This window comes from Bos indicus x Bos taurus, chromosome 19 (assembly GCF_003369695.1).
Source record: "Bos indicus x Bos taurus breed Angus x Brahman F1 hybrid chromosome 19, Bos_hybrid_MaternalHap_v2.0, whole genome shotgun sequence".
In the NCBI taxonomy this organism is placed as follows: Eukaryota; Metazoa; Chordata; class Mammalia; order Artiodactyla; family Bovidae; genus Bos; species Bos indicus x Bos taurus.
The window spans coordinates 38,732,389-38,795,952 of NC_040094.1; the positions used below are offsets into that span (position 1 = coordinate 38,732,389).

A 63,564-nucleotide genomic window follows, 5' to 3' on the forward strand; every position below is an offset into this window, starting at 1 on the left:
TCTATCTGCATGTTTCCTCCTACCATACAAGGGAAGGGTGTTCCCTCCCATCCTGCTCCTGAGAAGAGTGTTTCATGCGGACGGTCCCTCTCACTCAGCTCCCTCTGTCCCCTCAATTCTCTCCCCTTTTCCCTCTTGGAGGACACACAGTCCAGTGCATCCCAGCCCCTTCCTGAGAAACTTCAGCCCTGGACAAAGGAAAGGCAGGTTCTGCTCCTTCCAGTCCTGAGGCAGGGAGTGTCAGCACTCCCCCTGTATCCCCTGCACATCCTCTCTGCCCTCATGGACCTTCCCTTCCACACCAACAGTTCTTTACCTCACACACCTGCACCCTCCCACTGAGACCCGCTCTGCTGTGGAAGCGTGCTGGCCTCCTGGGGGCGGGCCACAAACAGACAGCAGTTGGGAATCAACAGCTCTGGGGGTGGCCCTCAGTTGATGGTGGGTAGGAGTTAGTGGATAAATACCCCAGCTGTCTCATTTGTGGTTAGGAGAACTCTGAGACGTGTTCTGTTCAGGCCTGAGCCCAACTGCCCGCAGCAGCCCCATTGGCTCATAACTCACCCTTGTTGGCTTCCTCCCTTCACTCCCCCTCCCCGTCTGCCCACGCTTCCTGGGATTGTCACCCAGTAACACTTTTTGTCCTCAAAAACTGCTCGGGGTCTGCTTCTGGGCAAACCCAACTGAAGTCCTTTGTTCTGATTCATTTTTATTTTATTTTAAATATTTTTTATTTATTTATTTGGCTGATTGGGGTCTTAATTGCCACATGCAGGATATATTTTTTCTTTTAGCTGTGGCACGTGGGATCTAGTTCCCTGACCAGGGATCAAACCCAGGGCCCCTTGAACTGGGAGTGAGGAGTCTTAGCCACTGGACTACCAGAGAAGTCCCTGTTCTGTTTTGAAAACCCAAATATCTCAGGATTTGGTCTAATAATTGCAAGTAATATTCCCCTCTGTGCAGTCTTTGCTGAAATTAGGGAGATAGAATGTGGTTTGACAAAGTGAGGATGGAAGTGGCTTCCCCTACTTCTTTTCACACTCTACTAGCTTTTACTGCTAGTATGGAGTCTCCTGTTTGTAACTTTTCATTAATTTTTTTTTTCAAAGTAAAAAGCATTTTTTAAAAGTCAACATAATTGGTATATACTATTTAAAGGCAAATGAGACTAAAAGACCGGACTCCCCTTCCTACTTCCCAATCCCACTCCTCAGAGGCCACTATTCTCATCTAATATTTCAAGCTGTTTCCTCTACTATTACCACCATATTTCTAAGTAATGTTTATACTGTTAACTCCTAACTTCTTAACATTAGACATAATCCGTTTTATTTCTTATTATGGTAGATGAACACTAAGCCCCCTTTAGTTCCTGATTTCTCCTTTGGTACACCTCCACACTCCACATATTATAATTTTTGGTTATGACTGAATAACTATGACTCCCAGCTAAGCCATATGGTATATTATAATTACATTTCCTTTCCTACACAATGTTTTGGTTTGCCTGGGATTAATTGTCTCGTTCTTTCATTCGGTTAGTTTTCTTTGTAGCTACTACTACAAATTATTCCCTCCTCATTTCTTAATCCCACTTGTGGTTGAGACTATTTCCTTTATACAAAAGGTAGCCTTCTATATCGGAGAAGGCAATGGCAACCCACTCCAGTACTCTTGCCTGGAAAATCCCTTGGATGGAGGAGCCTGGTGGGCTGCAGTACATGGGGTCGCTAAGAGTCGGACACGACTGAGCGACTTCACTTTCACTTTTCACTTTCATGCACTGGAGAAGGCAATGGCAACCCACTCCAGTGTTCTTGCCTTGAGAATCCCAGGGATGCGGGAGCCTGGTGGGCTGCCATCTATGGGGTCGCACAGAGTCGGACACGACTGAAGCAACTTAGCAGCAGCAGCAGCAGCAGCAACCTTCTTTATGGGTTTTCCTGGTGGCTCAGAAGTAAAGAATCTGCCTACAGTGCAGGAGACTCGAGTTTGATCCCTGGGTCAGCAAGATCCCCTGGAGAAGGAAATGGCAGCCCACTCCAGTGTTCTTGCCTGGGAAATTCCATGGACAGGGGATCCTGGTGGGCTACAGTCCATGAGGTTGCAAAAGAGTCGGACATGACTTTGTGACTAAACAACAGCCTTCTATGTATATACAAGCTTCTCTTGCTGTCTGAAAGCAGAGAGTTCCTATGAAATTTTTCATAAAATGAAATGGTGTAAAAGGAAGAAACAGTTACCTCCGAACACATCTGGCTAGTGGAATGAACAAAATAAATTGAGATAAAGCACAGATGCTCACAGACACAGTTCAAAGCTACAGTAGCTTGATGAGATGCTGTGTGCAGTTTCCAGACAGGGAGCCTGGTGGCGCCACTCTTATGGGATGCATGCTGTCTCAGTAACAGCCAGCTGCAAACTCTGAGCGCCGTCATTACTACTATTATGATGCTGGGCTTGGTGGCTTGCGGTATTTTCCCCAACCAGGGATTGAACCTGGCCCCTTGGCAGTGAGAGTGCTAACCACTGGACCTCCAGACACTTCCCTTTCACTTTTTTTTTAAATTAATTTCACTTTTGGTTGTGCTGGGTCTTCACTGCTGCGTGGGCTTCTCTCTAGTTGTGGCAAATGGGGCTATTCTCTAGCTGTGGTGCGTGGGCTTCTCATTGCGGGGGATTCTCCTGTTGAAGAGCGTGGGCTCTAGGGAATGAGGGCTTCACCAGTTGTGGCACGTGGGCTTACTGGTTGCAGTTCCCGGGCTCTAGAGCACAGGCCCAATAGTTGTAGCATATAGGCTTAGTTTCTGTGTGGATCAGGGATTAAACCCATGTCTCCTGCATTGGCAGGTAGATTCTTATTCACTGGACCACCAGGAAGTCCCGCCATTTTTCCTAAAGCAAAAATTCTCTTCAGATCTTTCAGTTAGCAAAAACAGGTACTAACGTAGGTCTTCTGTAAAAGCAAAGGGGCATAAAGTGAACTTTTGAGAAGTAGGGGATATCTGCACACTCTTCCGTGTCTTGCTTTTTTCACTTAATGATACATCCTGACTCTGTATCAGTTCAAAACAAACGTTCTTGCTCCTTTTTTCATAGCTGCATAGTACTCCATTGCGTGGATATACCAGGATTTCTTTAGCCAATCTCCTATGTTTGGCCATTTGCTTCTCACACTTTGCTATTACAAATAATGCTGAAAAACCTTGTGTGGATGTGTTTTAAATATATTTATTTATATATCTAAAATACATTTAGGGTAAATATAATATTATGTAAATATATACTAATTATGTGATAATATAATATATTTAGGATTATATCTAGGGTAAATTCTAGAAGTGGAATTGCCAGGTCAAAGGGTCAAAGCCTATTTTGTTAGATATTGCCACATCCTCCTCCATAGGGGTTACACTATTTTACACTTCCTAAAAGAAAGCTAAAGGAAAACTGTTTCTTCTACTCACACCAATGTTTCTGATATCAGTTCTCCAATTCCTTGCAGACACCAACAGGGTGTCCTACAATTCAGGCATTAATTACCCAGAGTTAGAGCAGATTTCACAGGTTAGGGCTCGGGCGCACCTCAGACACCAGTCGTAGGTCCAGGCATCACAGACTTCTGACCAACAAGCTGTAAACCAGGGCTTCCCACAGCCCAGCCCACAAGTTCAATAATTTCTTAGAATGGCTTGCAGAACTAAGGGAAACACTTTACATATTCTTACTGGCTTATTGTAAAGGATGTAACTCAGGAATATCTGGAAGGAAGAGATTCACAGGGCAAAGTATGTGGGGAAGTATGTGCAGAGACCCCCCACCCTCTCCAGGCACACTACATACGCAACACCTCCGTGGGACACTCTCTCAATCCATTCACTTGGGAGTTTAGTGAAGGTTCCATCACGTAGGCCATTCATAATTAATTTGATCCCCAGACCTTCTCCCCTCCCCAGAGGTGGGGCTGGGGTGGAGCTGAAAGTTCTGACCCTCTGATCTTGTGGTTGATTCCTCTGGCAACCAGCCCATGTCCTCCAAGAGTCACCTCTTTAGCATAGATTCAGGTAAGGTTGAAAGGAGCTCACCACTCCTACATTCAGGGTTATAGGGGCTCAGTGTCGGGAACTAGTGGCAGAGACCAAATATACATTTCTTTTTAAAAATTATTTCATTGATTGATTATTGGGCTTTCTCTAGTGGCGAGAGGGGGCTACTCTCCAGTTTCAGTGCTTGGGCTTCTCATTACCGTAGCCTCTCTTGTGAAGCTCGGGCCATAGGCGCGTGGGCTCAGTAGTTGTGGTGTGAGGGGTTAGTTACCCTGAGGCATGTGGAATCTTCCTGGACCAGGGAACGAACTTGTGTCCCCTCCATTGACAAGTGGATTCTTAACCACTGGGCCCAGAGAAGTTCCAAATATACGTTTCTTATGTCATTGCAGCAAAGTGTGAAAGTGTGTGTTTCCCACACAGCCTCGCCAAGCAGAGTATGTGGCCAAGCTTTTGAATTTCCACCAATCTGATAAATGAGAAGTAGGGTTATGGTGTACTTTTAATTTACACTTCTCTTCTTCATGAGTAAAATTATGCATATTTTCATATATTTAAAGGCCATTTTTAGATCTTCGTGTGTGTATGTAAGTAAACTATTTCCTCTTGTCCACTTTTCCAGGAGGGAAGGATTATTTTAGAGAGAGATACAGCATTCACTAAAGGTGCACACTAAACTGCTGTAACAAAGAGGGCCTGCAACGCAGTGGCTTGAATAAGATAGATGCTCCATGCTTTCTCATGTAGCAGTGAGAGGTGAGCAGCCTGGGGCTTCTGGAGTGCCTCTGCTACTTATTTAACTTCTATGCAGAGTACATCATTAGAAACGCTGGGCTGGAAGAAGCACAAGCTGGAATCAAGATTGCCAAGAGAAATATCAATAACCTCAGATATGCAGATGACCCCACCCTTATGGCAGAAAGTGAAGAGGAACTAAAACGCCTCTTGAGGAAAGTGAAAGAGGAGAGTGAAAAAGTTGGCTTAAAGCTCAACATTCAGAAAACGAAGATCATGGCATCTGGTCCCATCACTTCATGGGAAATAGATGGGGAAACAGTGGAAACAGTGTCAGACTTTATTTTTTGGGGCTCCAAAATCACTACAGATGGTGACTGCAGCCATGAAATTAAAAGACACTTACTCCTTTGAAGGAAAGTTATGACCAACCTAGATAGTATATTCAAAAGCAGAGACATTACTTTGCCAACAAAGGTCCATCTAGTCAAGGCTATGGTTTTTCCTGTGGTCATGTATGGATGTGAGAGTTGGACTGTGAAGAAGGCTGAGCGCTGAAGTATTGATGGTTTTGAACTGTGGTGTTGGAGAAGACTCTTGAAAGTCCCTTGGACTGCAAGGAGATCCAACCAGTCCATTCTGAAGGAGATCAGCCCTGGGTGTTCTTTGGAAGGAGTGATGCTAAAGCTGAAACTCCAGTACTTTGGCCACCTCATGCGAAGAGTTGGCTCATTGGAAAAGACTCTGATGCTGGGAGGGATTGGGAGCAGGAGGAGAAGGGGACGACAGAGGATGAGATGGCTGGATGGCATCACCGACTCGATGGACGTGAGTTTGAGTGAACTCCGGGAGTTGGTGATGGACAGGGAGGCCTGGCGTGCTGCGATTCATGGGGTCGCAAAGAGTCGGACACGACTGAGTGACTGAACTGAACTGAACTGAACTGCTGTCCTCAACATGTGCTTCCTTCTCTGTCTAGACCAACTGTCATCAGCAGGAAGGGGAGAAATGCGAAGGGCAAGCACCTTTTTTCCTTCTAGGCCTGGGATCCAGAAGTTGGGCACCTCCTTACTGCTCGCCTCCTATTGGCGAGAACTTGGTCACATGGCCCCACGGCTGCAAGGAGGGTGATGAACTCTGGTCTCTGGCTGGACTACCACTTATCCTTGAGGGTGGGGCTTCCACTACTAACCAGAAGGAAGGGAGGATGGGCAATGCAGAGTACTTCAAGGGGTAGTTAGTACTCTGCCCCAAGGCCTGAAGGAATCAGAGCGTTTATTGAGTGGTTTCTACGTGTACACTCTGTTTCAGACACGGGAGGTGTGTGAAACCTGTAACCTGTACAAGAATGGATAGAATGCACCCTAGTATAGGAAGGAAACTAGATCAGTCATTAATCTGCCCAGAATCTCACAGGCAGTCAATGATGCAGCCGGGACGGTCTGGTCCCAGGACCAATACTCTTCATCACTGTTTTATTCTGCTTCTGGGCCTTCTTTAGGGTTTTTTGAGCTATTTTTTTGCTCTCTGGGGTCAGAACTTTCTTTCCTCTAACACATACCTCTATTGTTCGACTTCCAGGCACGGCACTCTCGTACACTTCTGTAGGAATGCGTCCCGTCCTGTTTGCGGGTAGAAGACTGCTTCTCCTACAGCTTCCCCTGCACTGCCACCTTCCAGTCACTCAGCCACCCTCCAGTCACTGCACGGCCTGGCTGCTTGGTGGCTGAGACTCCTGTCCTGCTTTCCCTGTGTGGCCTCATGATAAACCCCCACTATATAAAGATCTTCTGCGGGACCGGGGTCTTTGCTACTTGAAACAGCCCTCAGTTCACCCCCTTATATGTGAGGCCTGGAGCCTGGCCTTTGCTTTGTGCATGTTAATGTACCAGTGAAGAGGTTTAAGCAGGTGGAATTCAGGAGCAGGCCTGTGGCTAGAAGCATCCTAAGGTAGTGATGTGGGGATTGGGGGAGAAACAAGGAGGCCAGTGCAAGACCTTAACCAAACTTGGGGGAATGGAGAGATGTTCTTCTTCCCTCTTGTTGGGCACAGGGTCCTGGCCAGGGCAGCATGAAGCATGTTGCCCTGCAGGGCAGCTTCGAATGGGAGCTTCACCACCCAGCCGCACAGCCTTTCCAGGTGGATCCTGCAGTGTTTCAAGCTCTGCATACTCCAGCTGCACGGCACTCTTACTGCCCCCCAACAAGCCTGCACTTCTACAGTGCATCGCCTTTGCTCATGCGGTTATGTCTTTCTTCTCTAGCATTGCCAGGAAAACACTTACTCATCCTTCAGAGTCCAAGTTAAATGTCACCTCCCCTGTGGTGACACTTTCCCTACTTTCCAGACTTAGTCACATAACTTGGTACACACCTGCATTACAGCAGTCATTGCACTGAACTGTAATTGTGTGTTTGCGTTTGTAGTTGCCACTACAAAAATGGTGACTTCTCAAATGGCAGGGATAGACTTATTCCTATTACCCTTTGTTCTCAGAGCACCTACAGGAGGCCTGGTATAGGTGGGCGCTCAATAAATGTCAGTGAGTGAATGGTGGGGTTGATCGCAGCCTGATAGAAGAGGGGCTCCGACCTGCACCTTCCCGGAGCAACCTCTAGAGGGCAGTCGCACACCATATGCAGCTTCTCTAGCCTCTGCCCAGTTGCTTTTATTACCTTGGGAAGCTTGCACGATGATGGGTAGATAGATAGGTACGCCCATCATCATACAAGCTGCCTAAGGTAATAAAAGCAACTGGGCAGAGGCCAGAGAAGCTGCCTAAGATAGGTGGGGAGATAGATATGGTGGCTCTGGAAGAGCTCTGGAGTTGACAAGCCCTGGGATCTTAGACTCTAACGAGGCAGATTTAGGTACTGGAAGCACTGTTGGCTTATCCCTTAGATACCGTTTTAGGGCTGAGGAACTATGGTTGAAAGATGGAAAAAAGTTATCGGTTTTAAAATGAGCAAAGAAAATTGCAAAAATGAAAATTCACAAATATTATATAAATGGTCACAAGATAAAAACATCACCCAGTTAACCGTAGCTCCACTTGTACATAGTTTATGTATAAATTATATTTCATGTGAGATGTGAGTGCATCTTCCTGTTTTTGTCAGGATGTGGGCAGTCCCAAAGCATCAAGAGCTCCTGATGCTCTTGAAAAGGCCCTGGGAAGGAGTAAGCAGAATGGAGTGTTATTGGAAGCCCAGACTGCCCACCAGAGGGCACAGGGCCCTGCTGTTTAGCTCAGCTTCCCACTGAGTCTGAGGCTGGAGGTCTACACACCCACCTGCCTTTCCCTTTTCTGCTGAGGGCTCTGCGGCCACGCCCACCAAGGTCTGGTCAGTAACAAAGGTTGACCTTGGCCACCGTCTTCTTGATCTCAAGTTAAGATAACAAAGGGTTGGTTTGAGCTCTTCCACTGGAAAAATATTGAATAGGAAGAGACTGTTTCTCCTGGGACTTCTGGATCAGCAACAGAATGGGCAGGAGATGAGAATGTGAGCAAGTGACTCTGACTTCAAGTCAAAACCAGTCAAGGGCTCTAAAGCACTGGGTGGGGACCCAGGAAGGCTTCTGGGAAGAGGCAGCATTTTGAGTTGGCTTTGACAGGTGAGTGAGTGTCACACAGGCAGTAGGTGGAACATCCTAAAAGAGCAGGAGAGGAGGGGAAATTAAATGGCACATCCTTCAGGCTTCACAGATTTCCTGGGGCAGTGGTGTCTCCAATTCACACATGAAGGGGCTGAAGTTCAAGGAGTTAATTATAATAGTAAAAAAAAAAAGGGTCATTTATTGAGTGCTTACTTCCAGCAAGTAAGTGCTAAGTCCCTTACATATATTGTCTCATTTAATCCTCTCAACAACCCTAATGAGAAGTAGATGTTATTAGGTTCATTTTACAGATAGAGAAACTGAGGTTCAGAGATGTTATATGTTATTGAAAGTCAGGATTCAAGGGCAAGTCTGTCTGACTTCAAACCTCATGCTTTTAATCACTACATCATGCCCTCTTTCAAAGCGGCCTGCCCAGTTTCACAGGGTTATGAATTAAGTGGCAGAGTGGAACATTTATTGAGTGCTTACAATCAGTGTGTCAGACCTGTTCTAAAGGCTTTGCACATTTTAACTCATTTAGCTGAAGTAAAGGAGGCAATGATCATTCACAATGATCATTCACAAGGCCAAGAGATGCTAATTCACTTGCTTAACTTGCCTACGGTTGCTTCCAGGCTGTCTGGTTCCAGAGTCTGGGCTCTTTATCACAAGCTTGCCTATTTTATAAGGTCACAAGGTATGGGGCCGAGGCAGCGATAGGCCCAGTGGGGTGGAGAACATGAGGGTGGGGTGCAGCGGCCTGCAAGGTGTGTGAGGGAGAACCCAGCCACAGGAGCTGGTCGCAGTGTTTTACTCTGCTATTTCCTCAATAGGAATTCAATGCTGCTGCTGCTGCTGCTGCTGCTAAGTCGCTTCAGTCGTGTCCGACTCTGTGCGACCCCATAGATGGCAGCCCACCAGGCTCCCCCGTCCCTGGGATTCTCCAGACAAGAATACTGGAGTGGGTTGCCATTTCCTTCTCTAATGCATGAAAGTGAGAAGTGAAAGTGAAGTCGCTCAGTTGTATCCAACTCTTAGTGACCCCGTGGACTGCAGCCTACCAGGCTCCTCTGTCCATGGGATTTGCCAGGCAAGAGTAGTGGAGTGGGTTGCCATTGCCTTCTCCAATTCAATGCTGAGTTCCTATCAAAACTACAGAGAATATAATGCGTCCCTAGGTATCTTTACCTTAAGGCAATTTGTTAAAGTGGTTTTTAATTAGCAAATACCACTGCTTTCCAAATAGGGGTTCCTTTTTTCCCTGTGATCAGGGCCATTGGTCTGCTGAAGCTTTCCTGAGTGGCTCACACAGTCCTCCAGTTAAGGTCAGGAGCCTCTTTTTTGAGGATATCAGCAAGACGGGTCTGTATGGGGGGAAGGCTGGTGTGCATGAGGTCAGAGACTGAATCAGGTATTGGAAAGGGAAACGTCCGTGGCTCTGGTCTCTAACATGACTCTATCCAGGGTCTCTGGGACCAGTTCTAGGTTTCGTGACTCCAGGGAAATAACAAGCACAGGTTGATGTAGGTGGAAGGATCACATTTGGAGCAAGGGAAACTGTAGGGAGAAAGAGTATTAATATTTAAGCATATGGGCCCTGAAGTTGGACTATCTGAATTCAGATCCCTACTCTGTTACTGTATGATGTTGTGTAACTTACTCAACCTAAGTCTTATTGTCCCATCTTTAAAATGGGTATTTTAATGATCAATTCGGTTCAGTTGCTCAGTCGTGTCCCACTCTTTTCGACCTTATGGACTGCAGCACGCCAGGCCTCCCTGTGCATCACCAACTCCTGGAGTTTACTATTTTAATGATAACTTCACTCATTAACTGTTCATATAGTAATGATTAATGGCCTGTTGTGGGAATTAAACTGACCATGTACAAAGTGCTTAAAACAATGCTTCACATATTCATACAAACAATCAATGCCTATTCTCTTGTTCAAATTAAATGGGGAGACAACAACAAAAACAATTCTATTGTTCAAGGTAGCTATAGAAAGAATTTCCTCACAACAAAGAGTGTGAAGCTTGAGCAAATTGTAAAAGCTCCCCCACCATTTCTTTCCAAGAGTGGATTTCAACTCAGGGGTGGTCATTTCTGGAGGCAGGGCCTGGGGAGGCCCTGGCGGTGGGCAGGTATGTGTGGCTTCCTGAATCTATGACAGTTGATAAACAGATATTCTCTATGGCATTGCCTGCAGTTTACAGCCAGGAGATGGAGCACCTACATTGCCAAGGTGTGCATTTATAACTATTTCCTGGACCTGAGTAAATTTCTGTTTTAAAAGTACTTTCTGGATCCCTACCTAAGTCTCCTTACTGCTTAGCATTAGTATTTGCTTCTCTTTGGCTGAGTGAGAACTGAGCTGCAAAAACTCCCGGAATGAAGGAAGGATGGAATGAAGGAAGGGGGAGATAAGTGGGTTGGGTAGGGTGGCAGGGATGGGTCCCCCATAATGGGGGATGGGCTTGGATCCAGGTCTGGATATCACTGTGCTGTGCTTAGTCGCTCAGTCGTGTCCGACTCTTTGCTACCCCTTTGGACTGTAGCCCACCAGGCTCCTCAGTCCATGGGGATTCTCCAGGCAAGAATACTGGAGTGGGTTGCCATGCCCTCCTCTAGGAGATCTACTCAACCCAGGGATTGAACCCAGGTCTCCTGCATTGCAGGCAGATTCTTCACTGTCTGAGCCACCAAGGAAGCCCCTGGATATCACTAGGGCCTCTTTAAGATTTGTCCTGATTTGGAGGCAGCTGGAAAGCCTCCTGGCTACTGGCAAAGAACGAGTTATCCAACGTCATTTGAAGGGGTGGCAAGTGGTGAGGGAGGGCCTGGTCAAGTAGTGCTTATCTTTGGGGAAGTTTCAGAGTCATTGTCACTTGTAGGGAATTTCCTGAACTATGAACGTTATTGCAGACAGGCTAGAATGGCTGGTGAGAGGAAGTTGGCTTCAGTCTCCCCCCACTCACCACCCCCCGCCCCCCACAGCAGGATTCAGTATTATAAACCTGAACCCTGGTCCGGCTTGACCTCCTGTGACTGTGCCTGCCTTGTCAAGCCCTCACCCTCACTAAACCTGGGCTTCCTCCTCTGTAAAAGAGGATGGCAATAGCACTTACTGACAGTAAACCTTGGATGCTGGATATAAATAATATACTAAGTGATGACTCCTGGGGTCAGAGGTTTGCACTGAGGGGAAGGGACAGAGAAGAGAGTCTGTCCCATTTCTTGGCAGCTGATTAGAGGAACAAGCCAGGCATAAATCAAAAGAAATGCAATTGGAAAATACCTTTTCCAGCCTGTGATGGGGAGCAAAACACAAATGTTGGAGAGAATTTCTAGTTGCTCTTTGCAGTAAATTGTGTCACATTGTTGCATTGGTTTTCCCTTCCCTGTCTATTCAAATAAAATTGCGTCCCCAGGGCTCCCACAGGCTGGCAGCAGGAAGCACAAGCGGCGTTGGACATTTGATCAGAATGTGTTCTGGGCGCCCTGGCAGATTCCGGGGAATTGACTTGGGGCATCGACCCTTCCACCACAAAAGCACAGAGGGCATGGCTGGGGCTAGACTGTGCTGCCTGCAGACTAGGCAGGAACCCCTGAATTCAACCCAAGGTAACAGGCGTCTACCAGGCGCCTGTGTGTTCAGTAATCGGGGAAGGTTTTCAGGTTGACGGGGCTCCTTCCTGTCATTTGTGGGAGATTATTGGCTCAGGGAAAGGCTAGTGGATTTAAAAAGGTGGAAAAGGTAAACAGCAAGAAGCAGTGAGGTGGAGAAAGCACCTCTGCTGCTGGGGCTCATAGAGAGACCAGGAGGGGGTCAGAGGTGTGTGTGTGTGTATTGCGGGCGGGCAGAGAACAACAGCCCAGGGAGCAGATGTTGAGGAGGGACTAGCCTCTGACAACGGATGTGAAATATTGACCCAGGGGAAAGTGCCTGGTGTTTGTCCAGGCCAAACCAGTGCAGCAGTTTCCATGGGAGGAGGTACAGGAAGATGCTCTGGGTTGGAGGCCCACACTCTGTAGCTCACCCTGGGGGAACCTCACCAAGGTCCAGAACTCAGGCTCCCTGCTTGGGGACAGATCCTCCAGGAGGATTTAGAGAAGGATGCTTATGTTTGAAATCAAGGCAGGCAGCTGTGCACACACATATGCACACAGATGAACAATTAAATGGTCTTTTTTTTTTTTTTTTTAAAGGTCACCTATGCATAGAAAGAACTAGATGGAAATGTTAACAGTGATTGTTTGATGGAACTGTAATTTTCTATTTCGTATATTTCAAATGCTCTTTAATGAGAAAACACTGGCTTTTAAAACGAGACGAAAGAAGCACATCTGCCTGTTAATGTTTAGTTCCTGATGTCAAAGGTTTGTTTCTAGCCCCGCTGATGTAGCTAAAACTGACTACGTTAGGCATCCTTCACCTTCTGCTTCACTTGTACATCTTTCCATATGTTTTTCTTTTCCTTTGTTAATGATTCTTTTGCACCTAATTTACCTGCTAGTATTTGACTCTATTGAACTCATTTTCTGAAGCTGTTTTCCTGCTTGGCTTTCAGGCAGCAGCTTTCCTTTCCTTCTTGGATGGCTGCCTAACTCCTAAAATTGATATTATTCAGGGTCTGTCCTCAACTGACCATCCAGGTTGGAGCACTCCCTCCCATGGCTGCAGTCACACCACCTTGTGTCAATAACAACTTGCAGCTCCAACCCATCTCCTTGCAGAAACATTTCTCCAAATGCCTGCTGCCTATCCCCACAGGTCTCTCAGATTCAACATGCTTAAAACTTAAATTCCTTCCCTGAGGGCAACTCTCCTTTTGTGTTATCTGTATTAATGGCCTGGGTCAGAACCCTAATAATTGTCTATTCTTCCCTACCTCTCTGTAGCAGGTTGAAAAGAGATGTCCATGGCTTATAATCATTACCTTATATGGATACAGAATATTGCCTTATAAAATGAAAGGTGTGATTAAGGATCTTGAGAGGAACTTATCTTGGATTATCCAGGTGGGTCCTAAACCCAATGAGGAGTGTCCTTAAGAGGCACATGGAAGAGAGGGCACACTGAGAAGAGGAGGCATTGTGACCGAGGAGGCAGAGAACGGCACGCTGCTGCAAGCAAGGGTTACCAACTCAAAGAACAGACTGTTCCCTACAGCCCTGGGAGGGAGTGTGATCCTGCCAACACCTTGGTTTTGAACTTCTAAGAGCTTCCAGAATCTGCCACTGTGAAGCAATAACTTTCTGTTGTTTTAAGGCAGCCAGTTAGTGTTGTTTTGGAAATTAACGTAACCTCACTCTTTGGCATCTAATTGACCACAAAGTCCTATTGATTCCTACTCCTAAGTAGTTCTTCTTTCTCTCCCTTGTCTGTCTCCACTTTCTGGTCCAGGTCCCTTTGTGCTCTCTTGAACCACTATAATGGTCTCCTAACTGTTTTCCCTTTCTCTAGGCTTCCCCTGATTACTATCCCTACACCCAATCCATTTTCCACAGTGGTTCCACTGCCTAGAACCACAGGGAGCATTCTAGAATATAAGTTTGACTATATCACTCCCCTATTAAAAGATCTCAAAAGCTCTCTATTGCCTTCAATAGGACCAAGCTCAGATTATTCCTCAGGATGGTCTGCAAGGCCCTTCCCAGATGGGATGTAACCTTCTTTTCAGCCTCCTTTCTCACTCTGCCCTACTAGGAACACTGTGCTCTCATCACATGGATCATTGCAATTCCTTTTTCATGACCTATTCTTTGAAGCTCCTGTTCTTTTTTTAGATAATAAATCTTTAATTTTGTGGTAATTGTAGATTCATGTACAGTTTGTAAGAAATAATGGAGAGCCCATGCAGTTTTCACTTCAATCCCAAAGAAGGGCGATGCCAAAGAATGTTCAAACTACCGTGCAGTTGTGCTCATTTCATGTGCTAGAAAGTTCTGCTCAAAATCCTTCAAGCTGGGCTTCAGCAGTACCTGAACTGTGAACTTCCAGATATATAAGCTGGGTTAAACCAGAAGAACCAGAGATCAAATGGCCAACATTTGTTTGATCATAGAGAAAGCAAGGGAATTCCAGAAAAACAACTACTTCTTCTTCTTTGACTATGCTAAAGCCTTTGACTGTGTGGATCACAACAAACTGTGGAATTCTTAAAGAGATGGGAATACCAGACCACGTTACCAGTCTCCTGAGAAACCTGTATGCAGGTCAAGAAGCACAGTTAGAATCCGACATGGAGCAACTGACTGGTTTAAAATTGGGAAAGGAGTACATCAGGGCTGTATATTGTCACCCTGCTTATTTAACTCATATGCAGAGTACATTGTGTGAAATCCCAGGCTGGATGAAACACAAGCTAGAATCAAGATTGCCAGGAGAAATATCAACAACCTCAGGTATACAGATGATACCACTTTAATGGCAGAAAACAAAGAGGAACTAAAGAGCGTCTTGATGAGGGTAAAAGAGGAGAGTGAAAAAGTTGGTTTAAAATTAAACATTAAAAAGACCCTAATATCATAGCATTCAGTCACATCACTTCAGGGCAAATAGAAAGAGATAAAGTGGAAGCAGTAACAGATTTTACTTTCTTGGGCTCCAAAATCACTGTGGATGGTGACTGCAGCCATGAAATTAAAAGATGCTTGCTCCCTGGAAGGAAAGCTATGACAAATCTAGCAAGCATATTAAAAAGTAGATACATAGATTTGCTGATAAAAGCCCATATAGTCAAAGCTATGGTTTTTCCAGTAGTCATATATGACTGTGAAAGCTGGACCATGAAGAAGGCTGAACAACAAAGAAATTATGCTTTTGAATTGTGGAGACGGAGAAGACTCTTGAGAGACCCTTGCACTGTGAAGTCAAACCAGCCTGCTGCTGCTGCTGCTGCTAAGTTGCTTCAGTCGTGTCCGACTCTGTGCGACCCCATAGACGGCAGCCCACCAGGCTCCCCCATCCCTGGGATTCTCCAGGCAAGAACACTGGAGTGGGTTGCCATTTCCTTCTCCAACAAACCAGTCTATCCTAAAGGAAATCAACCCTGGATATTCATCAGAAGGACTGATGCTGAAGCCGAAGCTCTAATACTTTGGCCACCTGATCTTCTCATTGGAGAAGATCCTGATGCTGGGAAAGATTGAGGGCAAAAGAAGGGAGCGGCAGAGGATGAGACGGTTCAATAGCATCACTGACTCAATGGATATGAATTTGAGCAAACTCCAGGAGATAGTCAAGGACAGGGGGCCTGGGTGTGCTGCAGCCCATGGGGTCACAAAGAGTTGGACACGACTTAGTGACTGGGCTTTACTACAATGCCCCTTTTAATGTCACTTCCGTCAGTGGTAACATCCTGCAAAACTTGAGTAAAATAACACAACCAGGATATCAACACTCATGAAATTTGCCAGCCTTGTTCAATTTTCTGTTTTTTTGGTTCTCATTATGTAGTTGGTTCAAGGCATTTTTATCACATGCAGAGTAGTGGACCCACCACCATAGTCCAGGACCCCTTCCTTGTACAGCCCTCATACATTTCCTTACCTTCCTTCTCCCTCCTCTCCCCTCTACCTAACCCTTAGCATCACTAGTTTAGTCTTCATGTCTATAGTTTTTAAAGTTTTTTTTTTTTGGCTGTGCAAGGTCTTTGTTGTGGCACATGGACTTTCTCTAGTTGCAGCCTATGGGTTTAGTTGGGGTCTTAGTTCCCCCGCGAGGGATCAAACCTATGTCCTCTGCATTGGAAGGCAGATTCTTAACCACCAGACCACCAGGGAAGTCCCTCAAGAGGGTTAAATGAACAGAATATATAGTATGTAGTTAAAATGCTTTCAAGTTTAGCGTAATTCCCTGGTGATTTCTGTAAAATTATTGCACGTGCCAGGTTTGTCCCTCTTTATTGCTGGGTAGCATTCCATTTTGTGCCTTTTTACAGCATCCTCCACAGTTTTCTCCACCTAAGGGTCACTCATCTTTTAATGTCAGATTCAAATCCCATCCTTCCACCTGCAGGACTTGTTAAATATTATCACAGGTACTTGTTGTATGCTCAGCTCACATCATCTCTGGTATCTTCCTCTCCCTATGCTCAGCCCTCCTCATCCTCCCAGGGACTTAGAGCAGACAGGTTGGTGCAGGGTGATTGCACTCTCTAGCCACAAGGAGCACTGGGTCACCCTAGCAGAGCAACAGGTCTTCCCTCAGGGAATCTAGAATTGCAATGAGATTCCCATCCTTTCCTTTCAAATCTTTTTTTTTTTTTTTTTTTTTTTAGAGCAGAGTAGCTTAAAAACTCAGACAGGCAGCAACCATTTTATATCATGCAATCTGGGAGGCAGAGAGTCAGACTGGAGTGAAAGAGAAGCTTTGACTTAGAGGCAGAGAAACAAGAGAGGAGACAGCAGGGATGATGTTCCTGTGTCAATGAGAGCTGCAGTCCCAAGAGCTGGGAGTCTTGCAGTGTGGGGCTCTGAGACACTCCTATAACCTTACACCTCTCTCCATCCTGTCCCTTCTGAGCTCAAATAAGCTTGTTAGACAGATTCAACTAGATTGTAGTGTCTTTCCGAACAGAAACTTGTTTCTCTTTATATGCTAGCCCTTCTGCTTTAAAGTTCTTTGCATCCTGGGGTTGCTTCTCTCTGCCCCTTTATAGAGACCCTCAGGATACCCTCCCCATTTTGGTCTGCTATTTTTGTCCCTCACCTCTTCCAAAGCACACTCCTATAAGACATCATTAACTTGGGCTTTGCTCACATCTTGACACTCAGGTCCCACAGCTCTTCTGTCTTCAGTTTGGAAGATGATGTCCCTTATATTCATGTCCTTACATTGCTTTTGGGGGTGTTTATCCCATTTTCCCAACAGATTAGGAGACCCCTGCAACCAGAGGCTCTCTCCCCCGGCAGGGCAGAAGAAGGAATGTCTTCATTAATCTTGCAGATCCCTGAGGGAAGAACTTATCTTCTGTTTTTTAAAAGGAAATCCTGGCCCTATATTAGCTCTGCACACTGTGGGTGCTCAATAAATGTCGACTGACTGGGTAAATAATAGACTTAGTCCCCTGGAGTGTCATATTCTTTCTTTCCACAGGGAGAAAGTAATAACATTCAGCAGAGCAGGCTTGGTCTCTTAATATGATTACCTGGGATTTGTGGGCTGGTGACTCTTTCTCCCAGCTTTATTGGGTACATTCATCTCCACAGAGTAGATATTCCCAGAGACCACTAATGCTACTGGCCAAACAATGGGCTACCATTAATTGGCCTAACCCTGCTCATCACGGGCTTCCCCCGTGGCTTGGAGGTAAAGAATCTGGCTGCAATGCAGGAGCCACAGGAGACTCGGGTTCAATCCCTGCGTCAGGAAGATCCCCTGGAAGAGGGCATGGTAACCCACTCCAGTATTCTTGCCTGGAGAATCCCCATGGACAGAGAAGCCTGGTGAGCTACAGGCCATAGGGGTTGCAAAGAGTCGGACATGACTGAAGTGACTTAGCACGCATGCACGTACGCACTGCTCATCGTACATGAGGCACTGCCTCCAGCCCGAGACTCCAACACTGCTGAAGCAGGGGTTGTACTGACAAGTGTGCTTTAACCAAGGTCAACTGTGTTGAACTTGTTGTGTATCTGTATTTAAGACATCCTAGAGACTTCCCTGGCGGTCTGGTGGTTAAGACTCTGCTCCCTATGCAGGAGGCATGGGTTCTAGCTCTGGTCAGGGAACTAAGATCCTTCATGCCACATGATGTGGCAAAAAAAAAAAAAAAGACATCCTACCATGAGCCTTATATGCTATATATGACCTTACCATTTTTTAACCTTTTAAAAACATACCAACTTGAGATATAAACAATACGGAATACATATCATCTATTTTGAGTCTGTAATTCAGTGGTTTTAGTATAGTCACAGAATTGTGCAACCACTTCCATAATACACTTTAGAACATTTTCTTTACTCTCAAGAGAAACTCCATACCTATTAGCAGTCATTCTCCATTTCTCCCAACACTCAGCCCTATGAAAAGGGCTGTTGTTTTTGTTTTAGTTGCTGAGTCGTGTTTTGTAACCCCGTGGACTGTAGCCTGCCAAGCTCCCTCTGTCCTTGGAATTCTCCAGGCAAGAATACTAGAGTGGGTTGCCATTTCCTTCTCCATGGGATCTTCTAGACCCAAGGATCGAACCTGTGTCTCCTGCATTAGCAGGGGGATTCTTTAACCACGGAGCCACCAGGGAAGCTCCAGGAAAAGGGCTAATCTATTTTGTTTCCATAGAATATTTTCTTACTTTGGATATTTCGTATAAATGGAATCTTGCAATATGTGGTCTTTTGTGACGAGCTTCTTTCAATTACCAAGTTTTCAAGGTTTCAAGATACTGTGACATATCAGTATTTCATTCCTATTCATGCCAAATAATATCCTGTTTTATGGCTATGCCATATTTACCCATTCATAAGTTGATGGACATTTGGGTTGTTTTCACTTTTAGCAGGTTATTTCTCCACGTTTCATCTTATTAATCTATAAAAATGGGACTTGGCAGCCGTCTGTTTCAAAGGATTACTGAAAGTACATATGGAAAATATGAAATCCATTCTAAACTATAAAGCACTACATGCATGTAAAGACATCATTTTAATATTTATATGAGATCAATTAAGGAGTGTTGGGCCAGTGTAATTTCCCTGAGCTTGTGGCCTATTGTTGGTTAGCTCAGGGGAATTAGATGCTATCTCTTCGGGTTTGATCTCTACCTTACGTTGAGTCCATTTTGCTTTTTCTCCTAGGCAATGGACTGTATCTTTTAGCCACAGCCTATCATCTCATTAGCATTTGTTGCTAGGAGACCAGGTTAGAGAATGCTTAGCTCAGTGCAATCCACAAGCCAATGTAGAAAATCACCAGAATCATAGGATATTTAAACATCAAGGCAGTTCCATTTCATCCCAATTTTTAGCAAGTCAAGGGAAAAGGGCTGAAGCTACAGGTGTTCTTAGGGACCTTGCTTTACCAAAGATCTTGCCAACTCCCCCTTCTCTGATTTTAGGTTTGCTTTCCTTTACCACTCACACTCATGTATGCCAGGGTGACTTTTGTTTTTCCCACTGCTTAGCAAGTACATGTGCTAAGGTAATGCAAAAGCATTTTAATATTAAAAAAGAGAAAATGAACCTAAGAAGGATAACTTGTTGCCTTAATAAGTACAAAGATTCCAAAACCCAATTTAGATGTAGACACCATTTTACTCCTACCACCTGCTATTGTTCAGAGGCATTTTATAGCTTTAAAGTCTGTGGGTGCAAGAACTATAGAGGAGAAAGGCTGGGGTGATCTTCTAGTTTTCATCTTCATTTTATCAAAGGGGTGATGACTGGATTATCTAAAAATGACTGTTTCCTTTACCACTAGTAACTGCCTGGAGCATAATTTCCCCTTCAAAGCCTTGGTAAGAGCAGCTGGGGATAATGAACAGTGGTTAAAAGATGCTTTGTTTTACATCCAGCAAAAAGGATCATTAACACCTCAACTGTTTTTTCACCAAGCCTGTGGAAGGCTCCTGCTGCTGTTGATAATCACGGTAACCCTCAGGGTAGCGGGGGCAAAGGGGTGGCTAATTCACCAGAAAATGGTATTCGCCGATTTGGATTACGTGCACCGCTGCTCCTCTCCATTCATGTGCTTCATTAAGAGCCGACCAGTACAAAATAGATGAAACTGCAATTCTTCATTGGAACTATCTGGGGAGTAACAGAAATGTTGCAGGGAGGAGGGGTATATGCCAGGAAAACCGCTTTATTCTCTATTATATTTCTCTTCTAGACTTCGTCTTAATGTCACATCTGATTCTGAAGGGGCAAGACTTATGAGTCCAAGAAACATCCTATTGATATGGTGATACAGGAGAAGGAGGGGGGAGTATAGTTTCATCTTCATTTTATCAAAGGAGAAATAAAGGCCAGGAGCTGTGACCAAGATAATATAGCTAGTCTAAGGTGCAACTCCAGTCACGCCAGGGAAAACCTCAGGACAGCAGAGCTATAGTTGGCTCAATCTGATTCACAACGGTATTCCATATCATTTAAAAGTTCCTGTAAAAGTCTTTCTAGTGACCAGCTGGTTGATTGCCTGGGGGTTATTTCCATTTGTTTAGTCCCTCAGGTAGAGAAAATGGAATTGCTTTCTTTTGGTTCAAGTAGGCAGGTCTGGATGGAGGGAATTGAACTTAGTTCACAAAAGGTGCCAGAATCCACACTCTTTAAAAAATAGATATAGAATAATGAGTCAAGGCTCCAGGTTTCTCAAGCTCATGCTTCCTCAACTCCGTTTCCACCTCAAGGTAATGGCCAGGATACGCTCGTTAACTAGTTAAGACAGGTGAAGAGAAATCCTTGATGGGGTCTATAATTCCCACAATCCTTTTGATTACACTTTCCCCATAAGCTTAAAAAAAAAAAAAATGAACTCAAGGTTTATTTTAAATTACCAAAGTCCCTGAAGTAGAGGACTAGTTTATTTTTAGTATTAAAGTGATGAACAATAATTCGCATTATTTCGACTTATCCTTTTTCAAACTCACTTGCTCAGAAAGTTGCAAACCCATACAGTTTCTAACAAGTCCCACTAACCATTAAGAAAGGACTTATAACAATAAAAGTTACGTGCACATGAAAAACCAGAGTAGAAAAATGCCATTCAGAGGTATAACACAAAGAGAAAGAAGACTTTCTGTGACTTAAATAACATTTTATGTCCATGATTCAGGAATGCTTCTGTTGGGAGCTGCGAAATCAAGGTGAGAAAACTTTGGTATCCAAATTGGATGTTTGGGTTCTCTGCCATGCCATTTGGGGCTAGGCCTGAGAAGGAGGAAGAAATTCTCAATTCCAGATCAGTTGCCAGTCCCAGGTCAGGAGTGAAGACTAAGTACAAACATACTCAAGGTCTGACCTTGAACGGCAGCGGGACCACCTGGGAAACTCCTCACTTGAGTCAGGCCGGCTGTGAAGAGCCAGGTCAGCCCTATCGCAGGCAGGGCCTTTATGCTAGAGACCCTCACAAGAATAGGCGTTTTAAGTGAGAGGCTGACATAGCTGGAGTTATGTGACCTAAAAGGTTGTAACCCACAAGGATGGGAGTAACAGCCCTTAACACTATGCTTCAGGTAATCGACATGACTCCACCTATAGGGCAGCAGGACTAAGCAAATTCCTAATAACTGAGGTTAGGCAGGATCTTATGTCATAACTCATAGAAGAAGCGATAGGTTCTACTGTATAAAATCCAGGTACAGTATAGATCCAAGAGGCCTGGACACTTAGAGAGTGTGGCAGAACACATGGTCTTCAAAGATCTGCTTCTCTTTTGCTGGGAAGGTCTTGTCACATATTGGACAATTCAAACTAAGGGTCTGCAGGTGCTGCTCCAAGGCCAAGTTGTGATCAAAAACATCAGCAGCAAAGTCTGATTTGCAGGTGGGGCATTTCTTGATGGAGAGCTGGGAGGAAGAACAAAGAGGTCAGTCTGAATGCCACGTATACATGGCAGAGACCATGTCTGGCTTTCTACTGTATCCTCAGCACCTAGCATACTGCTCAGTAGATGGTAGGTGATCAAGAAACAGAAGATGAATGAGCAAATTCACATTTGGAGATACTCACTAGGGCTTTCTCTAGGATTTCTCTAGGATTGAAAGGAAGCACTGGATATACCTTGTTTGGCTACCTGCCTGGTTCACCTTTCCTCCCTAGTCCTGCTACCAGACTCAACTTGCAGGTAGAGATCTTGAACAGAACAATGATGGATAAACTGTGCTTTTCTCTCTCCATCCGAACAGGCGCTCTTGGCACTGACCAAATTGATCTTGCTGACTTAGGAATTATCACAATGAAACAGTCTCCCTATAGTTCTCCCCTAAACTGGATAGAGCAGGAAGGGAAATTTTCTCAAAGCTTTGATGTGGGCAATCTCATGAATCAAATACTTACCAGGCTCGGGGCAGAACTTTCTTGGATACCTGAGGGTAATAAAAAAGATTTCATTCAATGAAAAAGTATCTATGCACTAGAATGCATTCTCCAGCTGTGTGCTAGCAGCTGTTTTCTTTAACCCTCATCATTCCTCTTTGATTCTTTAGCTTTCATATATATCATCTATTTCGATAGAGGGGATCTAAGTCAATGAGGGAAAAGAGGAAAAAATAATGAAGTGGCATTTTCAGTAGCCATTATATAATCAGAAAAAACAATAAACCTATTTTCAGTGTGGAGAAAATGAGATTTTAATGAAAACAGTAACAATTTAACAAGAAAATAGTCTGAGAATAGATTTTAAGACCAAATGCACATGAAGTCATTTTTTTAATGAAATGCTTAAAAATAGTTTTAAGGAAAAATAAACTCATACCACTGTCTATTGCAAAGATGTGATTTTAACTGTTAAAAAATATGACTGCTTTCAACTGTCCCTAAAAAGCAAATGAGGTCTCATGTTGCTTTTGGAGACAAAAAAAAGCAGGAAAGTTCTCTGTGTGGCAAGGACATCTGACCCCAGGTCCATAAATGACAAGACTGGCTGTCACCTCCCCCCCCATTTCCTGTCCTCCAAACCACCCAGGGGGTCTCTGTGGAGCACACCCCTGCGACCCCTGGTCAGGCCATGGGGCTGGTTGCCTCACCGCCCATCCTGGGCAGCAGAGCCCGCCTCTCGTGCTTCCATTTCCAAATCTTAATTAGCTTCCTTGGCTCTGTGTATATCTTCTGCACAGAGACATTTCTCTGATTTATATATTTGGAATATAGCCACGGGACTCAATTTGTGTCTGCTGCCTCTAGGCGAATGATCTGATTTGCGACTTCTAGATTCAGATTTATTTCTCAATTAACACTTCTTGCCTGGCAATCTTTCTGTTGGGTACTCAGCTTCTGCCCAGCAAGTCTTAACAATGAGGCTGGTCTTAATTAGCATCTCAGATAAAAAAAAATTTAGTGGGGGAATGGGATGCAGGCAGGGGCTTCCCAGCTCGAATGGCAAAGTTCTTACCAGAATATGGGTTTCCAAAGACAAGTCCTGGGTCTTGTCTTGTACCTCCTTGATTCGAAGTGGGCACTTGATATGATAAAGAGTCGCAGTCCAGACCCATGTAACTCAGCAGTCTGTTGTTCTCTCTCTTCAAATACTAAGGATAGAGTATTTACAGAGATATGTTCAAAGACAACAACAAAGAATGGCCACAAGGAACTGGCCACGGATGCTCATTACAGGTAGCTGTCAATTAACAGTGTGGCACCAGAGAAGTCCAAGAAGTGATAAACCGTTATTCTTCAAAAGGGGAAGCGCAGCCTCAATATTCCAAAGATCTGAGGTCTTTTTTTTTTTTTTTTTTTTTAAGATTTTTTGATGTGGACAATTTTTCCAAAGTCTTTATTGAATTTGTTACAACACTGCTTCTGTTTTGTTTTTTTTGGCCACGAGGCATGTAGGATCTTAGCTCCCCAACCAGGGATTGAACCCGAAACCCTTGCATTGGAAAGCAAGGTCTTAACCACTGGACCACCAGGGAAGTCCCAAAATCTAAGTATTAATATCTGAATTTAAATATATACTGGATTTTGTTTAGAATCAATGCAAAAAGGAATTTACAATCTTTAAACACATACCAACTGAAGTGGGTATAGAAGCTGTGTGGATACGTGAGGGCGGCAGGAGCTATATTAAGACTAAAACTGTTGTACATTATTGAGAGCAAAATGCTTCTTTTAGTCTCCTTCCTAGAACAACTTTCTTACACACTGTGAATGTTTTTCTGATGTAATTTTCCCCTCTTCATGTTTTATCCCATCAAATGGATATGCTAACAGAGTGAGAGGGAGGAAGAAGAGAGGGAGGGAATGCAAGGAAGAATGTAAGAAATCAAGCTGCAAGGGAGACAGGTGGCATTTAAAGTTCTCAGAAGAAAGAACATTAGTAAACTTCTTAACATCTTAAGGGGCCTTTACTATAGTTCTTAACAAAGCTTCCAAGTATTAGATGTTTTTCTTGTTGTAAGTTGTGTGCATTCTTCCTTTCCCATCTTCTGCACACCCCTCCCCAAAGGCCCACCCATGTTACCGACTACGTCAAAGTCAAGGTATTTGAGTAAATTAAGAGGATGAGAATGACAGGACCAGAAATAGACCCCAAAGTCCTCTGCAAAACTGAAGCACTGGCATAAATGATATAATCAAAGGCAGGAGGCTGACTGAAGGCGCGGCCCAGAAGCGTCATGGAGAGGGAGGGAACGCGAGATGAAGAACGGCTGGAGGTACAGATCAGAGGAGCAGCCAGAATGCATGGACACCTGCTCTTTGATGCTAGCAAGTGTGTGAGAATGACTTCAAGTTCAATCTTTTTAATTGTTGCCATCATCGTCAATCAATTAATAATGTGTTTAGCATAGAGCAGAAAATAAATACTGGTTGGATGAATGAATGAACTGATGAATGAATGAATGCACAGTATTTCGGGGGGGCCTACCATGGGTCCAGCACTGGTACAGATCACCACTTCTGTTCCTAGTTTGGCAGCAGAGAAAAAGAAAGATTTTGTGTGGAAAGAAAGGGGTCCCTTGGCTAAATAGCATAAAAATGACGTAGGATATCATTCCCCAAATACAATACTTGCAATAGCTGTGGAGTTAAAAGCAAAAATAGTAACTTAGATCTTCATCAAGGCTGTTCCTTTCAAGTTGACTACTGCCATGCCAAACACGTTTCAGTTACAGAACAAAGAGTAGGTTTTGCGGTAGATTAGGAAACCAGATGAAATGTACTCTTTGTTTAGGGAAACTGTTTCATCCAATGTCCCAGAAAGAGCTCTTTTAACTTTTTATGTTATCACCACATCTCCGGGTCATCCTGCTCCTTCCCTTTAAAATTCTTTTACACACTTACATCATTTTCTTTTTCCATTTTCTCTTTCTCTCTCTGTAGAACATCATGTATTATCATGTTCTCACTCAGTCTTTTTGACAGGTCCATGTTCTGGTCCTATCAAAAAAAAAAAAATAGCATTAGGATCACATATTGTAGTCTGTATCTGAGATGGGATACAACGAGGAGATAGTAGAGGATCTGGTTTCCAAAATGGTGGGACTGAGGTAGGGGGGAAGGGATCAGGGATGGAGATGCGTGGTGCCATGGAGGGGATGCAGACTTACAGAAAAGTGACTTAACAAAATGCCTGAAGGCTTGGGCTGGCATCAAGATGCCGGTTTCTTTTGGTTTAGCTGGGAGTTAAGTGACCAAAGAGAGAGTTAGCTTGGGGGGAACCTCAAGACTGACTTATCAGAATGAGGGATAGGAAACCCCACCCAACCATGGAAACAATCATCTTTGTCTTGAATGAACACCTCACTGAATGCACAGTGAAGCACTGAGTTTAGGCTGGTGTGACTGCCAGTGTGAGGACAGGCATGTGGATTCAAGTTACGAGGAAGAAGGAACCCTGGATGGCATTTATCCAAGGCTACAAGGAACCCAGACTGGGGTCTTGGGCTTTCCAGTACGATGGGTTCACCTGACTAGTTTCATGGACCCAAAAGTCATAGGCATGCTTCAGCGCTTCCCGTCTCCTACCTACATATGTACACATGCGCGTACCTCACAGAAACACTTAAGCTAATCTTACTAGTTGTGGGGGTTTTTTTCAAGATTTTTTATTTGAATGCTGGTGCCCAAAATGCTGTGCGCTTCTAGCCGACCCTGAGGAAGTAATGCCAGAGGGGGCTACCCGATGACAGTGCTGACTGGAGGCTCCTGGCTCCCCATCCCCATTGGCTCCTGCTGGCTCTTCTGGTCCTGCTTCACTTCCTCAAAAGGCAGAAATAAGAAAGGTCTATCTGAGTCCGCACAGCAACCCACTCTATGGTTACAAAAACCTTCCCTGAGACCCATGGCTAAGCTACGGCTTCTATTTCCAGGGTTTCTGGCCGCATACTCCATCCCTCCTCTTTTTAACAGAAGGATAACTCTCTCTCCCTAACAAGGGTGTAAAATCCTAGTCCCGGAACCACAAACCTTCATCCCCTTGCTTCCTGGGCCCCACATCTCTGTCACCTACCCGTGTGGCAGCCCTGAGTTGCCTGATCTGTTTGTGGAGACGCTGACACTCTTTGTACTTCTCTAAGAAGCAGGCTTTCCCGGCCTCTACTTTTGCCTTTAGGCGTTCCACCTCCTGTACTAACTGCTCCTCCACGGCTGTTTTCTTGTTCCTAGGCTCCTGAAGCATAAGACACGGAGTCCTCAGAGTTAGGGGCCTTCTGGATGCATGAGGAATAAAGAATGCTATCAGACAGCTGGGGAGCCCCTGGGTCTTGAAAAGTATTCCATGAAAACCAAGGAAACCCATATTGGCCACAAGGAGGTCCAAACCTTTGAATGGCTATAGATTATTTACAAACAACAGTAATTTCTGTGCAACATCAGAGGTCACAAACTCAAAAGTGCCAATAGGAGCCTGACAAGTAATATAATTGAATGAAGGAGCAGGATGCCATGAAACAGTGAGACTTCAGCCACGTGGGGCACGCAGGACCCATCAGAAGGATCAGCAGTTACTCAGCTCCAGACACCACTGCTGGACAGGTATGTCAGCTCAAATGTTGCCAGAGCCTCTGATTTTTAAAGAAGCTGGAAATACCATTTTTTTAAAATGGGAAATATTCCCATTTTTAAGTGTTGATAAGCAAATCAATTTTTACTTAGAACACTATTTAGAACAAATAAAACATTTCTGTGGAATATACTTAATCTGTGAGTTGCTGATTTTCAAATTTTGTTGAATCTATTCTTTAGTACATCAAGCTAAAATACACAGTAACATGTTTAGTAGGTACTCAATCATTGATTGGATAATGACTGACTGAATGAATGATGCATGCATGATATGAGTTACATTCCCAATAACTAGATATTCTCCACACATCAGGATTTCTCAGGTTCTTACAACAGTTCAGAAAATGGAATTTCTAGCACTTGTTATCACCACAAGGCCTCTTCTATAACAATATATTACAGGAAATTATTAGTCAATTAGGCTTTCATCACTGTGTTCCATAGCTTAGAATAATGTATGACAATGGCTAACATTATATTAATATTAATTATAACAAAATTTGACTACTATAATATTTTCTAATTTAGAGCTCATTTTATAATCATTAATATGTCTGCCCCCACAGTAACTCTTTAAAAAGAGGGCAGGGGTTATTCTGTGTGATTCCTTATCCAAGGCTCTGTTTACTACAACCTGCCATGAAGTTTAACTTAGAATATTCCTCTGTCACTCATCACACATTAGAAATGCCCAGCTCTCCTAAATAGTTTGTAAAGGTCAGATTCTCTGTCCTTTTGGGTACAGAGAAAGAAGTCCAGCAGTAAATGCTATTCTAATCTGTCATTTACCCTATCACCTGCAAATAGCTCCTATCCTTTCCTTTCCTTAGGCGCCCTCCCACACAGCCGTTCAAAGACAGACATGCCGTTAACTCCTGTTGTTTCTTCGCTGCAGTAGTTTCTTTCTGCTTCATCTCTTCCACTGTCTGCTCAAGCTTCTTCTGGTGCTCCCTCTGCAGAAAAACAGGTTATGAGTACCACTGCTGGGAAAACACACACACACATGCATAAGCACAAGTGTGCATGCACTGGGGAAGGGCCTGCTAAGCTAATGAGCGAGAGAGGGAAAAGCAAATCTTCTCTTATTAGCTTCTGAGAAAAGCTGTGAGATGCCTCATTTTAGATGGCTTCCCCTGAGACCTTTCCCAGAGCCTGTGATACCCACATATACAATAAAGAACAATGCATATATTTTTTCACAAAGGTCAAAAAATATTATTTTCTTTCATGACTCTACCTGTTCAGTTAAACTGAGAAAGAGCTGGCCATTTTCCTCTTTCAGGTGCTCCAGCTGCTCTGTCTTATCTTGAACTCCCTGAACAAGCTTCTCCATTTCTCTCCCTTGATTTGACAGCTGAGCCTAAAGCAAAAGTAGTGAATACAATCAAGATATAAAAGAAGGAAACCTAAACAGGAACAATGCTTTTTAAACATACAGTAACATAAAAAGATGCGCTTTCCCTAGCAATTCCAACTATCCCTATCAACTTCTGTGTTCTTCAGCTCCACCTTATACCTACTAGAGAAGGAAAAGGCTACCCACTCCAGTATTCTCGCCTGGAGAATCCCCATGGACAGAGGAGCTTAGTGGACTTCAGTCCATCGGGTCGCAAAGAGTCAGACATGACTGAGCAACTAAGCACAGCACCTTACACCTAAGAATCTAAGACTCAGTTGAGTAAAACTTGACAAACTACCCTTTAAAGCCCCTCTCTAAGGCACAGCCTCCTAAAAATGAGAGCAGTTCTGCTTCTACCCGCTTATCCAGTCTTTTTAGTAAGATTTTGCTGGAAAAGATTTTGTAGCTAAAAGAAAAAAATTAGAAAGGATATTGGGGGAGGGTGGCGGTCAAGAGTGGAAAATACACACTCTGAAATTTCAATCTGACGCTCTGAGAAGTCCACCATAAGGCACCCACTATAATGCACCGCAACTTTCTGGATCACCAGAGTGGAGAGGTGGTGAGGCTAAGAAAATCTACTTTGGCAAAGGTTTGGCATAACCTACCTGAAGCTGATCCACTCTGACTCCCATCTTCTCATTTTCTGAGGACATCTTCTGGTTTTGTTCTTTCAGTCTGTGGAGGTAAGAGATGACTAAATGAAAAATATGCTGATTCTAGTTGAGCTACCCCAGACCATAAATGATTTAAGGCTGCCTTGGCCCTAAGCCTGCAGAGTTATTTTAAAATCCACTAGTCTCTTCTTCAGTCCCGTTCTGGCTTCCTGACCTCAAACTGCAAGTGTTCACTACTTAAAACTAATACCTGAATTTAGGCCATGTGTTTTTACCATTTTGATTCTAATTCTCTAACCCAGACTCAAAGAGCTCATGAGTCAAAGACGGAGAATCATACCTATCATTGTCCTTAATAGGAAGACTGCACTAACAAATTCTAGAAATCTAATTTGACCTTGCCTAAGGGTGTTTATAATACAGCAGTTCCTCCCATTCAAGAGTCAGACTCACTGAAGCAGCTCTATCTCCCAACAGTCCTTCTGTTCTTTCATTGTCTGTTCCAACTTCTTATTGATGCTCTTCAGGGTTTCCAGCTCCTCCTGTAGATTGAAATGCCAAAGGGACTGACCATTGCTAAGGCAGTGTTTAGTATCTCAGGCAGCCAACAAATATTTACTGAGCACTTATAACATGTCAAACATATACACACAGCAGTGAATGAAATATCCAAGTAAAGGGATTTTCATATTAAAATGTTCTTAATATGTTCTTTCCATAAAAATGGAAAAATACATTTATCTTAAGAGTCTGGGATTAACATATATAGACTACTATATGTAAAACAGATAACCAATAAGGGCCTATGTATATAGTACTGCTGCTGCTGCTAAGTCACTTCAGTCATGTCTGACTCTGTGCGATCCCACAGACGGCAGCCCACCAGGCTCCTCTGTCCCTGGGATTCTCCAGGCAAGAATACTGGAGTGGGTTGCCATTTCCTTCTCCAATGCATGAAAGTGAAAAGTGAAAGTGAAGTTGCTCAGTCGTGCTCGACCCTTAGTGACCCCATGGACTGCAGCCTACCAGGCTCCTCCGTCCGTGGGATTTTCCAGGCAAGAGTACTGGAGTGGGGTGCCATTGCCTTCTCTCGTATATAGCACAGGGAGCTATATTCAATATTTATAATAAACTATAAGGGAAAAGAATCTTAAAAACAGATACATATATGCATAATTAAATTACTTTGCTATACATTTGAAACTAATACAACATTGTAAATCAACTATACTTCAAATTAAAAAAAAAGAAAGGAAAAAATACATCTACCTTAATTTCTCTTCTAGTGGAGCTTATATTTGTCCATTAACTCATTACACAAATATTTAATGAGTGCCTCTACACACCAGACCCTGTTCTGGTACTGCAGACACAGCAGTGGACAAAATAAAATTTCTTTTTTCCTAGAAAAGTGCTGTCCAATAAATTCAGGAAAGTCATTATATATATAATTTTAAAAATTTAGCAGTCAATTAAAAAAGCAAAAAGAGACATGAAATTATTTTACTAATAGTATATGTATTTAATCCAGTGTATCTAAAATATCATTTCAATACATAAACAATAAAAAAGAAACATCTAATATACTAAAATCTGTGCCAGATACTAGTATAACAGAGTCAGATCATATGAAAAAGTGGGTGCTGGACAGGAGCCATCACCCCCACTCACATTTAACAAGCACACATACCTGCTTCTTTTGGAGCGTGGCCTGCATGTCTGAGTTTTGCTTCTGGAGGCTGACACAGCTGTCCTTCAGCTCCCGGTTTTCCTTGCAAAGCTCCTTGTTGTGCTGCTCAATTTCTTCCACCTCACTCTACAAAAGAACGTTCCATAAACACGTATTTGGCTTTTTATAGCTCAATGGATATTCAAGTCCTGCTGACATGAAATTCACATATGCTGGGATGGTGAGGGTCTAGTTGATCCCCACTCACTGTAGTGACATCTGTGTACCCCAAGTGGAAGCAACCCCTCAGTAGGTAGGGAAGGGGGAAGAGAAATGTGTCTACCATAAGCACTGAGCCTGCCATTACCAAGAAAGAAAAGACAAAGAAAATTAAGCCACAAAAACTTAAAAGGGGGAATGACAGAAGACTGTAATTTTTTTTCATGCATATACTTTATTTCTCCTATCAGACTCAGTTCTGTGAGACCGGAATAGGGTTTTAACAGATTCTTCATTACATCCCTAGTCCACCAGAGTGCTGGATGAACTAGATGTCTGTTAAATAACTAAGTAAGTAAATGAATCTAACTGAAAGATATTATACAAACAAGAATATCTACTGTGTCTCTCCTCAAAGGAGCTTATAAAATTTACTGTAGTGACAAGATGTACACATGACAAAAATTAAGTACCTGGGAAAGTTAAGGGAATAACTGAATGCCAAGTGAGTTACAGAAGCTTTAGAGAAAGGAGGAATCACTTATTGTTATGATTCTTATTAACATTCTGAAGTCATTCCCTTCTGATGGGTTTGAATAGGACTGTGTAAAAATTTCACAACAGTATCTGTTAGACATTCAATAAAGGCTTACTGACTAAAATTCTACCCTACCCTGGAATTGCTACTCTTAATGACAGACCTGAGTGGTAACAACCAGGATGTCCTCTTCATTTTCTGGACGGAACTGGAAAGGGATACTTGCTCCCCGGACCACCCCATCCTGATCCACATAGCAGAACTGGTAATACTCATCATCCTTGGGCAGGTAGTAAGCTGGAAACAGAACATGATTTTTAACCCAAAATATTGCTTCCCTGGTGGCTTAGAGGTTAAAGCATCTGTCTGCAATGCGGGAGACCCAGGTTTGATCCCTGGATTGGGAAGATCCCCTGGAGAAGGAAACGGCAACCCACTCCAGTATTCTCGCCTGGAGAATTCCATGGAGGGAGGAGCCTGGTGGGCTATAGTCCACGGGGTCGCAAAGAGTCAGATACGACTGAGTGACTTCACTTTGGGCTTCCCTGATAGCTCAGCTGGTAAAGAATCCACCTGCAATGCAGGAGACCTGGGTTCGATCCCTGAATTGGGAAGATCCCCTGGAGAAGGGAAAGGCTACCCACTCCAGTATTCTGGCCTGGAGAATTCCATGGACTGTATAGTCTACGGGGTGGCAAAGAGTCTGACACAACTGAGCGACTTTTACTCACTCAAGGTCTATTCAGAAAACTAAAAATCTAGAAGTCTTTTATCTACCCCAGAAGGCTCTAGCTCAAGAGAATTAATGAGTTTTGGTTGCTGTTTTTAATACCTTTGATCTAGTATTTTTCTCACCTTTGAACTGGACTTCCTGCTGTTTGGCTGATTCACTGTTTAGGTCAACGGGCAAAGTAACCCACATGAAGGTGTAGTACTCGCGGGTTGTCTTCCATCCAACCTGCAATGACAAAAGGCTCTTGTTCAGCATCTGAAAGTGCTCAGATTTAGGCTCTGTCTTCTGAAAATGCACCTTTCGTTATTTTAAAATTATAGTAGAATAAGTTCTTTATCATAAGATCTACCCACAATGGATCAAATCTTTTTGACTTATGATAACTACATATACAATTAAAAATTGGTATGCATGCACATATACCAGTTACTCATAAATTACTCATCTTAGAAGGAAACAAAAACTGGCCACTCAATATCCAGGATAAGAGTGCCAAATATTGTATCTCCAAGTCAGGTACAGTACTGAGAATGACTGGGGAAAAAAGCTGTAGGACTGTGAGCTTTGATTGTGCTATCTTCTTACAATGGTATACTTGGAACTTCTTAATCAAAAAGCACTTCTGATCTGCCCCTTCTATTGGTTTGTCCTCTCCTGTGTCCAATTAAGTCTTGTCACCTATACCAACCTGGTTACATCACTGCCTTTAAAAATGGCTTTTTAAAATAATGTGTGTGTTGGGGCTGGATGGGTAAGAGAGTTCTTAGATTAGGAGGCACCAGATAACGAAGTCCAGTTTGTATGATTTTCTTGCTCCAGAGTTTTTCTTAATATATGTTTATTGAAGATTTTTTGGTGATAAAAAAAATAATCTGGTAGTCATAAAGGCCTCTTCCAGGTATGAAATGTAGTAAGTCGTAAGATATAAGGATAGTGTAAAATTTGCCTCAGAGCAGAAAGCTGGCTAAGTGGGAAATATTCTCACTAAGTGTGAAAAGGGGTAAAAGATGCTCAAATTATATCTGGAAGATAAGAGCATACCGGAGAACAGACAGAGAGTCATTGTGTCTTCAAGGGGTGAACACTCAGCAAATAAGAAGCAAAAATGACATTTATTGCCATATTTTGACTCTGCCTGAGCCCAGGGGGAAGAGAAGAAACTAAAAATAAATTCTATTTTTATATAGTAAGGAATCAGAGCATGGTTGAAAAGGCTATAAGCTCATCAGAACATACTGGGGCATGTTTTAGTGTCTCATTAATACACACCCCATTGCTGTGAGCACCTCTGAGCCACTGCAGCCTGCGGAGGAACAGGAAGCAGGAATTTTATGGAGTCTTCATTCACATCCTGGAGCTTCTTAATGCACTGTGACTAAAATATCATTTGGGAAGGCCTAAGAATTACTACTGCCTTGGAATAAGGATGCAACTTCCAGTCACCTGAGCTTTCTGTCCTTGGCTCCTCCATCTCAGGAGTCCTCGTCCCAGCCTGCCTTTTGTGGTATGACCATGGAACATGGCATAGGAGCCCAGGTAAAGGAGAGTATGGAGCACAGGGCTCTATGTTGAAGGAAGAAAACCTGACTCCCAACCACTTTAGCTTTTATCACTGGTGGTAGCCTTCACTCTATGGAGAAGATGGAGCATGCTGCACATGCAGAAATGTTTTGTTGAGGGCCCTTTGGGTGCCAGGAACCAGTGGTGTTAGGGCAGATGAGGAGCTGAGGAGTAGGATTAAGACTACACTGCAAGAACACCAGGAACATTTTAGAAGTGAGCTAGGAAGGACAAGCATTGAAAAGCAGAGATATTACTCTGCTGACAAACGTTCATATAGTCAAGGCTATGGTATTCCCAGTGGTCATGTATGGTTGTGAGAGCTGGATCATAAAGAAGGCAGAACACCAAAGAATTGATGCCTTCGAACTGTGGTACCTGAGAAGATTGCTGAGAGTCCCTTGGGCAGCAAGGAGATCAAATCAGTCAATCTTAAGGGAGATCAACCCTGAATATTCACTGGCAGGACTGATGCTGAAGCTGAAGCTCCAGTATTTTGGTCATCTGATTCGAACATACGACTCATGGGAAAAGTCAATGATGCTGGGAAAGATTGAGGGCAGAAGGAGAAGAGGGCATCAGAGGATGAGATGGTTGGATGGCATCACTGATGCAATGAAAATGAACTTGGGCAAAATCTGGGAGATGATGAGGGACAGGGAGCCCTGCTGTGCTTTAGTCCATGGGGTCGCAGAGTCGGACACAACTGGATGAGTGAACAACAACAAAGGAAGAACAAAACTTTACATTCAGCCCTTAATTCTCTAATTTACTATCTGTTGTTCAAAGGAATTCAGCAGAATAGAGGAAGAAAAGCAGAGGCTTGGGAGTCAAACAAAGGTCTCCAAACGGGGAGACCTTGGGAAAATCACCATCTTGAGTATATTCATTTTATTCATCGGTGCACAAGTAATAAAACTGCTTACCTCAGGGGGCTGCTGTGCTGTGAGGATTAAATTAGAAAACACATACCCACACACACACACACACACTAAAAAAAAAAAAGAAAGAAGGAAAGAAAACCCCATCAAAGACCTAGCACATCATATATTCTCAAAAAGTTTGTGTTCTCTCTTTATTACTCTTAAAATTTTCTTTCAGGCTTTAGTGGTGGTGATCGGTGGTTTAGATGCTAAGTCGTGTCCAACTCTTGTGATCCTGTAGATTGTAGCTTGTCAGGCTCCTCTGTCCATGGGATTCTCCAGGCAAGAATACTGGAGTGGGTTGCCATTTCCTTCTCCAGGGGATCTTCCCAACCCAGGAACTGAACCCAGGTTTCCTGCATTGCAGGTAGATGATTTACTGACTGAGCTATGAAGGAAGCCCTTCAGGCTTTAGCGTAGGTGGCAAATCAATAGCTTTTAGGGAATTCCCGGGTGGCCTGGTGGTCAGGACTCAGCACTTTCATTGTCAGGGCCTGAGTTCAAGCCCTGGTCAAGGAATTAGGATCCCTGCAAACTGAGTGGCACAGCCAAAAAAACAGGATCTAAAAAAAAATACAAACAATGCTTTTAAATATTTGTTTTTAAAAAGTATAATCCTTTCATTTGGTTTAGAGTGACATCCTCGCTGCCAGTTGCTAAGGCTTGGGAATTATAAACAATCAGCCTGAGCAAAATGGAAAAAAAAAAAGTTAGATTACCTCTGAGAAGCTGTAAGTAATTTTTAATCATTCTTTTTTTCAATTATATATACCTGTACTATTCAATATGCTAGCCACTAGTTAGCATATTGAAGCTACTTAATTTAAAGCATATGAAGCTACTTAAATTAAAATTAAATAAAACTTAAAATTTAGTTACTCAGTCACACTAACTACATTTTAAGTGCCATTAGCCACATGTGGCGAGAGCTTACTATACTGGACACCAAAGCAGCCAGTATAGCTCCTTCCTAGAAATTCTACTTGTCAGTGTTAGTCATAGAAAGTTCTACTGGACAGCTGAGATACATATGGGGAAGAAAAAAGACAGCTGCCATCTTCTTTCCAAGACAGAAAACATCCTCTGTGTCAGGTTTCTGTTAGGACACCTTTAGTCTAATGAGTCAATGTCCTGCAGTCTTAGGAGCTGTCATGATATTCGCCAGTGTCCCTCTGCTTGTCCACTATCCCCACCTCTAAACACCAGCCTTGTTACCTCCAGCTTCCATCACTCTTTCACTTAGCTTGAAATTCCAAACAATCAAGAGAAGGAATTTGGTGAGGGGTGTGAATTAGCACCAACTCCTACATACTGCAGTCAAGAATGATGTCTGATTTCAGGATGAACAGTGTTGGCAAACAAGCACATGACATACTGAGGTGTCAAAACAAAGGTCACTGATGCTGGAACTCTGCAGTGTAAATAATGTATGTTTGACCTTTATCTCCTGTCTCTGGAAATAGGACAATTTGTCATTATGGTATGTGAATAAATGAGTGAATATATGTGTCTGTGGCAGGGGGAATGTTAGAGAGAGACGTGGTGGGAAAGTAGAGAATAAATTGACTATAATAAAAAAGTACCATTTCTGTACTTGAACTGACATGGTGATTAGACACTGGAAGAGGAAACCAAAGGAGCTCATAAACTTTCTGTTCTTAGAAATCTTCACAAAGAAGCAAGACACACTTATTGAGGAACACACTTCTTGAATACAGGGTATTAACTTTTCAATATCCTTTCCAGATTGGTAATACTCATATTAAAAAAAATTAAACACTGTACTAAGTAAGCAAGTGACATTACTTCACAGAAACTATATAAGAGGCCATCCACCCTAGTCAGGTCATAGATGAATATTAATTTAAAACATTTACATTCGGTCTTTTAAAGTGTAATAAAACTTGGGGACTATATGATTTGCTATCTTATTTTAGCTTAAGACTGAAATTAAAATTTGAGTCCTATAGCACTGTTGATGTGTGAAGGGGGAAGTGCTAGGGAGCTTAGTTCAGGATTTTAACATTGGTCACACATATATGCAAAATGCTTATAATACAGAGACAGACACACACACTAAGATTCACCTCTGGTTCCTAATCATTTGGTACTAAATTAACACTTACTCTAAAGATGCCAATCCAATCCTTTCGACGGGGAATGAAATGCTGGGTGAGGGTGTAGTAGCACGTGATGTCCCCCCCAGGGATGTAGAACTTCTCCACACTGTTAAAGATGACCTGAGAGAAATGACAGTGGTCCAGCAGGACAGCTGAGGTGGGGGGATCGTCTACTGTCTCTTCCATGGTAGGGGTCCTGTTAAGAGATATGGGATAGAATAAGGCTCAAAAGGGTTGTCTGAAATGCCAGAAATTTCTGGGCTCTCACCCAGGGAACATTCTGTTCAGAGCAAGTCAGGAAAAGCAAAAGCATGACAAGTATTGAGATCACACAACTTGCTTTCTGTTTCACTATGAGCCACTCTGCATTCACAACTTCCTATGCTCTAAGAATTTTCTGAGACTATCTTTGACCTCTTCACCACAGGCACCACCATCCTCATTATATCCTTATCCTCTGCTCATAGCTAATTTTCTCCCTTTCTTCTAAATGCCTTAAGTAAGGCAGCCTAGAGGTAAATGCCCTGAGCTGGGAACTGTAAGACTTAGATTCTAGATTTTTTATCCCAACAAGCCCTGTGACTTTTGGAATGTCATTTTCTCTAGATTTCAGCTTCTCTATTCAATTCCATTCATCCTGTAATTATCAGATCCTTCTTAATATTAAAGCACTCTGCTAGGGGCTCGGAATGAGTGCAGACAGGCATAAGAGAAGGAGATTATCTGACATGCAGTGGTGACAAGCACAGGTTCAGAAACCAAAATGCTGGAGTTCAAATTCCAGCTTCACCACCTATAAAATGCATGCCCTTGGGTAATTTATTTAACTGGACTCTGCGCATGGTTCCTCATCTGTAAAATGGGGCTGATAACATCTACCTCATTCTTTGTGTGTATGTATGAGCAGTAACTGAAATATAGGTATACCTTGAAGATATTGCACGTTCAGTTCCAGACCATCTCAATAAAGCACATACTGAATAAAAGTAAGTCACACAATTTTTTTGGTTTCCTGGTACATATAAAAATTGTTTACATTATAATCTATTAAGTGCTCAGTAACATTATGTCTAAAAAAACAATGTACATACCTTAATTAAAAATATTTTGTTAAAAAGTGCCAAAAGCAACATCAAAAATGACTGATCACAGATCACCGTGATAAATATAAAAATAATGAATAAGTCTGAAATATTGCAAGAATTATCAAAATGAGACATGAGTAAGCAAATGCAGATAGAAAAATGGCACCAACAGACTTCCTTAAGATATGGTTGCCACAAACTTTCAATTTGGTAAAAAATGTCAAAAGTATCTGTGAAACACAATAAAACTAGGTAGACAGTGACTAGTCCTTAAATTAGTACCTGTCATAAGAGTAGGCAATTCACACAAAGTAAAGGCATGTTTAATTGCTAAGTTATGTCTAACTCTTTGCAATGCCATCAACTGTAGCCTGTCAAGCTTCTCTGTCCGTGGGATTTCCCAGGCAAGCATACTGGAGTGGGTTGCCACTTCCCTCTCCAGGGAATTGAACCTGTGTCTCCTGCTTGGCAGGCAGATTCTTTATCACGGAGGCAACTGGGAAGCTGCTAAAGTCATGCTGAGTGACAGAATAAAGTACTTGGACAAAGTCTGCATAAAGAGAGGGCTTAACAGATGTGATTATTACTTTTGCGGGTTTTTTTTTCTCTTTTCTGGCATACAGTCTTTGCCCTCCAAAGGGTCACAATCCGATATGGAGGTTAGATGAGAATTTAAGTGACTGCCAAATGGATAAATACATGCAAAATGCTCCTGGGTTCAAAAGAGGGAGAGAGATGAAACTGGTTAGGAAAATAAAGAAAAGCTTTGAGCAGTGAGTGGAATCCTGGGTAAGTCCTCAAAGAAGATTAGGGTTTTGACAAGTGTGTTTGGGGGTGAGGAAACTTCAGATGAATGTAACAGCATGCAAAAAGCAAAGAGACAGAAAAATGCAGTCCATGTTTGGAGGACAGCAAGCAAGTTTGGATCTCTACAAAATGGAGACAGTAAGCTGATTTCACCTTTCGAGGTCATGCTGCTGCTGCTGCTGCTAAGTCGCTTCAGTCGTGTCCGACTCTGTGGGACCCCAAAGACAGCAGCCCACCAGGCTCCCGTCCCTGGGATTTTCAAGGCAAGAACACTGGAGGGCTTCCCTGGTGGCTCAGTGGTAAAGAATCTGCTGGCTAATGCTGGAGACATGGGTTCGATCCCTAGTCCGGGAAGATCCCACATGCAGCAGAGCAACTAAGCCCATGCGCCTCTGAGTACTACTGAGCCTGTGCTCTAAAGCCTGGGAGACGCAACTACTGAAACCAGTGCCCCTAGAGCCTGTGCTCTGCAACAGGAGGAGCCACCGCAACTAGAGAAAAGCCCCTGCAGCAAAGAAGACCCAGCACAACCCAAAATAAACAAAACTATTTAAAATAATTAAAAAAAAAAAAAGAACACTGGAGTTGGTTGCCATTTCCTTCTCCAATGCATGAAAGTGAAAAGTGAAAGTGAAGTCGCTCAGTCCTGTCTGACCCTCAGCGACCCCATGGACTGCAGCCTTCCAGGCTCCTCCTTCCATGGGATTTTCCAGGCAAGAGTAGTGATCAAGGGTGGGGAACTACTGAAGAGAAAGAAACAATAGGTAAAAGAAACAAAGTCTTTAGAACTGTCAGGACCTGACACTTCCTGCCCTTCAAAAGTCACACGTCCTGTGTTCTAAATGCCTCCTTGGTCTAACATTTAGTGAGTCCATGTTACTCAACCCTCAGCTGTACTGGGAAATGAGAACAATACTGCAGCTCTAAACAGCAGATGAAGAAAGAGCTGTACATATGCAAAAATGGCATAATACCTTACAGATTCAGCTTCTAGAACATGCTGGAAGATTGTATACACACACATGCAAACACAACTTAAAAAAATAGTAAGTACAATAACCAAAAACACAGTAGCTCTTCTGGCTCTGCCCCACCCACTTATTTCCTGGTTTTATTTTGAACTCTAAACAAACAGGCCTTCTCTTCCAGCTCCCCCAGAAATAAATTTTTTCACAGAGAAGGCAAGAGGACTTTGAGGTACCCAACTGTCTGTTCTTGGGACTGAACTGCTCAGAAATGTATTGGCTTTCTGGGGTTTGTGACAGTTTGGCCACATCCTCAGTGTCAAAACTCAGATCAGTTTTTCTAAGGAAAGGAGAGGACACATTCTAGTCTAGGCCAGTACTTGTTCCTCCTGATAAGCTGTGGCCTGCTGATCTGATGAATGCTGCAGGAGAATGTATAGGGAGATTTTTCAGCTTGCAGACCCCAGTCTTTCCTAGTGGTCTTCAGTCCACTGAGGCCAGCATAGCCCCTGGGTCCTAAGCTTGGAGCACCATTTATCTGAGCATGTGACTTGATCTGTGCTTTACCATGGATAATGATCAATCCCTCAGGTAAGAGTGACTTCGGGCCCCGTCTCTCAATTAACCTAAGTACCATCATATTGTCTGTTCTTTTCCTTCATAACACTATCATAACTGTAAATACAACACTAATGCTAGCCCATAGTAATTACTAAGTACTCACAGAATAAATGAATGAATAAGATATGCATGTAATTCATCAAAAAGTGAAAGGAAGGAACTTTGTAGGTAAACAATGGTGTGTATGATGGTGGCGCTAATTCTTGTCTTTAGCCCCGCTCCTAATTTGTTTGGTGTCTTTGGAGAAGCTGCTGTTTCTCAGTTTTCTCTTTTCTAAATTAGGGTGAGGAGCAAGTTGCTGGTGGCTAAGTGGTTAGGATTCTGGGCTTTCACTGCTATGGCCGGGATTCAGCCTCCGGTTGGGGAACAGAGATCCTACAAGCCACACGATGTGGCCAAAAAAATAAAAAATAAGTAGGGTAAAGAGATGAAAATCTCCAAGTGTTATGTCAGTTCTCGGTATAGCTGGTTCAGCGGGCAGAGCCGGTTCAAGTGGCGTAGTGCCAAAAAAATAAAAGGCACAGATTCGATTTCCTTAAGGACCCATAAAATTCACACTCCATTACCTTCCACACACTCAAACTCTGGCATGCTGTTTTGCAAATGCATGCTACTCTGAAAGGCAGGACCAGTCAAGGGTAGGGGAGTTTGGTACTGCCTCTCTTTCTTTACTAGAAAACAATCAATCTGTAAGTGAGCTCAGAACACTGAAGAAATGACAGCATATGTACACAAAATGGCATGACAGAGCTCAAGCTCTGAGGCTTGAGTGTACAGCCAATGGAATCTTTGTTGTTGTTCAATCACTAAGTCGTGTCTGACTCTTTGTGACCCCATGGACTGCAGCACACCAGGCTTCCCTGTCCTTCACTATCTCCCAGAGTTTGCTCAAAATCATGTCCACTGAGTCAGTGATGCCATCCAACCAACTCATCCTCTGTCGCCCCCTTCTCCTCCTGCCCTCAGTCTTTCCCAGCGTCATCTTTTCCAGTTAGTCGGCTCTTTGCATCAGGTGGCCAAAGTATTGGAGCTTCAGCTTCAGTATCAGTCTTTCCAATGAATATTCAGCATTGCTTTCCTTTAGGATTGACTGGTTTGATCTCCTTGAAGTCCAAGGGACTCAACTCTCAAGGGTCTTCTCCAGCACCACAATTTGAAAGTATCAATTTTTTGGCGCTAACCCTTCTTTATGGTCCAACTCTCACATCCATACATGACTATTGGAAAAATCATAGCTTTGACTATACGAACCTTCGTCAATAAAATGATGTCTCTGCTTTTTAATATGTTGTCTAGGTTTACTATAGCTTTTATTCCAAGGAGCAAGCCTTTTGATTTCAAGGCCAATAGATGGAACTCTGACATAGTTACTTTTTTTTTTAATCTCAGTTTCCGAAATGATTAAGGTCCTCAGAGGAGGAAGGCAATGTATTTTAAAATGAGTCTCCTGAACTGGCTCCTGGCTTCTAAGAAAACCTGACACATTTTCATCTAATGAGCATCTCAAGATTAATACATGTCTCCTAGGACTGTTCCATGAGGGCACAGATTCTCTTATATTCTCCTGAAGAAAAGGAACAAAAAAGCCAGTTCTACTCCTGCTCTTTCTGAATGAATCTGTAAACTACACTGATAACACCTTTTTGCAGAAAAATTAAAAAATGTTTTAAACTTTCTGATTAGGTTCTAACAATGCAAATAGTCAACCAAATCATCTTACCAATTTTCCCAAAGAATTTTCCTCATTATGCTAAATCAGGAAGAATAACTTTATTTAAAAAAAAAAAAACTAAAATTCTACCACACAAATGTTCAACATTTTTATGTTAGCCTTTTATACCAGTGGGCACATGTTTCATGAGAAATGAAGACTTTAGATAAGTTTCCCTGGATTAGTTCACAGAAAGCAAATGCATCCGAAGCCCAGAGAGAAATGCTAATCAATTCTTCATTTGGGAACCGTTAAAAACAAAACACACATTCAACCCAATTCCTTCTTCCTTCTGCTTACTTAACTTTCTAAACTATTAGCAATTAGCAAAATGGATGAACTGATTTGAATCCCATTCCCCCTGGCCCTGGAAGAGATGCTTCCACAAAACTACCCTTTAGAGAACACTGACAATAGCTATTACGGATGTGTAGATGGCCCTGAGATGGGGAGCAAAAGCAAAGACACATAGCCACTGGTCCTCAGATTATTACAGCCACTTGCTCTAATCCAAACTGTCCAAGTTCATTCTAGTTCCTTACCTAAAATCTTTGAGTGACTTAAGTAAATTTTATACCCCCAGGAGACTTTTAATACCTAATTCACTAATAATTGTTTGGATTCGTTACCCAGCTTATTCTAAGCAGCCTTTATCCCATATACCACATCACTGTGCCAAAAGTACTACGGAAAAACAGAGAAACAGTTCTGAGCAACCAGAAGAAACTGCAAAAAGCTCAAAGCTGTGTACTCAATCTCCATTTTCTTTCATTTTACTTTACTGAGATTTTATACTTCTTCTGTGAAGAGGGTGATTATGCTAACCCTTGAAGTGACAAGGGTAGTGACAGTGATGTGCAGCAGAAAGGGAACTAAGCTAGGAGCCAAGGGACCTGGGTCCATTAGTTCTGCCACTAACTAGCTCTGAGATCTTGGCCAAGTCACACTACTTTTTAAACCTCAGTTTCCTCATCTGTAAAAATGCATGGATCAGGCAAGAAAATCTCTAAGAAACTTTCCGGCTATAATGATGATCCCAAGTGAATGAAAAAGGAAGCGAAGACAGAGTTTAACTGTCTTCATATAAGAAAATGAGGAAGCATGGTATTATATTAATAAGCACAGTCAAAAATTTTGAAGAGCCCTATTTGTACTCTGACTCCAAAGTCTGCAGGATATGTTAGTGTTGTGTAACTCTTACTACCCTTCTCAGAGTCCTTTCCACTCCACAGATGTCATTTCTGCAAAAGGGTAGACTTTCAGATAGAGGCCCTCTGAAAGCATCTGTGAAAGTGAGTCACCTAGATATTCCTTAATCATTAAGGATAGTCCTTAATCATCTACATAATCTACAAAGGCCTACTGTATTAAAGTCTTTTGCTTTTAAAGGTTTTTGCAGTTGCTGCTGCTGCTGCTAAGTCGCTTCAGTCGTGTCCGACCCTGTGCGACCCCATAGATGGCAGCCCACCAGGCTCCCCCATTCCTTGGATTCTCCAAGCAAGAACACTGGAGTGGGTTGCCATTTCCTTCTCCAATGTATGAAAGTGGAAAGTGAAAGTGAAATTGTGTCTGACTCTTAGCAACCCCATGGATTGCAGCCCACCAGGCTCCTCCGTCCATGGGATTTTCCAGGCAAGAGTACTGGAGTGGGGTGCCATTGCCTTCTCCTTTTGCAGTAGTGTAGTTGTTATATAGCTTTTATATTATTCTACTCCACTCCAACCATGGCTACTTGTTGGCTTACATCAGAAGCAAAGAATCCGAGGGAGAGAAAAAAGTTTAAATGTCCAGGAGGGTTGAACTCAATAAATAAAAGTGGAAACATTAGCCCCCGAACTAAATTGGGGGGAGTGTTGGGGGAGAAGGACTACAGGAGATCGATGGTAAAGAAGCAGGTCACCGCACTCCAGCTGCTCTCTCTTCTCAGCTGTCTAGAACATCTCCTCCAATTACAAAAGGCAACTGAACGAAGGGGGGGTTCAGTGATCAGGACGGGGAAACTGAGAAAGTAACTTGCCTAGGGTCACTGGGCAGGGTCCCGCTTCTGCCACCAAGCCGACCGCGATGACGATGACGTCAAGCACGGGAGTTAAGGAGCCAGCACGACCTCGGCCGGCGAGGGGGGCATGACGCCGTGACAAGACCCTCACTCGGGTCAGAGGAATTCCTTCTGTCCCAGGGACCGCCCACGCGGCCCCGGGCACTGAAGCCCTGCCCTCCGCGGCAGAAAACTGCCCTCAACCCTCCAAAGACCGCGGAGAGGCTCCAGGGGGCCCATGACGTCACTCCCACTTACGGTCACCCTAGAAAGATGAAAGGAGGTGAAAACCGAAACCAATAGCACACCCGCCCGCCCATGGCCCTTTCTCAGTACTGAAAGTGTGAAGTCGTTGAACCTGAGGGCCCAACTGTCCCTAACTGCCCGCCTTCGCGCCAGAGACTCACCAAGGGTTGCAGTCAGCGGCAGCGCTACAGCAACAGGGCACAGAGGGGAACAGAGGCGGGGCTAAAAACCCAGGGACGAGCTGTCCTGTCTGACCCCGCCCATCACGTCATAACGGTCAGCAAGTCCCGCCCTCACCGCGGTGCTTTACGGGACTTGTAGTGCTCAGGTGCATGGGTTCCAGAGTTTTCCGTCACCTTGTGTGTTCCGGAACAGCAATCACATCCGAAGGAGCTTATTTCTTCCCCTAGGACGAGACATTTACTTTAAAAAAAAAAAAAAAAATTCTTTCAGTTTTCAATGAGAAAGCTCCATACATTTGAAGGGCCAATGAAAGATCATCTTCATTTTTCTCCTGCCTCCACAAAATACTTCACTAAGAGTCTTACAGATGAGAATGCCTTTGGCATTTAATGATGCCTCCCACCTGCCCAGGGAGACCCAGCAATCTCCCTGGGTGCCCTAGTTTGTGGTTCATCATTTCCCTTCTAGGAAGAAATTATTCTTCAATGTTAACTCTGTCAAAGTAGTGCTCTTCCTAATTGGGTTAAGAATAAACTCAGCAAGAGTTCCTGCTAAGTCAGTTTAGAGAAAATTCCCCCACTTTTTGATATCTGATGAAACCCTGGCCTGTCTTCAGCAAGAATCCTGTAAGTAGGTTTAGCAACAATCCCCTCACCTTGATGTCTTTTCTTAGTAATTTTCCATTCACTTATCCTTACTGTATTTGGAGTCTAGTTCAATCTCTCTCCTTTGGTGTAATGTACCCATTGCAATAGTCCTGGATAAAGTCCCTCTTTTATCATGTCAGGATAATTATTTCTTAACACGAAACATGCTGACTATGGAAGATTAAATTCAGAAATGCCCCTTCTCCAAGGTGCAGCATCTGTCTAAATCTGAAAGGTAACTTTTCTATGTCATTTAACGAGGGAACTTATGCCCCTGTAGCCACTTGAGGCTTCAGGCAGGAGAATGAGTGTTTCCAATTCTGCGTTCTCACAAGATTCCTGGCACTCAACTGAGATGAAAGAATGGTGGGAAATAATGAGTAAACCCGGGAGTGGGGTTTCTGTTGAAAGTTCTAATTACCTTCTGAGTTACCAAAATAATACTCTTCTATCTAAAACTGTCTACTGTCTTCTGATCTCAGAATCCTGGATGTATTTCCATTAATGTTACTAGTCTTTTGGAAAGCACTAAGAGTTGACACCTCCTACACACACACAGCTTACCGTTGAGGTGGTAGTCTTCCTTACTGCGGTAAGAATAAACTCAGTTATATCTTGTCAACTGGTTGTTTTGTTGATAGTTTGGGGAGCTAAATTTGACAGCATAGAAGAAAAAGATCAGTCTGGTGTTTCCAATATAAGTGTCAAGGGAAGGCTGCAAGTACAATCCTTTATAACTGAATATTAAAGAAATGAGAATTTATATTTAGACCTACAAAGAATATCTTCCACTTCTGTTTTCAACTGCTAGATATGGGGGCTAACTAAGACTGAAGATTAGGTTACTCTGTGCCTGACACAGTGGGTTATCTCATTTAATCCTTATAAGAGAAGCACTTTTACTATCCCCATTTTATAGTTGATAAAATTGAAGCTTAGAGGAATCAAGTTACTTGCCCCAAGGTCACACAGCTAGTTAGTGCCATTAGAAGGCTTTGAACCCAGCATTCTGACTCCAGTGTACTCAATCACTATACTTACTGTATTTTTCATGAGAGTTCAGTGATCTGTAAGGGAAGACAAACAAACACATAAATGAGTTTAATACCATGATATTGGCTTTAGGAGAATTGTTATGGTGCTAAAACAAAATTGTTTTTTCCTAGGGCCAAGAAGGAAGCTTTCAAAGAAGTATTAAAGAAAAAGTTATTCTCAGATCAGATCAGTCGCTCAGTCATGTCCGACTCTTTGCGGCCCCATGAATCGCAGCACGCCAGGCCTCCCTGTCCATCACCAACTCCCAGAGTTCACTGAGACTCATGTCCATAGCCTGTTAAAATGCTAACAAGACTTTATTCAGAGCTATTACAATAGAAACATTAAACAGGGGAGAGAGATTGCGCTCAACTCCAAATACAATAAAGATACATAGGAATTCATAGCCATTAAACAGAGTGAGGGGGTGAGTAGATGCAACACTACTGAAAGGACTTGATACCAAGGGTAATGAGGCTTCTTGCTCAACTGACTTAATAGGATTTTTGCCAAGGTCAGGCTAGGAACTGATTAGATATCAGGGTGGAGGATTCTTTCTGAATCAACTTAGGGTTTTTGCTGAAACTGGACTTGGCAAGAATAGACACAGAAGCCCAAATATGAGGCCGAGTTGAGAAAAGGGCTCAGAGGAGCCTAAGCAGAGTTTGGTCAAAGAGAGAGTGTTTGTCAGATGCTTGATTTATGTGAATAACAAATGTGGCAGGCAGAAAAAGGGATGGGAGGGGAATTTGAGATGGAGGGAGGGAGTGGCCATTGGCCAACGGCGGTGGTGCCATTACCAGAATTCTCTGTAATGATGGAAATGTCCTCTATCTGCACTATTGGGTCCAGGAGCCACTCACCACATGTACACCACATAGAACACTTGAAATATGGCTATTACAACTGGGAACTGGGTTTTTATTTAATGTAAATTTAACTAGGTTTATGTGACCACTGTCCCAGCTAGTGCAGATCTGCTGGAGCTGGGTGACAGGGCTGTGGACTTTGGAAAGTAGAAGCAGGGGCAACCTCAGAGAAGGTGCCCAACTAGCTCCTGCAGCTTTCACCTTCACCCTCAGCTCTAGTCCTGCCCAGTCCTACCCAGAAACCAGTGACTCCTCTGGCCTTTGGACTGTCAACTCCATGGAAAGGAAAGGTGAGAGGAATTTTATCCCTGAAGCTTGCTATCTCTGTAACCATCTAGAGACTCTACAGATAGTGACTTACAATGTGGAAATAGCTTGTATGTCCAGGTTTGAGAAAGAGAAGGAGTAATCAATGGCAAGAAGGCAACTAAAAAGTATGTCAAGTACAGTGTTTCATAAACTTCAAGAGAAACCAGAACCAGGCATGCCTTACATTAATCAGGTGTTTCTAAAATGTGCTGGCAAACCAATCACCTACTTAGAACTTCGGGGGATGTTAATATTTAAGGGTGCTTTGGAATGTCCTGTTAAAAATTTGGGAGGCATATATTTGTGTTTATAAAGTACATTAAGTAAAAAAAGAATTTCTTTAATTCCACTCATGTTTTCAAGACTGCCATCTGTAGAGAAAAATGTGTCTGTTGCACACTCTTCCTTTAACTAGCTAACTCAAATTGATTCAATAGGAATTATTTCACAATTCTGTAAATTGTAAGTAATTTGGGAACAGGTAAGTTTGACTTGTGTGATAGAGGTTTGATTGTTTTCCCTCCTTTTCTTGTGGAAAAAAAAATCAGTTTTGCCTCTGCTTGCAACTCCTTTCAATATTCTAATGGAAGACATTTTCACATATTGAAGTATGGGGAGGTCATTCTGGCTTCTAGGTGATTTAACTTGGATTTTATGCTCTGTGGCCTATCAAACATATATTATATATCTGTTTTGCCATCAAAGAAAATGGTATAGTGACCAGAAGTTTAAAGTGTCCATAAGAATTAAATGCCTCCCTTCCTAGGACACCAATGCTTGAACTCCTTTGATGATAAGACTCCCTTCCCAGGTGTCAAGACCATACCAACTTGCTGTGTATGTGCTGATCTGCTTTTTTTTTTTTTTTTTTAAGTTGAAGGAATGTATCCCTGATGATTTGTTTGATATTCTTTGTTCTGACAAGATATAAAACTGTATGGAAAACCATGCTTCTCTAGAGCAGTTCTTCAGAGTTATCTGAGTGGCTGTGTCCTGGGTTATAGTCTTCAATTTGGCTAAACTATAACTCTTCTCTATTCCTATTACAGTTTGGTTATTAATTATTTACACTGATGATTCTTGGGGTAGTTGGCAGGATATCAGAAAAGCTGGCCTGAGGTCACCTGTATCCTACTTTGGGCTGGTGCTTAGTACCAAGCCCCTTGAGGACCCTCATCCCCCCCCCACCTCTGCCTCACAGCACTCTTTAGATGTTTTGGTGAGTTTTCCCTGATATCTGGATATCCTTTTATTAAATGATAGTCCATAACTTTTATTTGAGCTGTTATCTTAAAATCTGTAGTCTTAAGCAGGTAACAGTTCATTTCCTACGTGAAAGGAACCTAGGGAGAATTCCTAGACAGAAGACATAGGGGGAAATTCCTAGGCAGGGACTAAGGGGAAATTTCTAGGCAGGAAAGACCTAGAAGAAACTTTGGAATGAACTAGGTTGGCTGATTTTTTTTTTTTTTTAAAGTGTGGCTTAAAATCGGAAAGATGTATATGTTATAGTAAAATTAAACTTTTTTTAAAAATGAAAAACTATGCTTCTAAAGCTTATCAACTCATGGACAGACAGCCACCCACTGAACTGTTGGCTTCATGTACAATTGATGTGGAGCCAGTACTTGCAAGTACTTAAATATGTGTGTGAGTCGTTCAGTCGTGTCCGACTCTTTGCGACCCCATGGGCTGTTATAGACTGTAGCCTGTCAGGCTCCTCTGTCCACAGAATTCTCCAGGCAAGAATACTGGAGTGGGTAGACATTCCCTTCTCCAGGGCATCTTCCCAACCCAGAGATCAAACCTGGGTCTCCTGTATTGAAGGCAGATTCTTTAACATCTGAGCCACCAGGAGAGCCCCATTGGCTCAATTAATAGAACCTAAAATTGAAAATTTTAAAATTGAAATTCTCCAAGCCAAGCTTCAGCAATACATGAACCGTGAACTTCGTGATGTTCAAGCTGGTTTTAGAAAAGGCAGAGGAACCAGAGATAAATTGCCAACATCTGCTGGATCATGGAAAAAGCAAGAGAGTTCCAGAAAAACATCTATTTCTGCTTTATTGACTATGCCAAAGCCTTTGACTGTGTGGATCACAATAAACTGTGGAAAATTCTGAAAGAGATGGGAATACCAGACCACCTGACCTGCCTCTTGAGAAATCTGTATGCAGGTCAGGAAGCAACAGTTAGAACTGGACATGGAAAAACAGACTGGTTCCAAATAGGAAAAGGAGTACGTCAAGGCTGTATATTGTCACCCTGCTTATTTAACTTCTATGCAGAGTACATCATGGGAAACGCTGGACTGGAAGAAACACAAGCTGGAATCAAGATTGCCGGGAGAAATATCAATAACCTCAGATATGCAGATGACACCACCCTTATGGCAGAAAGTGAAGAGGAACTCAAAAGCCTCTTGATGAAAGTGAAAGTGGAGAGTGAAAAAGTTGGCTTAAAGCTCAACATTCAGAAAACAAAGATCATGGCATCTGGTCCCATCACTTCATGGGAAATAGATGGGGAAATAGTGTCAGACTTTATTTTTTTATTTTTTTGGGGCTCCAAAATCACTGCAGATGGTGATTGCAGCCATGAAATTAAAAGACACTTACTCCTTGGAAGGAAAGTTATGACCAACCTAGATAGCATATTCAAAAGCAGAGACATTACTTTGCCAACAAAGATTCGTCTAGTCAAGGCTATGGTTTTTCCTGTGGTCATGTATGGATGTGAGAGTTGGACTGTGAAGAAGGCTGAGTGCCGAAGAATTGATGCTTTTGAACTGTGGTGTTGGAGAAGACTCTTGAGAGTCCCTTGGACTGCAAGGAGATCCAACCAGTCCATTCTGAAGGAGATCAGCCCTGGGATTTCTTTGGAAAGAATGATGCTAAAGCTGAAACTCCAATACTTTGGCCACCTTATGCGAAGAGCTGACTCATTGGAAAAGACTCTGATGCTGGGAGGGATTGGGGGCAGGAGGAGAAGGGGACGACAGAGGATGAGATGGCTGGATGGCATCACTGACTTGATGGACGTGAGTCTGAGTGAACTCCAGGAGTTGGTGATGGACAGGGAGGCCTGGCGTGCTGCAATTCATGGGGTCGCAAAGAGTCGGACACGACTGAGCGACTGAACTGAACTGAACTGACTAAAAATTGAAAAAAGAAGGTGGGAGAGGGAAGCCTTTTAAACTCAAGGAAGAACACTATGAGATCTTTCTGTGTGTCTATCTGGATGTATGTGTATATCTGTGTGTATTATAAATATGATATGTTTCTATCTCCAGATGATATTATATAATTTATAAAAGAGCTGTATTTACTTGATTTCAGCATAAGCACCTACAAATCAAATGTTTCTAAATGTAACAAAAAACTAATCTCCAAGGTGACAGAGTAGAAGGATATGTGCCTTCTATTTTGGTGCCAGAGCACCAAAATCACAATTAGCTGTTGAACAACCATTGTCAGGAAGATGCTGGGACCTACCAAAAAATATACCCCCAATCCAAAGACAAAGCAGAAGCCTCAACAGGATGGTAGGAGGGGCAAAATCATGATAAAATCAAATCCCATATACCTGCCAGGTGGGTGACCCACAAACTGGATAACAATAATACCAAAGAAGTTCTCCCGCTGTTATGAAGGTTCTGACCCCTACATCAGGCTTTCCAGCCTGGGAATCCAGCAAAGGGACTGGGAATCCCCAGGGAATCTGACTTTGAAGGACAGCAGAATTTAACTACAGGACTTCCACAGGACTAAGGGAAGCATACTTCACTTTTGGAAGGCACAGACAAAATCTTGAGCTCATCAAGACCCAGGGGAAATGCGCAGTGACCCCACAGGAGACTGAACTAGACATTGCTGGTGTTGGAGGGTCTTCTGTGGACGTGTGGGTCGGCAGTGACTCTCCATGGGGATGGGGGCACTGCAGCAGTAGTCCTGGAAGGTGCCCCTTGGTCTAAGTCCTCTTAGAGGTCTCCATTAACTCTACCACAGAGCCTGTTAGACCCCAGGGCTGGGTCACCTAAGGCAAAACAATTAACAGTGAGGGAGCACAACCCCACCCATCAGCAGATAAGAGCAAGACCCAGTTTTTCCCTCCACCAGTCCCTCCCATCAGGAAGCTTACACAAGCCTCTTAGCCTTCTCCATCAGAGGGCAGACAAAAGAAGCAAGACGAACCACAATCCCGCAGCAACTAGAACAAAAACCACAACACAGAAAGTTAATCAGAATGAAAAAGCAGAAGGTTAGGTCCCAGATGAAGGGACAAGATAAAATCCGAAAAACAACTAAATGAAGTGGAAACAGGCAACCTTCCAGAAAAAGAATTCAGAATAATGATCAGATCAGTCGCTCAGTCGTGTTCGACTCTTTGCGACCCCATGAATCGCAGCACGCCAGGCCTCCCTGTCCATCACCAACTCCTGGAGTTCACTCAGACTCACGTCCATCAAGTCAGTGATGCCATCCAGCCATCTCATCCTCTGTCATCCCCTTCTCCTCCTGCCCCCAATCCCTCCCAGCATCAGAGTCTTTTCCAAGGAGTCAACTCTTCACATGAGGTGGCCAAAGTACTGGAGTTTCAGCTTTAGCATCATTCTTTCCAAAGAAATCCCAGGGCTGATCTCCTTCAGAATGGACTGGTTGGATCTCCTTGCAGTCCAAGGGACTCTCAAGAGTCTTCTCCAACACCACAGTTCAAAAGCATCAATTCTTCGGCACTCAGCCTTCTTCACAGTCCAACTCTCACATCCATACATGACCACAGGAAAAACCATAGCCTTGACTAGACGAACCTTTGTTGGCAAAGTAATGTCTCTGCTTTTGAATATGCTATCTAGGTTGGTCATAACTTTCCTTCCAAGGAGTAAGTGTCTTTTAATTTCATGGCTGCAGTCACCATCTGCAGTGATTTTGGAGCCCCAAAAAAATAAAGTCTGACACTGTCTCCACTGTTTCCCCATCTATTTCCCATGAAGTGATGGGACCGGATGCCATGATCTTCGTTTTCTGAATGTTGAGCTTTAAGCCAACTTTTTCACTCTCCACTTTCACTTTCATCAAGAGGCTTTTGAGTTCCTCTTCACTTTCTGCCATAAGGGTGGTGTCATCTGCATATCTGAGGTTATTGATATTTCTCCCGGCAATCTTGATTCCAGCTTGTGTTTCTTCCAGTCCAGCGTTTCTCATGATGTACTCTGCATAGAAGTTAAATAAGCAGGGTGACAGTATACAGCCTTGATGTACTCCTTTTCCTATTTGGAACCAGTCTGTTGTTCCATGTCCAGTTCTAACTGTTGCTTCCTGACCTGCATACAAATTTCTCAAGAGGCAGGTCAGGTGGTCTGGTATTCCCATCTCTTTCAGAATTTTCCACAGTTTATTGTGATCCACACAGTCAAAGGCTTTGGCATAGTCAATAAAGCAGAAATAGATGTTTTTCTGGAACTCTTGCTTTTTCCATGATCCAGCGGATGTTGGCAATTTGATCTCTGGTTCCTCTGCCTTTTCTAAAACCAGCTTGAACATCAGGAAGTTCACAGTTCACATGTTGCTGAAGCCTGGCTTGGAGAATTTTGAGCATTACTTTACTAGCGTGTGAGATGAGTGCAATTGTGCGGTAGTTTGAGCATTCTTTGGCATTGCCTTTCTTTGGCATTGGAATGAAAACTGACCTTTTCCAGTCCTGTGGCCACTGCTGAGTTTTCCAAATTTGCTGGCATATTGAGTGCAGCACTTTCACAGCATCATCTTTCAGGATTTGGAATAGCTCAACTGGAATTCTATCACCTCCACTGGCTTTGTTCGTAGTGATGCTTTCTAAGGCCCACTTGACTTCACATTCCAGGATATCTGTTTCTAGGTCAGTGATCACACCATCGTGATTATCTGGATCGTGAAGATCTTTTTTGTACAGTTCTTCTGTGTATTCTTGCCATCTCTTCTTAATATCTTCTGCTTCTGTTAGGTCCATACCATTTCTGTCCTTTATTGAGCCCATCTTCGCATGAAATGTTCCTTTAGTATCTCTGATTTTCTTGAAGAGATCCCTAGTCTTTCCCATTCTGTTGTTTTCCTCTATTTCTTTGCATTGATCGCTGAAGAAGGCTTTCTTATCTCTTCTTGCTGTTCTTCAGAACTCTGCATTCAGATGTTTATATCTTTCCTTTTCTCCTTTGCTTTTCGCTTCTCTTCTTTTCACAGCTATTTGTAAGGCCTCCCCAGACAGCCATTTTGCTTTTTTGCATTTCTTTTCCATGGGGATGGTCTTGATCCCTGTCTCCTGTACAATGTCACGAACCTCATTCCATAGTTCATCAGGCACTCTATCTATCAGATCTAGGCCCTTAAATCTATTTCTCACTTCCACTGGAGAAGATGCAAGAAATGTTTGCCAAAGACCTTCACTTTCACTTTTCACTTTCATGCATTGGAGAAGGAAATGGCAACCCACTCCAGTGTTCTTACCTGGAGAAGCCTGGTGGGCTGCTGTCTATGGGGTCGCACAGAGTCGGACATGACTGAAGCGACTCAGCAGCAGCAGCGGCGGCAGAAGAACTGAAAAACAAATATATGGAGATGAACAATACACTAGAAGGAATCAATGGCAGAATAAGGCAGAAGATTGGAAAGGTAACCCGGAAGAGAGAATGGTGGAAATCACTGCTGCCAGACAGAATATAGAAAAAAGAACGAAAAAAAATGAAGCAACCTAAGAGACCTCTGGGACACGCCAACATTTGCCTTACAGGGATCCTAGAAGAAGAGAGAGAGACAAGACCTGAGAAAATATTTGAAGAGATAATAGCTGAAGACTTCTCTAACATAGGAAAGGAAGTAGTCAACCAAGTTCAGGAAGTACAGAGAGTCTCCTGCAGGATAAACCCAAGGAGGACCACACTGAGGCACATAGTAATCAAACTGACAAAAATCAAAGACAAAGATAAAATATTAAAAGCAACAAGGGAAAAATTACAAATAACATACAAGGGAACTCCCATGAGTTTATCAGCAGAAATTTCTCAGCAGAAATTCTATAAACCAGAAGGGAATGGCATGATACATTTAAAGTGATGAAAGGGAAGAAACTACAACCAAGAATACTCTACCCAGCAAGGAGCTCATTCAGATTTGACAGTTAAAGGCTTTTGCAAATGCCATTTGTCATCAAAACTAAGGCTTGCACTAAAGGGACTGAACCCAAGTATTAGGGAAATGACTTTCACACAAAGGCGAAGACAACAGAATCTGTAATGGTTATGGCACTATAGATAAAGTCCATTCTACCTTCGTAAAAATGAACCCTTCATTGTTGAACTTTTGCCGTCCTGATGTCCTTGGAACATGACTACGGTCTGCTCCCAAATCAGAGAAATTAAGATGGGTAAACAATAGCTATGAATTAAACAATTGAGGCTATGGGAAACCCAATACAGCTGCTCGGATTTTCCCGGTTCCCTGGCAAGCCACATTTTTTGCTTGATGGGTTAAACTCTTCCCTTGCTGCAAGCCTGACGTTCTCATAGTGACAAAGAAACTGTTAGAAAATGTATTTTCCATGTGGAGTATGCTTTTTCCGGTGATCAAGGCACCTACTTCACTGGGAAAATCATACTTGTCTTCTTTTTTATTCTATTTATTTATTTTTGACTGTGTTGCACAGCTTGCAAGATCTCAGTTCCCTGACCAGGGATCTAATCTGTGCCCCTTGTAGTGGAAGCAGAGAGCCCTAACCACTGGACTGCCAGAGAATTTCCAACATAGGAGTCTTAAAAAAGACCTCATAAACTTCTTAAAATCATTACTGTCACTATCATCCTCAATCACCAGACAAGTTCAACAAAACTAAAGGAAAAACTAAACTCAAGAAGGAAAAAAATCAGCTACATGGGATTTGACTAACTGGTAAATATGATTATGATTTTTGTGACTTTTTGTCTGAAATACTGCTGACTTCTAATCTTTGTTTTCCAGATATAAGGGAACTTTTCTCCTTAAACTAATTATGGCTTATAGCAATTTGGTAAATTATACCTTTATAAGCAGAATTCATGTATGGATGTGAGAGCTAAACCATAAAGCAGGCTTAGCACTGAAGAATTGGTGCTTTTTAACTGTGATGTTGGAGAAGACTCTTGAGAGTCCCTTGGATTGCAAGATCAAACCAGTCAATCCTAAAGGAAATCAGTCCTGAATATTCATTGGAAGAACTGATGCTGAAGCTGAAACTCCAATACTTTGGCCACCTGATGCAAAGAACTCATTGGTAAAGACCCTGATTCTGGGAAAGGTTGAAGGCAGGAGGAGAAGGGGACAACAGAGGATGAGATGGTTGGATGGCATCACCGACTTGATGGACATGAGTTTGAGCAAGCTCCGGGAGTTGGTGATGGACAGGGAAGCCTGGTGTGCTGCAGTCCACAGGGTCACAGAGAGTTGGATATGACTGAGTGACTGACATGACTGAGCGACTGAACTGAACTGAATTGAAGCAGAATTAAAGCACTTTTCATCTGATCCCTCCAGAATTTAGAAACTCCTAGGTTCTCAGCAGTCTTTCCCACAAAGGCTAAATGGTTATAAGATGCAAGAAAAACTGACTTTTTAAAAGATCTATCTAGTTGGCTCCCCCCAGGAATAGTCAATTTTTCCACTTTGCTTCATAGACAATTATCTGATTTATTGTCATAGTATGTATTATTATTCTTTCCCTAGAGGAGCCTGGTGGGCTACAGTCCATGAGGTCGCAAAGAGTCAGATACGACTGAGCGACTAAGCACAGCACGTGTTAAAAGTAAAGTCCCTGGAACACCAATGCTGGTACTCCTTTGATGAGAAGATTCCCTTCCCAGGTACCAAGGTCATACTGATTTGCTGTGTGCATGCTGATATTCGTTTTTGTTTTTTTTTTTTAACCTTGAAGGAATGTATCCATGATTTGTTTGATGTTCTTTTGATCTGAAAAGATATAAAACTGTGTTTTTCCAGAGAAGTTCGTCAAAGTTATCTGAGAATTTTCTCAGAGTTATCTGTGTCTTGGTTGGCTCAAATATAACTCTTTTTTATTCCTGTCATAGTTTGGCTATTGATTATTTGCACTGGCAGTTCTTTTTAATCAGACAGATCGTGCTGCTTTTTCTGAACTAGCTGAACCATCTATCTTCACTGAATGAGCTAAATAAAACCTTTAACATGAGTTCAAATGCACTTTTATTTTATTTTATTTTTTCAAATGCACTTTTATACCTGTGTGAATCATGGTTTTACCTTTTCTGGTGAACATTTTCTTAATATTTTAAACTTTTAACGCATACAAATATATATTTGACATAATTGTAGTCATAGTCTTTATACATTTTTTTTCACTTACTATTATCAGGAAAAAAACTTTTGTATACTGCTGTAAAACTTCATAACGATTGGGAGTTTTTTTGGTTGTTGTTACATAAGTGATTCTACTACAGCTTTCTTCCCTATTCTCTAACCATTGAATATTTAAGTTATTCAACCTTTATTTATTATTGTTATTATTCGACCATGCTGTGTAGCATACAGGATCTTAGTTCCTCAATTAAGGATTGAACCCAGCACCCCTGCAGCGGAAGCATGGTGTCCTAACCACTGGACTACCAGGGAATTCCCAAAACAACTTTTGAAAAGCAAAGATTCTGCATTTGCTTAACTCCTCCTGAAATTCTTGAATTTGACTATCATTACTATTTTTTTAAATAAATAAATAAGTGTTTTTTTATTTGTCTATTTGGCTTTGTCAGATCTTAGCTGCTGCATCCTGGATCTTCGTGGCCTCATGCGGACTCTTTCGTTGCGGTGTATGGACTCTAGCTGTGGTGAGCAGGCTCAGTAACTGTGTCACAAGGGCTCCAGAGCACGTGAGCTTCAGGAGCTGCAGCACGTGGGTTCTCTAGTTGTGGCACAGAGGCTTAGTTGCTCTGTGGTATGTAGATCTTACTTCCTTGACCAGGGATGGAACTTGTGTCCGTCCCCTGCATTGCAAGGTGGATTCTTAACCACTGGACCACCAGGGAAGTCCCTCATTACTATTTTTACCATATAAAATGATATCAATGTGTAGGTGAGAGGACTCCATACTATATACTCATTTCACACACATACATGGGTACATAGTATGGAGTCTATAAAAGAAGAATTAGTGGGAAATGAGTATTCCAAACAATTTGAAGGAAAATAAAAAGGTAACTCTGACTATACAGGATCCTTTCGCTACATGTAGTGCCTTCAGTGTGGGAGACCCGGGTTTGATCCCTGGGTTGGGAACATCCCCTGAAGGAAATGGCAACCCACTCCAGTATCCTTGCCTGGAAAATTCCATGGACGGAGGAGCCTGGCAGGCTACAGTCCATGAAGTTGGACACGACTGAGCAACTTCACCTCACTTTAGTGCACTTACAAGTGCGTGCATCTGGTGTCTCCAAGGCACCCAGCAAGCTGCCCTGCACACATAAAGTGTTCAAGTAATGTGCCTGTTATTTCCTCTGCAGTCAGGGCCACTTTCTATGGAATTTGTTTCTAAAAGCATCTGCACCAAAAAAAAAAAAAAAAAAAAAAGGGTGCCGTAAAAACAATCATGAATAATAGCTCCTTTCAGGGAAAGCTGTTTCCCCCAGAAGGCAGAGGGAAGATGAGAAAAGACAAAATAAAAACAGAAGCTGGAAGCTCCATTGCTCCTGGGCAAGCAGCCCTATTCCCTGGGCCTCTCTGAGCCCCATCAGATACATACCAAAACGGAAGACATCAGAAGAGGTGCTGGACAGCAATTTCGGTTACTATTTCACCAATAACAGTACTAAGAAGTGTGTGAAGGAAGGAGCAGTTCTCTATGAAACCCTGTAAGGCCTTGGCCAAGGCATCATATTCTTCTGGGCCCCTCTTTTCCACATCTGCAAACAAGAGATCTCTTCTGATTTAATAAGACTTCTGTGATTGGACATACCTCTATAATATTTCCTAATACATTACATCATTTCTATTTCCTACTTCATCCCTGGTACATAGGGATGTACATGGTACATATACCAGTACTTTCTTTTGATTGGCACAAGCAGAAGGGGCTTCTAGGCTGGATCTTGGGTCAGGGGACCAAAAGCAGGACACTCTATCTTTTTACATTAATTACTTAAAGGAAGTGTCTCAAACTGGGAAACAGAGTGTGTGTCAACTGTAAATAAACTTCTGAGGGTTCTGTTATTGTCTTTTATTTATTTAGTCAGGTGGGTGCCTTAGGAACAAAAAGACAGTGCAAACAAACAGCTTCAGACCTATATTTTTTCACACACTCTTGCTTCTTAGTTGGAGTTCAGAGGAGGGGACATAGTTTACATTTTTGGAGGACTGCAAGGACCCTCTAACACACTGCTTTAACCTTCACACCTAGGCTCAGGAAACCCCAGTGTTTGTCATGTGGGTTTTCCTGCTTCTGGTTTGTCTGCTACAAATCGCTGATGCTCAGATTTCTTGGCTGTCACTCTCTGGCCCTGGAGGGGATGCCTGAGGGGGTTGAACCCTGCTTTGCTCTCCAGTGGGGGCAGCTCTACTGTTCACCCTGTGTTTGTTCCTGTCATTACCCCTGAAAGGACAGCAGTGCCAGGCTCTGGCCTATTAGCTCCCACTGCGGCCAACCCTCTCATAAATAACCCGTTGTCAGGGATTTTAATGGAAGCCCTCTGGAAGCTGTAAATCTTTGTAGCTCCCTCCTGCATCCTCTCTCTCATTTCCATCACAATATTACTCCAGAGGGACCAGAGACCAAAGCGTGAGCTTGCCAGAGCAGATTGGTAGGACACTGGGGAAAGAAAGAGGCGGAATGGGGGAGGGGAACAGAGCTGGGACAGTTGGTCTTAGGGAAGCATCTGTTGGGTGGCCAGTTGATGATGGTCACCTGGATCCCCAAGGCCCTGGAGAGGGGGAAGGGCAAGATGGCCTAGGGCCACCTGGTGGGAAGAGGGGAGAGAACAGGATGGCAGAGAGGCTTGTGGAAGGGTGCACCTTGGGCCCTCCAGTGTGAATTTAAGCACCAAGTAGCAGGATTTTAGTGTCTGCTTCAGGTTATGCTATGCCTTTGCCTCTAGCCTCCTGCTTGAGCAGATCAGCAGGTAAAGGGGTGGTGTCCTGGGTTGGCAGGAAAACTTTTCCTCTACCCATTTAGGTCTGAAAGGTAACAAAGTTTTTATGTACACCAGAGCATTCAGGAGTGAGTAACTACCCCAAATAGCTAGGCATTAAGGTTTAGACATCAGTTTAATAAGAGTGGGGGTGATTAGGGATTCAAAGGATGGAAGTCTCTAATGAGACTTGTTTACACAATTTTTTGGAATGTCCAAGAAAATGGACATTCCAAATGGCTGGGTGGTGCCTGCCTGACTGGAGATCTTCCTGGATGGGTGGAGGGGGTTGCCAGATTGTGACCACTGGTGTTTGGAAAACTCTGGTTTATTTATATCAGGGAAGTTCAAATTGGATTTCTTTCTGCATCGGCTGTAGCCCAAATACTTCCAACTTAAAAGTAAAAACTCTCCTGAAGATTTTTTTTTTAAAAGTCCATTCACCTGCTGTTTCTCTAGTATTCTATCACAGCATGGCACGAAGTCCTGGGTACAAAGTTCCCAGTGAACCTGCTAAAATTTAGCTCCTGGACTAACTACAGCATGCTTCACATCACAGATGTGGATTTTGTCTTTTCCCTTAGTTGTTTTGACCACAGGTTTTCTTAGGAGGCCTTCTCCTTCTTACATGTCTCCCCTCAATTGCTGGAAAAGAAAGTAATGATCCAAGTCTTACATAAATCATACTCCTTGGGACTAAACGATCTTTTTTTTCACAGGAGCAGCTACATTTCAGTGGCATCAAGTCAAGCATCTGGAAAATTTTCAAGAAGGAAGAGGGATGTATATCCCTCCTCGGTTCAATCTGTTAAGGGAGTTTCTCAAAATCGCTATGATTCAAGACTTAAAATCAATCCTTTGTTCAATCTTTCACCAATCTGAATTAACCCAGGCAAAAACAGCTCTGTGCTGTGCTTAGTCTCTCAGTCGTGTCCGATTCTTTACTGGCTGCCAATCCTTTCCAGGCAGGACTCTAAGCTCAGACAGGTGGAAACTTTAGGAAACCACAATTACCTGAATCCAGTCACTACTCTGATTCTCCACCTGAGAACAGTCAAGGTGTTGTTTTGAGAAGTCAAAACCCCTGAGCCCTGGGCGGCTCTTTCTTATTGGCCAGTTCAGTGGCGGGGTCAGGGCCCCCCCTACGGCCCCCCCTCCCACCCTCTGAGGTATCATGATTCAATAAGCCTGAGCGGTTCGTCACAGGCTTGTGATACCCATTTTACTGCTAAAGAAGCTAAGTCTCAGGTCACGTCGGCTGTCCGAGGTTACACAGGAAACCTGAGATCTCGACTTGGGTTTCAATCTAGCCCTCTCCGCTCGGTGTTTCCTGCTCCGGGTAGTGGATGTTTACCCTCTACAGAGTGCCTAAGGCCCAAGGCTCCCTTCGCTCGGACCGACTAACGCCCCTGGAGCTCCAGAATCAGACGTTCTGATTCGCTCCGGTCCCCGACGTTCAAGCCGCGCCTGCGCACGACGCCCGGACGGCGCGGGCCGGGTCCGCCAAGGACCCGGGGGCGGGGCGGACCCGGGAGGGCTGGGCGGATCCGGTAAGGCGGGGACCCGCGGAGGGCAAGCGGTAGTTGCGCCTCGCGCGGCTGGAGCGCGGCCCCGCGTCCCAGCGTCCTCGGCGTCTCCCGGGACGACCTCGGGCGCTTCTCTCCGAGCGGTTAACTGGATTCGGGAGGCTGGGGGCATGCCAACTACCGAAGGGGCCAATCGAAGCCCTGGAAAGCCCTATATGCAAATAGGGGGGCCGGGTGGACCCCAAATTAGGAGCGGCTAGGGTTGGGGTTAGGGGTTGTCTGGCAGCCAGAGGGAGCGTGTCTCCGAGGAGGGGACCCACGAGTGTGGTTGCGAACTATACGGGCGGCAAGCGGGGGCGAGACGGGGGAATAGGAATTGCGGGTAAGAGCGCCCCAAAGCCCGCTGCTGCCCCCAGGCTGCGGCCTCCTAGTGCCTCGCCAGTGAAAACCGGGTTCTACATGTCCCCCTCGTCCCCCACGGTGCCCAGTTTCCCAAGGCCACCCCTCTGCCCTTCCCTGGTGGCATTCTGTGGCAAAAGCCTCCCGCACGCCCCTGCTTTCTCTCGGTTCTCCTGTAGCCCACCTCTTCTCAGCAGGTCTAGGTATCGCTTGCCCTCTTCCACGCCCCATACTCAGTTCATTGCTGAAATATTCTCACTCCCTTTTCTCATCCTCAGGACCCCATGCCAGTACCTTTCTCACACACCAGCCATTCTTTTCCCAGCTCCTCACTCTTTCCTAACCTACCTTTCCTCCCAAACCTGGGTCGCCCTCTGTGCGCACCCTCACTTCCTGCCCTCCCTCGATTTCCCCAAATCGTTGCCCCCAGGGAGCTGTCCCTGAGATACCAGAGATCCCTGGGAATCGCACAGCTCTGTCCCTTTCCTCATTCCTCATCCTCGGATCCTTCTCCTGACCACCTTTCTTCCTTTGTCTGAAGAATCCTTACAGAAAGACACTCTGTTTCTCGTGGCAGCGCAGCCCCCTGCAAACAACCTACCTCCTTTCCAGCCCTCTGCAAATAACCTACCTCCTTTCCAGCCCTCTGCAAATAACCTCGGAGAAGGCAATGGCAACCCACTCCAGTACTCTTGCCTGGAAAATCCCATGGGCAGAGGAGCCTGGTAGGCTGCAGTCCATGGGGTCGCTAAGAGTCGGAAACGACTGAGGTACTTCACTTTCACTTTCATGCATTGGAGAAGGAAATGGCAACCCACTCCAGTGTTCTTGCCTGGAGAATCCCAGGGACAGGGGAGCCTGGTGGGCTGCCGTCTGTGGGGTCACACAGAGTCGGACATGACTGAAGCGACTTAGCAGCAGCAGCAGCAAATAACCTATCTCCTTTTTCTTTCACTTCTAGGCGTTATTTTTCACCTTCCTGAAGGAAAACCCTTCTAGGCTTGAGGAAAATTCTTTGGGACTTGAACCCTAGGGAAAAACGTAACATTTATTAATAGGAATGAACGTGGGAAGGGAGTTAACAGTTTACTAAACCCTAGTATGTGCTAGGCACTTAAGTTATTTATTGTGTATACCAGTGCCACAATTACATTTTCATTTTACAATAGCCCTTATTTTGAACCAAACATTACTTTAAGAGCTTTAGATATATTAACTCACGTAATCTTTAAAGCAACCTCATGAGGTGAATATTATTTTCATTTTACCTACGAGGGAACTGAGGTACAGAGAGACTCACTCATCCACAGTCACGCTTCTGTTATAGTAAGTGGTAGAGGTGGGGTTTGGATCCAGAACCAATCTGTCTTTGCTAGTTGCTGCTGCTAAGTCGCTTCAGTCATGTCCGACTGCGTAATGTGGAGAAAATGACTGGGTATGAGCCTGCCTGAAAATTGCATCTTCCAGTCTTGCAGAATGCCTTGATTTCTAGCAGAATAAAAGATGGCATCTGAGTCAGCAAGTTTCTTGTTCGCAGGGAACGTGGCCAGTTATTCTCAGCACTTATTGGCAAAACCCTTGAATAGTTGAGTGCCTCCCTTGTTAGTCTGGGTTTTGCTAAGGGTCCCTTCAGGCCCTGTGCTGAAATTCAAAGGGTGGATAGAATGAAAAGCCAAAAGACCATAGTGAAAGTGAAAGTCTCAGTCGTGTCCAACTCTTTGTGACCCCATGGACTATACAGTCCATGGAATTCTTCAGGCCAGAATACTGAAGTGGATAGCCGTTCCCTTCTCCAAGGGGTCTTCCCAACCCCGGATTGAACCCAGGTCTCCTACATTGCAGGCAGAGTCTTTACCAGTTGAGGCACCAGGGAAGCCCTTCCTTTCTGAAGTCATAGTTTTATGCTAAAATATAGACCAAATAGTGCTCAAATTGACTCTGGTAACAAGAGGCAGAAAAAATAACCTTGCTAGAGTAGGGGAAGGAGTGGAGGACCATAGTAGGCATTTTATTTTATCCTGCCCGCTTCAAAGTTCAAAGCACTTTCCTGGATATTAATCTTAGTGGTGATTCTGTAATGACAGAAAAGATAGGAAATGAGGGAGAATATAAGCACTGGCTTCTAAATATGATATCCTAT

The 63,564-nt window shown here is 43.5% G+C and overlaps 1 protein-coding gene across 1 annotated transcript; it reads right to left on the reverse strand.

Annotated features, from left to right (window-relative positions):
- Positions 1-20,870: 20,870 nt before the first annotated feature.
- Positions 20,871-44,569, reverse strand: CALCOCO2 (calcium binding and coiled-coil domain 2). Its single transcript, XM_027517000.1, has 13 exons — positions 44,464-44,569; positions 36,836-37,025; positions 32,349-32,451; positions 31,657-31,790; positions 30,758-30,883; positions 29,521-29,609; positions 29,059-29,128; positions 28,289-28,411; positions 27,918-28,004; positions 25,330-25,425; positions 23,441-23,576; positions 22,387-22,415; positions 20,871-21,896 (listed from the first exon to the last, which is right to left on the reverse strand). The coding sequence occupies exons 2-13, from the start codon at positions 37,013-37,015 to the stop codon at positions 21,717-21,719; spliced, it is 1,353 nt and encodes a 450-aa protein (XP_027372801.1). The 5' UTR covers positions 37,016-37,025; positions 44,464-44,569; the 3' UTR covers positions 20,871-21,716.
- Between the last annotated feature and the right edge of the window lie 18,995 nt (positions 44,570-63,564).

Coding starts and splice junctions, on each gene's coding strand:
- CALCOCO2 (XM_027517000.1), bottom strand. CDS start 37,015: ATGGAAGAGACAGTAGACGATCCCCCCACCTCAGCTGTCCTGCTGGAC. Junction 28,005..28,288: donor TTCTCAGTTTAACTGAACAG/GTAGAGTCATGA, acceptor GTTTTTCTGCAG/AGGGAGCACCAGAAGAAGCT. Junction 22,416..23,440: donor CTTTGGAAACCCATATTCTG/GTAAGAACTTTG, acceptor TATTACCCTCAG/GTATCCAAGAAAGTTCTGCC.